Source organism: Crocuta crocuta, unplaced genomic scaffold (assembly GCF_008692635.1).
Source record: "Crocuta crocuta isolate KB4526 unplaced genomic scaffold, BGI_CrCroc_1.0 scaffold211, whole genome shotgun sequence".
NCBI lineage: Eukaryota > Metazoa > Chordata > Mammalia > Carnivora > Hyaenidae > Crocuta > Crocuta crocuta.
Genome location: NW_027527939.1, coordinates 1 through 72,089, shown reverse-complemented (window position 1 = coordinate 72,089; position 72,089 = coordinate 1). Strand labels below are relative to the sequence as shown.

The following is a 72,089-nucleotide window of genomic DNA, read 5'->3' as shown; positions in this document are numbered from 1 at the left end:
ATTCGCTGAAGACACTGTCTTTTTTCCATTGGATAGTCTTTCCTGCTTTGTCAAAGATCAGTTGGCCATACACTTGTGGGTCCATTTCTGGGTTCTCTATTCGGTTCCACTGATCTATGTGTTTTTGTTCCAGTACAATAGTGTCTTGATAACTACAGCTTTGTAATATAGCTTGAAATTTGGAATCATGGTGCCTCCAGTTTTGTTTTTCTTTGTCAAGATTTCTTTGGCTATTCGGGGTCTTTTGCAGTTCCATACAAATTTTAGGGTTATTTGTTCTAATTCTGTGAAAAATGCTGGTGTTAACTTTGATCCCATTTGATCATAGTGAATAATTCTTTTAATGTATTGTTGGATTCAATTTGCTAGTATCTTGTTGAGAATTTTTGCATACATGTTCAACAGGGAGTTTGGGCTGTAACTCTCCTTTTTAGTTGAGTCTTTGGTTTTGGAATCAAGGCAATGCTGGCCTCACAAAACAAGTTTGGGAGTTTTCCCTCCATCTCTATTTTTTGGAACAGCTTTGAGAGAATAGGTATTAACTCTACTTTAAATGTTTGGTAGAATTCCCCTGGGAAGCCATTGGCCTTGGACTCTTGTTTCCTGGAAGATTTTTGATTACTAATTCAATTTCTTTACTGGTTATGGTTCTGTTCAAATTTTCTATTTCTTCCTGTTTTAGTTTTGGTAGTTTATATGTTTCTAGGAATTTATCCACTTCCAGATTGTCCAATATGTTGGCATATAATTGTTCATAATATTCTCCTATTACTGTTTGTATTTTTAGAGTGTTGGTTGTGATCTTTCCTCTTTCATTCATAATTTTATTAAGTTGGATCCTTTCCTTTTTCTTTTTGATAAATCTGGATGGGGGTTATGAATTTTCTTAATTCTTTCAAAGAACCAGCTCCAGTTTCATTGATCTGTTCTACTGGGCTTTTTTTTTTTTTAATCTGACATCATTGATTTCTGCTCTAATCTTTATTATTTTCCTTCTTCCACTGGTTTGGGACTTTATTTGCTATTCTTTTTCCAGTTCCTTAGGTGTAAGGTTAGGCTGTATATTTGAGTCTGTTCATTCTTAGGAAGACCTGGAGTGCTATATACTTCCCTCTTATGACCACCTTTGCTGCATCCCAAAGGTTTTGGACTCTTGTGCTTTCATTTTCATTGGCTTCAATGTACTTTTTTATTTCCTCTTCAAGTTCCTGGTTAACCCATTCATTCTTTAGTATGATGTTCTTTAATCTCCAAGCACTTGTGAAGACAGTAAATCTTAAAGTTTCTCTACATATATTTACACAAAGAATACAAAAACACTAATTCAAAGGGACACATGTACCTCCATGTTTATACAGCATTATTTACAACAGTCAAGATAATGAAGCAGACCAATTATCCATTGATACATGAATTGATAAAGAAGATGTGGTATATATATCATAGGATATATATGGGATACATATATATGTATATTACATATGTGATATATACCCCATGGGATATTACTCAGCAATAAAAAAGGAATGAAATCTTGCCATTTGCAACACATAGATGGAGCTAACAAGTATAATCCTAACCAAAAAGTATAATGCTTTAAGACAGAGAAAGATCTCTATTATTTCACTCTTTTGTGGAATTTAAGAAGCAAAACAAACAAGCAAAGGAAAAAATGAAAGAGAGAGAGTCAAAGCAAGAAACAGACTCTTAACTATAAAGAACAATGTGATGGTTGCCAGAAGGGAGAAGGGGAGGATGGATTAAATAGGTAAAATTAAGGAGTGCACTTGTGATAAGCATGGGGTGATATATGGATCTGCTGAATTTATATTGTATACCTGAAACTAATAAAACACTTTATGGTAACTAATTGGAATTATAAAAACTTTTCAAAAAGTTCTCTCCACAAAAAAGAAAAACTAGTAAATCTGAGGTGATAAATGTGTTAACTGACTTTAGTACGGTAAACATTTTTCAATATATAAATATAAGAAATCATCATACTGTATAACTTAAACGTACACAACGTTATGTGTCAATTATATCTCAACAAAGTTGGGAAAAATATAGCAAAGAAATATTTCCAAGAAAATAAAAATTAAAAAGGTCAAGAGCCATGGAGAATAGAGTTAGAGGCTCTAATATATGTCCAATCACAGTTCCATTCTTAAGAGGCAATCACCAATATTTTCCTGAAATTGATAAAAGATTCCACTTCTCACAGATTCAAAAACCCTAATGTATTACATGTTGACATACTCTCCCAAAATAATATACTCCTAGACAATCACAATAAAACTGCAGAACATGAAGAGGGAAAAATAAATTAAGTACAGACAGAAAGAAAGGAAAAGCACTAACAGAGGAATGATAATTAGAGTCACAAGTGACTTTTCAATAACAATAGTGGGAAAGAGAAAATAATTCCAATGTGCTAAGAGAAAATAGCTGCCAATTTGAAGTCATATAAAATCAGTGAGACTAGCTTTCTAGCACAAAGAATTAATACGTAGAACAAAAACTGTGATTTACCCTCAAAAAATGAAAAAGTTTTTTAAAACTCTAAACTTAACTAGAAGGAAAACAATCCAGTTAAAAAGTCTGAGAAAATATATATGGGTACTACATGGTTACAACCAAACAAATATTTACTATATAAAAACTAATTGAGAATGTATTAAGTGACAAAATATAATCTTAAATTAGTGAGGAGAAATGATGTATTATTCAATAAATGATATTGGGAAAACCGGCCAGACACTAATTAAAAATAAATAGATTNTGCCTGACTTATTTCGCTCAGCATAACACCCTCAAGGTCCATCCATGTTGCTACACATGGCCAGATTTCATTGTTTCTCATTGCCGTGTAGTATTCCATGGTATAGATAAACCACATCTTCTTGATCCATTCATCTAAAACAGCTCAATTTGTTTGTGAGCACAAGACTGGTTAAATAAGATAAAGTTACAGTGGAATATTATACTATCTCTACAAACGTTAGTTTGTAACTTGGCTCTGTACATGGAAGGCCAGGAAAGACCAAGAAAGAGACAGACTACTCCAGATTAGAACAAGGCAGTCTGAAGCAACTTACAAGACTTGTCGTGGTGGCTGCAAGATAAGTAGATCTCCACACCTGTCCACCGGAATCTAAAAAGTTCATACAGAGGCCTTAACTAGCGTCAGTCATGTATTCAGTCCAGATGGTCTCAACAGCACCTCACTCTCTCTTAAAGCAGGCTAAAAATTTGTACGTATAGTGTGACATCAAAATGTTTATTTAAAAGATAAATAAATTTATAATATAAATTAATGTAATCTGAATAACTACTGAATATTTTTGTCAATGCAGCTACACCATTAGAAGATACTCATATGCAAATCTTTAAACCACATTTTTTGACAATATAATTATCCATACTTTTATACATTTTAGAATTCATTACGTTTGATGGCAACTAAGCTGAAAAAGTATGCTAATTCTTCCTTCCTATCACCATCATGTCAAATTACACATATACTTGATGAATGCACATGTTGCTAAATTCTGCATGTAAATGATATTTAAGTTTTGATAGTTTCACTGCTTCTTTAGCCAGTATATCTCCACAAATTATACACTGCATATCCAGAACCTGCAAAATAAAATTCACAATGTCTGGAATCCAATCAAAGATTATCAAATCTACAAAAATTCAAGAACTAGGATCTATAGTTAGGAGGAAAAACCAGAACTGACACATGTTAGCATTAACATGCTATCATTAGTAGACAACTACATGGAAAGAGTTATGACTCTAACCCATAAATTCAGAAAGTTAAGTACAGATACGGAAGCTATTTAAAAGACCCAAACTGAATTTCTAACAAAATTCCATTTTACACACTATTAATGTGTAAAATAAAAATGCACTGATGGGATTAATGGAAGAAGAAGCGAAACTGCAGAATAAAATATCAGAGAACTTGAGGACATAGTAATAGCCAAAAGAAAAACGAAGAGAAAAGAGAACTTTAACAACATAGTATCAGTAAGCTGCGGGACATATTCAAGCGGATTAATACATGTATTCCAGGGGGCCCTAAAAAAGAGGGGGAATAAAAAGAGGACAAAAAATATCTGGAAAAAATGTAGCTGAAAGTTTTCTAAGTTTGATAAAAAGCTACCAACCCACAGATCCAAGACACTCAATGAATTCCAAATAAAAGAAATGTGAAAAAAAACCTGCAACAAGGAACATCATAATCAAATTGGGGGAAAAAGTGATAAAGATAAATTTTAAGAGTAACCAGTAATAAAAGACACAATATATTTTAATGGTTGTTTATTTTTGAGAAACAGAGAGGCAGAGTGTGAATGGAGAGGGCGAGGGAGAAAGGGAGACACACAGAATCCAAAGCAGGCTCCAGGCTCTGAGCTGTCAGCACAGGGCATGACACAGGGCTTGAACTCACTGACCCTAAGATCATGACCTGAGTAGAAGTTGAAAGCTTAACCAAGTGAGCCACCCAGGCACCCCAAGGCACATTATAGTTTTTAAAAAGAGAAAGAGATTACAAAGGTGCACTAGGAAAAGTCTTCAGGGTGATGAATATGTTCATGACCTTGGTTCTAGCTATTGTTTCACATTGTATTTATATACATGTATATCTGGATGTGGAAGTATGTACATTAAAATTTATCAAATTGTACACTTGAAATAGGTGCAGTTTGTTGAATGTCAGTGATGCTCAAATTAACCTTTTTTTACTGTATCAGTATTTTGTTTGCAATTTTGTATCTTTTAATTCCAGTATAGTTAACATAGTTTTATATTAGTCTCAAGTGTACAATATAGTGATTCAACAATTCTATATATTACTCAGTACTCATCATGATAAGTGTACTTTTAATCCCCTTCACCTATTTCACCCATCACCCTTATCCACCTGCCCTCTGGTAACTATCAGTTTGTTCTCTACAGTTAAGAGTCTGTTTCTTGGTTTCTCTCTTTTATTCTTTATTTCTTTTGTTTTTTAAATTCCACATGTAAGTGAAATCATACAGTATTTGCCTTTCTCTGACTTATTTCACTTAGCATTATACTCTCTAGCTCCACCCATATGTTGCAAATGGCAAGATTTCATTCTTTTTTATGGCTCAGTAATATTCCATGGTATATCTAGACTACATCTTTATCCATTCGTCTATCAAAAGACACTTGTACTTATTCCATATCTTGGTTATTGTAAGTAATGCTGCAATAAACATAGGAGTGCATCTTTTTGAATTAGTGTTTTCATATTTTTTGGGCAAATTACCGGATCATATGGTAATAATATTTTTCATTTTTTGAGGAACCTCATATTGTTTTCCACTGTGGCTGCACCAGTTTGCATTCCCACCAAGAGTGCACAAGGATTCCTTTTTCTCCACATCTTTNTCAGATTTGATTTGGGTATTTATTTTATTTTATTTTTTTATAGTTTTTATTTTATTTTTGAGATAGAGACAGAGCATGAGCAGGGGAGGAGCAAAGACAGAGGGAGACACAGAATATGAAACAGACTCCAGGCTCTGAGCTGCCAGCACAGAACCCGAGCGGGGCTCGAACTCACAAACCGCGAGATCATGACCTGAGCTGAAGTCAGATACTTAACTGACTGAGCCACCCAGGAGCCCTGACAGGTATGATTGTGATTTGTATTTCCCTGATGATCAATTAAGCTGTTTATAAAAGGGCAAGTCAAAGACAAGAGCATAGCAATTGATCTCGGTCTCAAATCTCAAGATCTCTTTCCATTTTGTTTTATTTTGCCTTTATTTTATGTACTTCCTAAATAAAATAGTTGTTTCTGTAGCATGGTAAAATGAAAAGAGTACTGGGTTAGAAATGAGAACCAACTTTTTATTTTGGCACTAAATATTGGTATGACCCTGAGCACACTACTCAAATCAGACTCTACTTTTCATCCAAAAAACAAGGAGGTTACACTGGATACTCTCTATTTCTTCAGCATCCATGATTTACTGTCAATCAGATTAGAGGTAACACAGAAAGACTCCTCCCCTCAAAACTTACTCCAGAGCAGCAATAGAACATACATCTGGACATAATTAAATCACTCACATTCAAATGGATACAGAGAAGCAATGAAAGCAGAAAGATTATCTGGCAATCCATAAATTTCCATCTGCTGTATGTTTGAGGGTTCCCAGGAAAGGGAAAATAGTGACCTGGATACTGGATATCAACTCAGGGAAATCACAAAGGAAATAATAACAAAGCAGGAAGCTCTGTCCTGTCATCCCGGCTAAGACACAGACACCTTCCCATAGGACTGGCACACTAAGGCCCATTTTGAATCACAAATGAGGGCTTTGGACCAAAAGGTCTATGAAGGCCCTCCCACTTGCTCCAACATTCTGTGATTTGCATTTTTATTGTAACTTAGGATTAAAATGGAAACAGATGAACGTTTTTCACACCCAGTCCCAGTTTCATGTGAAATGTTTCTGCATAAAATGTTTAATTGCTTTGTAGAAGTCACAAAGATGATTCAATGACTCTTTCCTCTCCAAATGTATATAACTATTAGCTATGCTTGTACAATATAGAAAACATGATGCCTTGGGATAATTTGGAAATGAATGGACAATATTCTCTGAAATAGTTACCACTGATATCTATGTCAGCAGGTGCTTGCTGAATCACGTCCCCTTTTGGCTTTGGCCCTTTAGAATATCTGTATCTTTTTAAAGTGTATTTAAACAAACAAAAAGATGGAGTGATTGTTCTCAAAAAAATGTTTCCACAGTTGGTTATTTACATTTATTGGAGGGTGCAGCCGATACCCCCAAAAGCCATTCCCACCTGCCTGCCTTCATTAAGTTTGAATACATTCCCACTCCTAGCTTTAAGAAGAATAGAATTCTTAAAGCTAGGAGTGGCCACATGACACAATTCTAGCCACTGGGACATGAACAGATTTGTCAGACAGCAGCTTCTGTAAACTTTTACTTATTCTTATTAGGTTTATACATTCCCCATGATTCTTTCTTTCTTTCCTGAACACAGGTGTTATGTCTGGACCTTCAGTGGCTATAGTGCAACCATGAAATTACAAAGCAACATACCAAACAGTAAAGGGAAAAGATAGACAAGGCTTAGGTTGCTAGTAACACAATTGAGTCAAAAAAACAAACACCTCTTTGCTTAAGCATCTGTTTGCCAAGTTGTCCACTAGTTGCAGCAAATATATTCCTTGTTGATGTAACAGGTTTGAGGAAAAGAATTAATTGCCTTTTAGTCTGAGAACATATATATTGCTTGAGAAACACATGAAATTGATTCTTGAGTGTTTCTTAATACTAATAACACCGTCATTACTTAATAGGACTATTACACATAGTCTAGGTTTCCATCAACATTTCAAAGAGGAAATATTAGCATAATATCCTCACCTCTGATAAATAGCATAATAATATATGACTTGTATACATATCATCATCCAGTTTCTACCATGGTCATAGCCTTTTTCCTATTATGAAAAGCCATAGTTATTTCAGCATAAACATGTTATCTGCCTCAAAAGTCACAGTTATTTTATTTATTCATAACTCAACAAAGACCTGCTATGTGTCAGACATTGTCATTTCACATTTTCTCAACTGGTAAGTGAAGTATTTGTCAATCCTTTTCATTCAGTGTACTTCAAACTCTAAGGATCTACATTTTTTACAGCTGGGAGTAATATAGTTATGTTTTGTTATATTATTTTAGCTATACTGAAATCTAGAGCAGGGATTAGCAAACTTGCTCAGTAAAGGGACAGATAGTAAATATTTTAAGCTTTAGGCTTTACAGTAAATATTTAGGCTTTACCATAAGGTCTCTGTTGCAACCACTGGGTTCTGTCATGTAGCACAAAAATAGCCATAGACCTAACGTGAAAATGAATTAATGTAACTGTGTTGCCATATAACTTTATTTACTGACATTGAACATTGCAAGTCATAAGATTTTCAGGTGTCAGGCAATATTACTTTCCAATTTGTTTTCAGCCATATAACAATGTAAAACATTGTTATACAAATATAACATTCTCAGTTATACAATATACATTCTAGTTCTTGGACAATACAGAAACAGGCACCAAGCCATTACTAAATGAAACCTGCTACTTTGCCCTGAATGCTTCAGTCACCTGATTATGCCTTACATAATAAGCAAATGGAAACTTTCAAAACCTCACTAAAGTTTCAGGTGTCGTTTTCTCTAATTAAGTGTTCAACAGACATTCCACTGTGTACTGTTTACAATAAGTGATTCTAGATTTCTTAATTCCTGTGCTCATTTATATGGGAAAAGGCAGCCTTTTTGTGTAACAATAGGCAGCATTACCACAAATGCATTATGATCTGAGATCACGTTTCCACTGACAACTGATAATCCCTATGAGAGCTGCATCCATAGCCCATGGGAGTACCCCATTCGTTTCTGTGCTCGTCCCTGTTATCTTCCTCCAGAGATCACCCCATCGTAGCTGTTCCCTCATGTCACATAAGCACTCTGCAAGGAAGATAAAGGAAAGCATTCTTTGGTTGGCCTGATTTTAACTGTCTACCTTAAGTTTAGCCTGGCCACTAGACTTTAGTCCTCTTTCATACAGAGGTTAATGTATACTATTTAACATAATACTGAAAGTCTTAGCCTCAACAATCAGACAACAAAAAGAAATAAAAGGCATCCAAAGTAGCAAGGAAGAAGTCAAACTTTCACTATTTGCAGATGACATGATACTCTATGTAGAAAACCCAAAAGACTCCACCAAAAAATTGCTAGAATACAGGAATTCATCCAAGTCAAAGATATAAAATTCAATGTGCAGAAATCTGTCACATTACTATGGACCAATAATGAAGCAGCAGAAAAAGAAATCAAGGAATCAATCCCATTTGCAGTTGTACCAAAAACAATAAGATACCCAAGAATAAACCTAACTAAAAGAAGTAAAATATCTGTACTCTAAAAACTATATAACACTTACGAAAAAGACTGAAGACAGCACAAAGAAATGGAAAAGCATTCCATGCTCATGGATTGGAAGAATAAACATTGTTAAAATGTCTATACTACCCAAATCAATCTACACACTCATTGGAATTCTCATCAAAGTAACACCAGCATTTTTCACAGAATTAGAACAAATAACCCTAAAATTTGTATGGAACTGCAAAAGACCCCGAATAGCCAAAGAAATCCTGACAAAGAAAAACAAAACTGAAGGCACCATGATTCCAAATTTCAAGCTATATTACAAAGCTGTAGTTATCAAGACACTATTGTACTGGAACAAAAACACATAGATCAGTGGAACCGAATAGAGAACCCAGAAATGGACCCACAAGTGTATGGCCAACTGATCTTTGACAAAGCAGGAAAGACTATCCAATGGAAAAAAGACAGTGTCTTCAGCGAATGGCGCTGGGAAAACTGGACGATGATATACAGAAGAATGAAACTGGCCCACTTTCTTACACTATACACAAAAACAAATTCAAAATGGATGAAAGACCTAAATATGAGACAGGAAACCATCAAAATGGTTTTAGAGAACACAGGCAGCAACCTCTTTGACCTTGGTCAGAGCAACTTCTACTAGACATGTTCCTGGAGGCAAGAGAAACAAAAACAAAAATGAACTAATGGGACCTCATCAAGATAAAAAATCTTCTGCACGGAGAAGGAAAACAATCAACAAAACTAAAAGGCAACCAACAGAATGGGAGAAGATATTTGCAAATGACACATCTGATAAAGGGTTAGTATCCAAAATCTATAAAGAAGTTATCAAACTCAACATCCAAGAAACAAGCAACCTAGTTAAGAAATGGGCAGAAGACACAGACAGACATTTTTCTAAAGACATCCAGATGGCTAACAGACATGAAAAGGTGCTCAACATTTCTCATCATCAGGAAAATGCAAATCAAAACCATGATGAGATACCACCTCACACCTGTCAGAATGGCTAAACTTCACAAGAAACAACAGGTGTTGGCAAAGATGTGGAGAAAGGGGAACCCTCTCACCCTGTCAGTGGGAATGCAAACTGATGTAACCACTGAAGAACAGACTGGAGGCTCATCAGAAAACTAAAAACAGAACTACCCTATGACCCAGAAATTGTATTATTAGGTATTTACCAAAGGATACAAAAACACTTATTTGAAGGGTATATGCACCTCAGTGTTTATAGCAGCACTATTAACAATAGCCAAATTATGGAGAGAGCCTAAATATCCATCAACTGATAAATGGATAAAGAAAATGTGGTATGTGTATATATATATATGTATGTATATGTGTATACATCTGGTATACACATCTGTATGTATGTATACATATACATACATATATACATATATACACATGTATACATATATACACATGTACCTATATTCCTCTATATATATACATATACACATATATACATACATATATACACATGTATGCACATATATACACATATGTACATATATACATACATCCAATGGACTTCAGCCATCAAAAGAATGAAATCTTGCCATTTGCAATGATGTAGAATGAAGCCAGAATGTGTTATCCAAACAAAATAAGTCAATCAGAGAAAGACAAATACCATATGATTTCACTCATACACGGAATTTAAGAAACAAAACAGATGAACATATGGGAAGAGGAAAAAGAGAGAGAGAGAGAAGCAAACCACAAGAGACTCTTAAAGAGAACAAACTGAGGGTTGACTGATGGAGGAGGGTGGGAAAAGGGCTAGATGGATGATGGGCATTAAGGAGGGCACTTGTGAGGAACACTGGGTGTTAATATGTTAAATGATGAATCACTGAATTCTACTCCTGAAACCGATATTGCACTGTATGTTAACTAAAATTTAAATTAAAAAATTAATGGGACATGAGATTACTAAAAATAGTAATAGCATTAAACAGAAAAAAGATGTTTTATCATTCCTTTATCAATCCCGCAACAAGACAACATTATTTATAGGTTACAAAATGATAGTTTTTCCCATTCTAGGACTAAGAAACATAACTGCCAAGAATGAATTGGCCATTTGTGACAACTGCTGTTTTTGTTAAGATCATCACCTATGCACATTGGGATCAATAAGCCATATGAATCGTCTTTTTATGATTAAATATTTTCTGATTCGTTTTGCTAAACAGAAACAAAAATCAGTAGTACACCATGAAAACCTTAGGCAACTGCAGCCCACAAACCTCTGTCCCATTCATTATCCTGCTTTCTGTAGTCACGGCCCCTTTTCTAGGACTAGAGCTGTTACCCACATTCCCATTACTTTTGGCTATTAAATGAAGGTGATTTTTGAATTCCAGGAAAATAAAAAGACCTCAGGAGGTCTAGCTGGTGTGGATAGTGAATGATTTACTGAGAATCTACTATTAACAAAGCACTATTCTAAGTTCTTCATATATTTAATACATGATCTTGTATTATTCTTTAGATAAGGTGCAATTATCATCACCTTATAGATAAGAAAACTGAGACTTAGGGAGTTTACAAAACTAACTCAAGGGGTACCTGCGCAGCTCAGTCAGTTGAGCACCCAACTCTTGATTTCTACTTGGGTCATGATCCCAAGGTCATGGGATCAAGCCCTATGTCAGGCTCCATGCTGAAGGTGGAGTCTGCTTGGGATCTTCTCTCTCTCTTCCTCTGCCCCTCTCCCCATGTTGCACATGCATACACTCTCTCTAAAATAAAATAAAAAAATAAAATAAAATACTTAAAAAAAAAGAAACTTACTCAAGTTCACACTGCTGGTAAGAGACGGTTCTCCTTCCACTGCACCAACCTGCCTCTTAGATTCTAGTTCTTTATAGGCTCTTCCCCTAGAGTCTGAATTTATCTCCATTTCTCCATGTAGATATGGGAGGATTTCCCAAAAACAGTGATCATTTGGAAGTGGTCACTTTGCACTGATTTTGGATTACACAGAGTTCTACCCACCTTTTCCTCCCAGAATGAACGTGAGAGTATTGTATTTGAGTACAGGTGTTTGCTCCAGACCAGGCCTCTATCATGAGACCACTTCTTCCCAGCCCCTAGCCTGTGCCTGCTGAACATTTTTTTTAATATTTTATTTATTTTTGAGAGAGAGAGAGAGAGAGAGACAGCATGAGCAGGGGAGGGTCAGAGAGAGAGGGAGACACAGAATCTGAAGCAGGCTCCAGGCTCTGGCTAGCTGTCAGCACAGAGCCTGATGCGGGGCTCGAACCCACGAACCATGAGATCAGGACCTGAGCTGAAGTCGGATGCTTAATCGACTGAGCCACCCAGGCACTCCCCTGCTGAACATTTTTATTCCCTCTCTGACAACCCAGTATTTCTGGATACCTAGGATCCCAAAACCATGCCTGAGTTGCATTATTTCATCGTAAATCTTTGAATGCTTAATCCCACCACTGTAAAAGAAGGACACTGTCCCACTGTAAACAACACTTCAATAATAAATTGCATAATGATGAACTTATGCAATTAAGTTTGAATTTTTCTATGAAATGGAACATTCCAATGAAATCATTTTTTTCTAATACTAGTTTTCAAGTGTGAGGTCCTGGAAGGTGTAATGCTATGTGAAAAGAGATATACTGGGATTTTATTGTGTATTTAAATTATTAGACCTAATCCCAACTCCAAAAGGTTGAATTTGTATCTACCACAATTGTAAGAGAGTCTTGTTTTATTTTCATAATGAGGACATATACAGCTGGAACTCAGTCCAGGCTTATGCCAAATGCTGAATAGTTGAAGTTGTCTTTGCTGACTCTTCACTCTCCACCTTTTCTGTGGTACCTCTCCCTAGATACCCGACTATTGTCATGTGTCACCCACACATGCCCATAGAGAGTTCCCTAAACTCTAAACCTTTCCCATTTCCATTTTTGTGCCTATCAAAATTATCTGTCCAGGGTTTTATTTTCTCAGTCATATTCTCTATTTCCAATCCCCCCTCCAAAAAAACCAAATCCACAATATATTCTAATTATAAGTGTGTTAGTATATTTCCCCTCAAAGATAACAAATTATCAGTTTGGTTCCCAAGACTGGAAGCTAGAGGTCCCTGGTCAGAACAAGGTGAGTTAAGGTGAAGAATTTCAGATGACCACAAAAGCACAGAAGGTTGGACAGTTTGGCAGAGAGCCAAAGGACATGGCAGGTACAGATGGCAGCAGTCCAGCATCAGGGATTCAGATGGCAGCTAATTGACAGGAGAAAATAACTAGGCAGGTGGCTAACAGCACAGGTTCAGCTTTCTAAAGTTAGGTCAGGCACAGGGTCAGAAAACCAGTAACATTAAGTCTAAGAAATTAGGAATTCACAGAAACTAATTTTTCCTGAAGATCCTGGATTACTAAACCATTTCCTTCCCCAGCTTTTGACATAGTTTTACTCAGGCTGTAGCAGTTAACTACAGAAGTCTGAGATTGAAAGTGATGTGACAGATTCAGATAAGGAGAAACCAGACAGCATCTGAGGATCTAAGGTTAATAAGACCATTGACCAAGCCACATGAACAAACATTGATTATTCCCCTCCTTCAGGAGAGGACACATTTATAGTGTAAGGAGAACTGCAATGACTGAATCCATTCTAAATGCAATAATTAAGTCCATTCTATAGCAGGGAGGAAAAACTCACAAAGATTAATTCCACCTGAGAGCACATAGTTGCACAGGGAATTGAGAAGGAACAGTCAAGAGAAGTTTCATAAGGGAGATGATATTTGAGTTTGATTGTAGAGCAAAATAGGACATTATCATATAGGATGAAGGACCTTCTAAATAGGGGGTACATCATGAGCAAAGGCAAGCAGGCTTGAAAATACACATTGTACTTGAGGACTTTTGGGCTGTCCAGTGTGTTCAGATTATATGTAAATATAAATGAGTGTATAAATATAAATGTATATAGTTGTCAAACTGTAATCAGATATTGAAGACTTTGACTACAACCCTTAGGGAATGTGACCTTAAAGGAACACAATCAAAGGTTCTAATCAGAGAGGCATCATCAGTTTTATAAAATCAGTGATAAGGATGCAGAGGATGGACTGGAAGGAGAGAACTACAGTACAGATATCAGACCTATCAAAGATCAGTTACAATAATCCACACAGAAAATCATGATGAGCTAAAGCAGGCAGTGGTCACGGGCATAAAGAGGAAAGGTCAGTTTCTGGAGCTTTTGAGGGGAGAAATCAGCACAACCTAATAACCTATTTTACACAGAGGAAAAGAAATAATGAGGTTCCTAACATAGGCAACAGAGGGTGATGAGATGGGGATGCCATTAACGAAGACATAGAAATAAGATAAGATTTGGGGGAATAAGATTATATATTGGATTCAATTTTGAAAAAACAAAAACACCTGAAATATAGGAATGAGCTTGTGCTATAAATTGAGGGTCCAGTATATTAGTAATATTTGGATACTTGGGAATGTACAAAATCACCTTTCCTTTCTAAAAGGAAACCTTGGGGCACCTGGGTGGCTCAGTCAGTTAAGCATCCAACTTCAGCTCAGGTCTTGATCCTGCGGTTCATGAGTTTGAGCCCCACGTCAGGCTCTGTGCAGACAGCCAGCTCAGAGCCTGAAGCCTGTTTCAGATTCTGTGTCTCCCTTTCTCTCTGACCCGCCCCTGCTCAAGCTGTCTGTCTGTCTCTCTCTCTCAGAAATAAATAAAAAAAAAAAAAAAACATTAAAAACTTTTAAAAAATAAAAGGAAACCTGGAGAAGACTAATTTGTCTGCACATGAAAAGATGTGTCATCAACTACAAAAGTAATGGTAGAGATTTTAGCCAAAGGAGTATAATCCAAGGGAGCAAGTCTTTTATTTGAAATAGGTAAGGGAGATGAGGACAGATCAGGCCTAAGGGAGAGGTACTGAAAAGTAGGAAAGTTTTTCTGTACTCAAATACACACTGACAAGCAGCTACTCTCTCTATTTAAGTTTTCTTGGAAGAACAAGAAAGTGATAATGGTCATTCTAGTCTCTCTTGTCCTATAATGCTTTACTCTCAGATGTACTTGCTTAACCTCTGTCTGGTTTACAGAATCCTGGCCTTTTTATGGGCTGATGCTGGCCTGCCAATGTCATAGTTGCCATTTAAAAATGCATATGAGTTCATGAAAACCAAATCTATCATTGATACTATGCAGCAGACGTGGATGACAACTTTCAGGAAACATACTAAACCTGTTGTGGCCAAAATTACTTTATGTAAATTAAGTCTTTATAGTCATCCTTATTTCCTGGTAACAATTTAGATGTAATTTTTCAAGTCATTCAATGACATATAGTAAATGGCTTATTTTATTACTCTGATCAGCCACAAACATCCATGTCAATTATCCTGATTATGGTAATCATTTCACAAAGTACATGTATATCAAATCATCACATTATACACTTTATATTCAATCTTGTCAGTTATACCTCAACAAAGCTGGAAAAGAGAAAAAAACATCCAGTTTATTACATGCTTGGAAACCTCCATATTCTCAACAGTAAAGCTGGGATTACAAATGTACACAACGGAGTTGTTCTGAGAGCCAAATATTTGTGGAAGTGTTTTATCAACTTTCAATTACTTCATAATTGTTAGTTGCTATTAGTAGTATCAGACCCTGGAGTTTAATGTATAGTTAATGACACATAGAAGTAAGCGATAAAGTGATTTTTGCCTCATTTTTACTACAGCTCATAAAAACAGTGAGTGATTAAGACATTAACCCACACACGTGACATTTTAACAGACAAAATTTGTATTCCGATAATCTAGCGGAAAAATAATCATAGAATTGTACACATTCAATCAGCTCCTACATAAACACAAGTAGAAACTCTAGCCCTTTCATTGTGAATGAGGAAATACAGTAAAGAAAGCTGCCAACAAGAATCTACACAGATGTGTTTCATCTAATCAATAACATTGTATGAATGATAAAAGTACTGAACATCAGTGAATCAATTTCATGTTATATTCTTGGAGTGATATTGTATAGGCATGATTTTAGCAGAAAACTTTGTCTCAAAATGCTCAATCAACACTAGATAAAATACATAAAAGCACTGTTGTTCTACTAGGCTTCATAAAGAATCCATTCATCCTAAGGGAATACATTCTGGTTTCCACATCTCTCCACAATATTTTATATCTATGCTCAAGGAAAGCCTGGGGTGAAGAAAAAGATATGACTAAATGATTGAACATTTTAACAGCAAAATCTTTTAACTCATAGTAGAACAATGATGAGATTAGCTGTTTCAGAAGAAAATCAAAACTATGGAAAGTAAAAGAAAATATATAGTCAGGGTAAGCAAAGTAAATATAGGCTCCCACATTTCACAAGAATATACATGTCTCTAAGGGCAAAAAAGATAAGTTGACAGTGAAGTTTATTAACTTTGTATTCTCCCAAGCAATTGAGGACATCAGGAAATACAGTTTTTCTAAAAGAATACTTCTGCTCAAGAAATAAGAATTATCTATAAATGGGGCCTTTGTCTGAAAACACAGAACACAGAGATAAGAATCATTTCTATTCTTGAGGAAAGCTGCAGGTTGATACAGGGGTGATCTATTTGGGAATACAGACCCATTTCTACCACTCACAGTGCTTAATGTCTCCAGCATTTTCCAGCCATTTCCTTCTATGGAGCCCCAGGTACAACAGCATATGCTGCATGGGATGGCCATTAACAAAGAAATGTGGGTTTAAGACAAGAATCAATACCAGCTGTCATCTTATGTGATCACAAGATAATTTTTAAAGCCCAAATAATTTCCTTGATTTGGCGTTATGGCAATTGAGCTCATTTTTCAGTAGCTAAAACTGCATGACTATATACACTTAAACACGTAAAAGGGAAATAGAACACCGTATTTCTCAAGAAAAGCAGGTTTGGCTTGCCTAGACTATAGATCAAATTAAGTGGGGCCCTGAGGCAAATGAGCTCAGATTTAGGACAACAAATTCTGTTGATGGATTTGGCTCCATTAGACTTAGGTTACAAACTACACCAAAATAGTGGGATTTGGTTCCATGTGAGAACAAAATTACGGAGCTTAAAAAAAAAAAAAAAAAAAAAAGGCTCTTTCCCATTACAATCAACCACTAAAGGATCCTGCAAGAGAAATGCACTCAAATGAATTAGTTGTATAACTGTTACTCTTTCATTAAAATGATTTAATAGTTCTACAAATGTCATGGCATTAGCATTTTATGCAAAGCTATAAAACAGTAGCAAGTAAAAAAATCAACTGCCTTTAAAAGTCAGCACTTTTGGACTATGTTTATGAGACTACACGGTCACTTTGTGATATGAAATGGCAGCATTGCTAAGATAAATATTGCTTGTTGGCCAGTTTTATTTTGGGCAGAAGGCCATTAAAGGAAGGAGGCTGCCGAATTCACATTTCATTTGGATGGGCTTCAACAGTTCATGTACATTGGTTTAATTCATCTAAGGAAAAGAGAAGCTTTTTGGAGTGTCTCCTTAAGAGATTATTTAATTACATATTCCTACAATGTTTAAACTACTCCTTTCAGGGCAATCTAAAAACATATTTATAGGTAGGTGATAAATAGACATGTGATGGCAAAACAAATGACTTCCAGAAAGACAAAGGTGCTGACTCTGTTGACAGTCTATCCCTAATCCATTGTATCTCCAAATAATTAGATGTTTTCCATTCTCAACAGAGTATGGTAGATGATGTTCATATTTTTCATTAGCTGTTTCCAAAACTATTCCTTAAACAAAATTTTGATAAGAACTATCAACACATTTAGGCTAGATAGTAGCCCATAAAGTTTAACTTATTAACTGGACATTAGCCAATTGCTAAGGTTTCCTAGTGGTATGGGTGGCTTTCAGATCAAAAATAAAGGTTTGGGAAAAAATATAGGAAGGGAGGGAAGGTGGTAGGGAGAAAGAAAAAGGTAGGTAGGTTTGGGCTGTCATAATTTTGAGCATCAATGGGTAAGATTTAAGTGGTTAGTACACTGTCAATGGTCCTTCAGTAGCTGATGCCACATAAAAGACTGGTTAACAAAAACGAACAGGTAACAAATCTCTTTTCTGTGTTATTGCACTTCTTTGACTAACATGTTCATGACATGCAATGAAAGGAGACAGCATGATGTAGTGGGAGAACATTGAATTTTAGAATATTAAGGTTTGGGTTAAATTCCTTGCTTGATCTTAGGAAATCACATAGCTTGTCTTTAAACTAGGAGCCTGGATTCGATGATATCTAAGATGGTGGACCAAATGGTGTGGGGAAGGAGAGTACCCTATCCACACAATAATGACAGGCCACTGGTGGCTTACCCAACAATTATCAAGAGTAGTCAGAGGGTATAGGTAAACTCCGTGTGGCCCCTTAATATCTACCTAATTGAACTGATATGGAAGTTTGGTCATAATGGAGTGGAAGTGGGCTTTTCAAGCACCTGTATGGTCTCATTTCAATAGTAAGAACATTTCATTTATTATCTTAAACTTCTAAATGTTATGTTATTCTTATCACTTTTAAACTTTTTCCTTAATGGTATTTTTGAGAGACAGAGACACACACACACACAGAGAGAGAGAGAGAGAGAGAGAGAGTGAGAGAGAAAGCAGGCAGGAGCAAGGAAAGGATAGAAAAAGAGGGAGAGAGAGGATCCAAAGTAGGCTCCACACTAACAGCAGAGAGCTCAATGCAGTGCTCAAACTCACAAACTGTGAGATCATGACCCAAGTCAAAGTCAATGCTTAACTGACTGAGTCACCCAGGCATCCCAGTCTTATCATTTTTAAAATTCTAGGGGTGCCTGGGTTAAGCATCCAACTTTGGCTCAGGTCATGATCTCGTGGTTCATGGGTTCAAGCCCCACAATGGGCTCTGTACTGATAGCTCAGAGCCTGGAGCCTACTTTGGATTTGTGTCTCCCTCTCTCTCTACCCTTCCCCGGCTTGTGCTCTCTCTCTCAAAAATAAATAAACATTAAAAAAATTTTAATTCTATATTCTAATTACAATTATTAACTCCCACCAATATCTCTGTTCTTTTATTATTAAATTCTCCTCAAATTTAAAGGTAGGCAACTGAAGTAGGAAATAAGGATACAGTGAGTCAATGTGAGAACCTAGAAAAGTCTTCATGAGACTGGCCCTAACTCTGGGTTCTAATTCTGTAGGACCTTTGATTATTAGTGGATGCTTTTTTTTTTTTTTTAATTTTGAGAGAGAAAGCACATGAGTGGGGGAGAGGGGAAAAGGGAGAGACATGGGGGGGGAGAGAGAGAGGGAGGGAGGGAGAGGGAGAGAGGGAGAGAGAGAGAGAGAGAATGAATCTTAAGCAGGCTCCATTCTCAGCACAGAGCCCAACACAGAGCTCAATCCCACAGCCCTGGGATCATGACCTGAGCTCAAATCAAGAGTTGAACACTCAATCACCTGAGCTACCCAGGTGCCCCTGATTTTTACTAGATGTTTTAATTGAAAGTTCCACCATATTGAATCTTTCCCACTTCTATAATACATTTAATTTTGCTTTCTAAATCAAAAATGCAAGTACTGAGTAAACATGTAGTAAATGTCTAAATGTCTATTGCAGACTTTAGGATTCAGAAGGTGGTAGATAACATAATCCCTGACCTCAAGAAGTTTACAGTCTGTACTGGATTTACCCAAAAAACACAAAAACACTAATTCAAAGGGACACCTGCAACTCTCTGTTTATAGCAGCATTATGTACAATAGCCAAATTATGGTAGCAGCCCAAGTATCCATCGATACATGAATCAATAAGGAAGATGTGGCAGATAGATATAGAGATATAGATAGATACAGATATAGATATACAGATACTTCAGCCACAAAAAAAGAATGAAATCTTGCCATTTGCAACAACCTGGATGGAGCTAGAGAGTATTATGCTAAGTGAAATAAGTCAGAGAAAGATAAATACCACATGATTTCACTCATATATGAAATTTAAGAAGCAAAACTTAAATGATCCAAGGGGAAAAAAAGAGAGATAGAGACATACCAAGAAACAGACTATTAACTACAGAGAACTGATGGCTGCAGAATAGAGGCGGGTGGGGGATGGGTGAAATAGGTGAAGAGGGCTGAGTACACTTATCATGATGAGTACTGAGTAATTTATGGAACTGTCAAATCACCATATTGAGCACCTGAAACAAATATAACACTGTATGTTAACCATACTGAAATTTTAAAAATAAAAAATAAAGTTTACAGTCTAATAAGAGAGATAAATATAAAAGTGAAAAGTCAGCCAATTATGTGCAGTGGTCTTCAAGATACAGTTTGTAAAAATTATTCAGGAACTTTAAGGATGCAGATTTCCAGGCTCCAGACTTAGACCCATGGACTAGACAGTGTTTCTGGGGTGTGTTCAGTAACTGAACTGAGTAACTCCAGTAACTTGAGTGCTGCATTTTTAACAGTGCCCACATAGGTGATTCTAGCTAATCCACAGTCAGGAGACCGCACACTGAAAAACACCAGTGGGTGGGAGCTCAGGCTCCAAAGTCAAATAGTCTGGGTCTTACCAGTTTCCAGCTGTGTGACCTTGATTAAGATAATAAAGTTCTCCAGGTTTTAATGTTCTCATCTATAAAATGAAGATAACAATAGTACCTGTGTATTAGATGGTGGTAACACTGGCACTCAGTAAGCACTTAGTAAAAGTTATTCCTGTTTTTATTATCACTAATATTATTATAACACTAAAAACTGATCAAGTGTTAATTGGCCTGACATTGTTCCCAGAATTCAACAATAAAAAGAGAGTTCTGAATAAGGGTAGGAAACACTTTAAGGAAGAGAAAGTTGAATCAAACCTTATAATAAATAAAACATTTGGATTATCGGAGAAAATAAAAGAAATTCTGGGTTTAAGAAGCATACTCAGCAAATTATCAAGGAAGGTGAGAATGAGCTGTGTGAGAACAGGGAAGGAAAGCAGTCCCTGAAGCAGAGAGTTGAAATGGGGGAAAGTGGGAGGTAAGTAGCCAGAACACTTAAAGCTCAGCAAGCCTCAAGTTTCCCCTTCTTTTTATTTTAGATACCTGTTTTAAGAGCCAGCTACATTAGAGACAGGCCCCCACTTTAAGAAACAGTATATAAAACATCCTTTATAGTAAGTTTTCTTTTTACAAAAATAATCCCTATTTACAAAATAAGCTATCACACAGAACCTTGTAATTCACTGTCTGCATTAAGGTTTAAGACACATTCCAATTCACTAAAAATAACTCAACATTCCAATAAAGGGTTATGAGCTTTTTTTTAAAAGAGGCTATTTTACTCAATTTTGGGAACCTCAGGCTCTAGTACAAGGAGAATAGCTCTAAAACCAAATAGTTGCTCAACTAGACACTTATATTCAAATACTGTTATGATATAAAATGGCATACACATTTTTTAAAAGTTTCTTTCCCTTTGAAAGCTGCCACATCCATTTATTGTCCATATTCCCAGGTGAGGCTACTGCTTTAAAAATGCAACCAGATTCATTGTTTTCATTTATACTGAGTGTCCATAACTATGAAAGGAGCAATAAATTACATTAAATATTGCACATGTCAATAGTCACACAGGATAATTCAATGGAAAATATACTGAACTCTTATTTGGCTTCATAGGAATTTAAGTATCTTCATTAAATTTATAATTTAGTGGATGAAAAGAAAAGCACAGTGCACTGAGGCACTAAAAGCCTGCCCTTATTTCCTCTTTCCTCAGGCTTCTGTATACACGGATCCTTAGAGGTTTATTTGGAGGTGCAACTTGATCCTCCAGGAAATGTCCATCAAACATCTCTAAACCCCCAGAATGCAAGTATCCCCATACTGGTTCCTATTTCCCAAGAACTTCTTTTCTTATTTAGGATATTCCAACTTTTCTGTTTTTATCTTAGGAAAACAATGGAGCATATAGGATAGTTCATTTTTTTTCATTGACTCCTCAAATGATGTTTTGAAACTTATGACTGTAAGGCACTCAAAACATACTGGCCACAAAGGATACAAAAATACTGATTCAAAGTGGCACATGCATCCTGATGTTTATTACAGCATTACCAACAATACCCAAATTATGGAAAGAACCCAAAATGTTCATTAACTGATGAACGAATAAAGAAGATGTGATATTTATATAGGTATGTATACATGTATGTATGAATACACACACACACACACACACACACACACACACACTGGAATATTACTCAGCCATCAAAAAGAACAAAATCTTGCCATTAGCAATGACATGGATGTGTCATGTGCTAGAGTGTATCATGCTAAACAAAATAAGTCAAGGAAAGAAAAAAAATATGATTTCACTCATATGTGGAATTTAGGGACTAAAACAGATAAACCTAGGGGAAAGAAAAAAGAGAGTGAGGCAAACCATGAGAGAGACTCTTAACTACAGCAAATAAACTGAGGGTTGCTGGAGGGGAAATGGGTAGGGGATGGGCTAAGTGGGTGACAGGTATTAAGGACATTTGTTGTAATGAGCACTGGGTGTTATACATAAATGATGAGTCACTAAGTTCTACTCCTGAAACTAATATTATACTATATGCTAAATAACTAAAATTTAAATAAAAACCTGAAACATTAAAAAAAATACAAGCCAGAGGTTCATGAAGGTGTCACACTTCACTTTCATAGATGTTATCCATGTCCTGCAGACAGGGCAACTATGTTTATCATCTATAAAGTACAAACGAAATGTAGATCATGGAACTATATCACTGAGGAATCAGTAACCAAGGCAAGGAGAGATGTCCATGTTGGTTATTAAGATCCCCATTACAGTAGAAAAGACCTGTTTTATAAAAGAACCACAGCAGAAAAATGGGAATTTATCTGAAGTGATACTTTTACATTGCTATGCCCATAATTCCTACAATGAAAATACCCTAATATAATTTGTAATCTTTGATGAACTAGAAAATGTCTTGCTCCCACTACCATTCACTTCCTGTTTTTGTGAACTGGGAATAAAATGACCAACTTAAGCTTCACTTCACTAATTTGATTCTGGTTAATGCCCCAAGGGGAGCTATCAACATGTCTCTTCCAATTGCCTAGGGAACAAGAGAGAAATATTTGGCCTATTAAAAACAATGGACGCATTCACTTCTGTACTGGCCTAATGGAGACCCTGTGCTTCCATTTACAACTGTCAGGTTCATTCAGCTCTTTGATTACCTTCTATCAGTGTATTCACAACCAATTCAAACCAATAGTGGGAGACAATTAAATTCACTGAAAGAGCAGTTTTTATGGTCATACCTGCCTAATGTCACCCAGTGTATTTTCATGCACATGTAATTAATACTGTTCAATGCCAATAACTCAGACTTCCAGCAATATAGAGTATGGCGGTAAGAACTCTGTTACTACACTGGAGTAACCCAGACCTGGGTTTGTGTTCCAGCTGATACACTTAGTACCCATCTGCCTTTTCAAATACTGCGACTCAATACACCTTCAATAGTCATGCTCTCTTATAAAATAAACAGAATGATGAAAGAATAGCAAGAATGATAGGGATTACATTTATTTTGTAGTAATAGTCACTACCACTTGAAGTATTGTCACTGAGAGTCCCTGCTTTTCAATACAGGCAGGGGCAGAATAGCACTTTGAACTAGACATCTGTTCTTCAAAGACTCATTTGAGTCATCTCTCTTATAAAGGATGAGCATGTACCTTTGCTCTAGCAGAAGAACATAACAGAAATATTTGTGCCTACCCAAGTCAGACACCTCATAATACCCACTGGCAACTGGGCTGGTTTCTAGGAGAAAAGGTGAACCAATCTGCAGAAGGGTCTGATACACTCAAACCCTGCTCCCTGATTCAAAGTCAGCAAGATCAATGATGGCAGACCAGGGTGATCCAGAATATGACCCACAGGAAATAAAGGCAAGCCTTCTAGAATAAAATGGTCTATGGAAAGGTTAGCAATATAAGCTCAAAGGTCTGAGATTCAGAAGTCAGGGGGCATGGAAATAACAACGCATACCTAGAAGTCTCTCAGGACCCAAACATCCAAGCACAATGTTGTGTTTAGAGAACATCTGACTATAGACTAAAGAACATCTGAGTATGGATTTATGAACTTAAGTATGATCTTGGAGCCCAACTGTAAGGCACCACCATGGGTGGCACAGGACCCTGGACCACTGTCATATTGCAAAGGGAAACATCAACATTAATGGGACACTAAAGCACCCAGCTGCAACAGCAGCGCCGTGAGTTAATAGAAAGCAATGACCAGGCTTCTCATTTCCTTCTAATTCTGGCATTAAAAGAAGAAATTACCTTAATTTCAATAAAGTAAGCCTCTGGAATTCTTGGATAAACACTGAACATCTTTCTACTAGAATATCTGAGGTCATAAAAGTTAATCTGACAAAATTAAGGTGGTATCACCATATTTGTACTCTAAATGAATAAAGTAAGTTACAATGGTTATACTGCTACAAAGGCAGGATCCACACAGCCCAAGCTGAGAAAGAACCAAGCACTGGCCTGTTGAAGAATCCATGCTGGCAGCAAACATGCATCAATCTCTCAGCAGCACAGAACTGCCACCTTCTAAGCCCATACATTTAGTTTATTATCTCCTTTGTTAGATTTCCAGTTAAGGTGGAAATCTGAGCATATCCCATTCCTGGTGCCAATGTAGATTACTTGAAAAATTTTAAGAGTATGAAAAGTATATGACATCTTCACACAAGAAACACTGATGTATGCAAAGGGAACTAGACGGAAAGACTGACCATTCCCATGACTTCTCTCATGTGTTGGATGAATTTACTCAACAAGTAAGTGGAAGAGAGCTCAACAGAACCCACTGAAAAGGATAAGCAATTGAGGGAGGCAAAAGTGGCCTTGTGGGGTCATCATACATCACATTTAACTCCCATCTGAGCCTTCAGAAAAAGCACGGGTGCTAGAGACGCATCAAGCAAGGACTCTGGGAGGGACTTATTCCTCCCAGCTCCCATCTAGGAGACTGCTATGCTTGCCCTGGTACAGGGGTACTGCCATGTCTAGCTCATTCTGCCACACCTAAAAATATGGAAGCGCCCTTACAGAAGTCTGATTGCCACAACAAACATGGAAATAAATGCTGGTTCTAGCTCCCACTCTTTCCCTACTAGGATGCTAAATCTTTAAACTAATTGGTAGGCTTAAATCTCCAGACAACCTAACATTTTCCTTTTTTCCTTTTTCTTCTTTATTTATGTCTGAAATATTCAAATAAGGATCCCTATTCCCTCCATTAGACCCACCTCAATTCCCAGCAGATGACAGGTATTGACATTCTTCTGTAAGAAAAGCAAACGGGGGGCTGGGGTGGGGTGAGAGTCACCAAATATGTAAAGTTATAAAATAAATCAATTCAAGGAGAAGAAGCCACCTGAGGAATCAGAACAAGTGCACCCCTTTGAAATATATGACTACCAGAAACAGGAGAGAATTGTAGGCATTTCCCAATAAACATTCTCAAAAGATGAGTTGAGAGAAAAGCTCACACATACATGAAAGCACAAGAGACCGTTAAGAAGTCACGGGGTGCCTGGGTGGTTCAGCTGGTTAAGTGTCCAACTTTTGATTTCAGCTCAGGTTATAATCTCACAATCTTGAGATAAAGCCCCAAGTCAGCCTGCTTAAGATTCTCTCTCTTTCTCTCTCTCTTTTTCTCTCTCTCCCTTCCTCCCTCCTTCTGACTCTTCTCTCTAGCGCTCCCATCTGCACGCTCTCTGTCTCAAAAAAAATACTTTTTTTTTAAAAAGTCACAATAGCCTAACACTTGTGGGGATAAGCACTGAGTGTTATGTGGAAACGAATTTGACAATAAACTATTTGTAAAAAAAAAAAAAAAAGTCACAATAGCCTCATGTCAAAAAAAAGAAAACAACACACACTGTAATAAAAACATGTAGTGAAAACAGCACGATGGATATAAGGGTAACTGATTAGATCCTTCTAAAATGGATTACAGGGCACCTGAGTGGCTCAGTCAGTTAAGCGACCAACTCTTGATTTCAGCTCAGGTCGTATCTTGAGGTTCGTGAGCTCGCACCTCACATCAGGCTCTGCACTTGGAGATGCAGAGTCTGCTTGGGATTCTCTCTCTCCCTATCTTGCTGCCCCTCCTCCCCCCTCTCTCTTAAACTTTAAAAAATATAGTGAGGATTATAGAAATAAGATTGTAGAATTCAAAATGTTCTCCCACAAATTCAAGAGAATTTGATTAACAGGCTAACTTAATGAAAGAAAAGATAAGATATATGGAGAGATTAGAATTTTATCTATGTCAGATGTAAAAACAGAGAAGAGAAAGAAGAAATAACTTTTTAAAATTAGAAGCAAATGTCTTAAGATGAAGAATTCATTTTGCAAATCCCAAAGCCTAAAAGAGTACTAGGCAAAATTATTTAGATGTAACCTAGATAAAATTTTGAAGTTCAAGACTAGTGAAAAAATATGCAAGAAAACAATCAAAAATAAAAGTGATGTGTGAAAGAGCAAATATCAGACTGGTCTCAATCTTTATGAACTGAATTTTGAGGGAAAAAAGTATATTACATCTATTCAGGTAGTTATCTTCAAAGGCAAGAAGAAATTTCAGAAATTTAAATATTCTGAAATTAAAACACTCATGTACTCTTCATGAAAAAAACATCTAGAGTATATATATATAACTGAAAATGAAACAAAGCAAAAATTGAAGAAAGGAAAACTTGATATTATAAAAGTAGTTAGTGAAATACAGTCTAGTTAACATATAGACAAAAAAATTAATGTAAATGTCAAATTATCATTAAAAGGCTATATGTTGCCCAATGTAAAAATGATAATTGTTTAATAATATGGATTTAAAAGTTCAATTTACAACAAAGAGCAGCAAGTGAAGAGAGGAAGGAGGAAGTAAAGGCATAGTAAGTTTCCCAAAGACATGGGCTCAGAAGAGCCAATGTTGTTTTTCTCTTTGAACTCCACGTTCAAAGTCATGTCAGTAGCTTGAAATTGGCCTGGGGTGGAGGCATTCACACCACAGAAAATCAGCAGATATTACAAATAAGGTTTTTCTTTTTTTCCTCAGAGAACCACTACTGTCCCATAGGGTATAGTCAAATAGCTAGTCTTTTTTTTTATTTTGTATTTTTATAGTGTGGCAAAACATATATAACATAAAATTCACAATTTTAACCATTTTTAAGCATGTGATTCTGTGGCGTTAAGTACTTTCACAATGCTATACAACCACCACCACACCATTTAAGAAAATCTTATAGCAAAATCTTATAGCAGTCAGGTAGCAAACTTCCTAGTCCAGCCAAAAGGACATGAAGTAGAAGGCAATTTCACCAGGAACTGAAAATCCAGTGTCTAGGAAATCAGATCACAGGATGGACTCAAGGCTGTAGGCAGTGAGCAAACATGGAGCTGCATGGCTTTCCATGACAATGGCCATGGTCAGGAGCCAGGGTGGGAATTTTGCCTCCTTAATGTATCTAGCTGGGGACAGGGGTTATAGAGGAGAAGATGTGGTTTCAAGAGATTCATGCAGACTTTACATTTCAAACGGTCTCCTAACTCAGCCCTTTTATCTTTTGAATCAAACAAACCAGAAAGGTGCAAAAGAGTAGTTTTCAACACAGGCAATATACTGGAATCGCCTAGTCAACTCTTAAATAGCACTGATACCCAGGCCCACCCAGACCAAATGCAACAGAATCTGTGGAAATGTAGCCAGGACTGAGAACCACTAGTGTAAAGCCACAACTTTCAGTAAGGGACTGCACACCTGAACAAGTCTGCATCAGGAATGAAGGGGCTCCCATCTCTGCTGTAAGTTTTCTTGTGAACATCATTCCAGGGAGTCACAGACCAAAGAGGGAATGAACAAGAAATGGAAGGACACACGGTTCATAAAATGAGCATCAAAATGAAAAGGAAAGTAATGGAGGCCCCTCCAGAAGCACCACCTCAGCCAAGATTAAGCCAGTAATTCAAATCTAAAATAGAAAATGGCTAAATCCTCCACTGGTTTCATTTCTTCCACTCAGTTCTTTCTGTTTTTGACTTTGTTTTCTCCCTAGAGGTGATTCCTGTGGATTGTGCCAAATGAGTCTATTCTGATTGATTCACTGCTATTAAGATATTTTCTAAGATTGCCCAGCCTCTGTGGGGTTATTCAGAGAATTCCCAATCCATTCAGAGGTAGCAAACCTATAAAATGCTGGAATACATGATCAGCAGGCTGCTGTAAGATTCCAGTTAATAATACACTGTCTTCCCACAAATTGGCCTCAAGGANTGCCAATGCTGATTAGCCTGGGCAATTTTTTTTCATTTCTCAAAATAAATGTACAACCAGTCCACTTGAAGCATGAAACACAAGAAACCGGTCCTAGTCTGAACTCTGTGCTCTCCTTGAGAAGGTGGAAAAGGAAAAGGAACCAGCAATAATTCTCCTAGAACAGAGAAGCCACTACGGGAAGCTTCGGCCAAACCTGGGCCAGCTGTGTGGCACCATCTACCCTTGAGGTATTACGAAATGAGACACTTGTTATGGGTTGAATTGTGTCTTCCAAAACGATGTTGAAGTCTTGCTTAACCCCTAGTACCTGTAAATGTGATCTTATTTGCAAATAGGGTCTTTGCAGATGATCAAGTTAATGCAAGGTCATTTGGATGGGCCCTAATCCAATATGACTGGTGTCCTTATAAAACAGGGAAATTCCGACGCAGAGACAAACATTTACAGAGGGAGGATGATGTGAAGACACAGGAGAACACCACCAACAAGCTAAGGACCATCTAAGGNTCCGACGCAGAGACAAACATTTACAGAGGGAGGATGATGTGAAGACACAGGGAGAACACCATCAACAAGCTAAGGACCATCTAAGACCACCAAAAGCTAAGAGAGCAAGCACTGAACAGAGACTCTCTCCTAGCTCTCAGAAGGAACCAACTCAGCTGACACCCCGATTTCTGACTTCTGGCCTCCAGAACCAAGAAAACAAATCCCTGGGGTCTAAGCCACCAGGTTTGTTGTACTTTGTTACAGCAGTCCCAGAAAACTAATACAGTCATCAAAATACAGTATTGGTTTAAAACCTGGTGAACCATTCAAAACCAGACCACTAATCCAGAGGACTAGGTAAAAAGAAGCACTGCAAGTATAATGTCAAAGAAGGCAGGCACTCAACAGAAGTAATTAGAGAAAGTTAAAGGCGTAGAGGAAACAGAACCAGGAGCAATCACAACACCAAAGAGGAAATTAGGTTCACTTCATGAACACGGATTTAGCACCAATTACAGGCCAGGCACTGCCCCAGGTGCTGGGGATTCAAGAGCAAATAAGGAGTTAGTTGTTATCTGCTAGACTTCTGTAGAGATGGTGTGCCAAGATAGTAAGCAAAGCACTTTGGGATTCAAGCGATGGGGGAGGCTCACAGAGCAACCTGGGATTTGGGGAAGACTTCCTGGAAAACGATATCTAAGCTCAATCTTGAAGGATAAGAAATTGGCAGGATGGACCAAAAGATGCCTATTTTCATAGGGAATCCAAGGGCTTCTTGATATTGTGCTGAGAGTGTCTTACAGGGTGTGTTTGTTTTTGTTTTTGTTTTTTTTAAGAGGAAAGAGGCACAATCGTCACATACACATCTGAACATAAAACATCACAAGTTTGTCATCTTCCAAGCTGGGAAACACCCTAAGTAATAACCAGCAGAAACAGTCACCACATTACAGAGCAGAAGAAACTGTGACCAGTGGGTGAAACTGACCTCAGCATGTGGGGGCACGAGAGCAGGAAGAATAAAAGTGCATGTGCCATGCTGTATTTGTTCATAATACACATGAGACACCCCACATCACTGCCACCTTTGAGAACTACCAGAAAAAACATAGAGAATTTTGCAGGGGCTCATGACACCAGGTGGCAGCAAGTCAGAGATACTGCAATAAAAATGAAAATAATAAGGACCCCATAGGGTTGTTGTAAGAAATGAAGAAAGAGTAAGTAATATTTCAAAGCAATTGGGATACACCATCCCCACTCCATCTATCAATGTTTGGTCCTATCTGCAACTGTTTATCATCTTATGTTAATTTGTCATCATTATCACTTACCAATATTCATTTTTTAAAAGCAACCTATTTTGGGAATGATGGCTCCGTAACACAAATGAGATTGATTTAATGACTGGTGAGTAGCAATCTAATGGGGATCACGGTGGCTGCAAGCTTGAGCACAGACAGCATGGCATGGACCTCCTTTGTGCTGCAGAGCTCGGCTAATTGGGTCTAATGGAGGAGCTGGAGGTATTCTCCTTATGTTTTCCTAATGATATTAATGTCTTCATGAGGTTAATGAAACCGCTAATATGGGCTGACTGTGAATGGTTTCGTGTATAATACAAAGCCATCTATTCTGAGTCTTATCCAAACAGTAGGAATTACTACTGTTGTGGCTGGTTTTGTGTATAACATCAAGGATGGGACAATTTTTCCTTCTTTTTTCTTCTAAGAGCCAGTATCAAAGACCACCAGGATCTGATCTGATTCAGAGATTCCTAGACTGCTAGGTGTCTGTCTAGATTCCTAGACACCATGGTGGGGAGGTGGGGATTAAAGCTATAGCGCTGGTTTGTTCATATCCTTTATGGTCTCTACTGCCCCCTGCTGGCTAGAAGAGGGAGGAGTGGATCTCCAGCACCCCCACGGGAGATGGAAAGCACCTGAAGACAAGATAAAATATGAACAGCTATTTTTACTATCACTTACTATGTGTTTTCTCATAACATTCCTGTGGGGTAGGTCTTGTTACTGCCATTTTACAGATGAAGAAACCTAGGTTCAAGTAGTAAGCTTGTAAGTGGCAGATCCAGGACAAGGAATAAATCTCTCTGAGTCACAACTGTCCTTACATTCCCACCAAGGCACATAGTACAGTAAAATTACCCATACTTCAAAACCAGATAAATTTGAGTTTTGATTTTAATCCCCCAACTTCAGAGCTGTTGAAGATAAACTTTCAATAAGTTATTAAATCTATTTAAATTTGCTAGGCTTGCTTTCTTCATCTGTAGAATGTAAATCGTACCTATCTTGGAGGACTGTTGGGAGAGTTAATAATATAGTAGGCAAAACATAGGACCTAGAGTGCAGTGACTGCCCAACAGATGGTGGGTCTCCCTGGGGCTAGAGCCAGAAGATGGACAAGCACCAGCCTTCCCGTGGCTCAGTGGTTCCTTCATTCGGGTCCCCAGGAGGTGTGCAACTCAAAGCTCAAAAAATACCAGAATGTTCAGGTAATGATGCCAATACACCTGAATGGCTCCTTAATACTTATAAACTATTTTTGTGTATATTTTATTTGATCTTCATAAATATGTACCTATAGGTGCATAAATATGCCACAATTGAGGAAACTCACAATATGCCCAGCATTACACTAAGCATATAAAATACAATGCTGAATTTCATCTTCATAACAATCCCACAGGTTGGTATTATTTTTCCCATTGTCTAGATGCAGAAACTAAGGATCAGAAAAGTCAAGTAACCACCCAAGAATCACACTATACTAAGTAGCTGAGCTAAGACTTGAACACTGGCTAATCTGACCATAGAGCTCATTTCTCATAACCATCAGGATATATACTGTCTTCTTCTAAAGCAGGCAGGGCAAGCATTACATTTTTACTACACAAATGGAGATATTCTGATTCGCATTAAGGTAAACAACTTGTTTTAGTATTCACAAGTTGTATTTGTGAAAATTAGGCCTGAATGGTGACCAGGGGGGTCCAGGAGTAAGTTCCTTGTCTCTGAAGATCACAGCAAGGTAAGACAGTCATTTTCCAGGTATAATACAGATTAACACTAAGGAATCAAATAAATTCCATGTCTTATTTGGCTGTGAGTTTCCTTTCAAACCTCTAGTCCTATAACCCCATTTCTAACGTAGAGGGACTCAAAGTCTTAAAACTAGAATAATTTTTTATTAAGATACATTTAGAGCAATGTTGGCACAAGAAGGTTCCAGGTGTGTCAGGCTTGCAATTTGACAGCCGGAGAAGAACCTTATGAAACTAGTCATTGTCCAAAAGTATTAACATCCAGATATAAATTCATTATAATGGGAAAAACCAATTATTCATTGAAACTGGAATGAGGAATGAGGTATGAAAAAAATATATTATCTCTTTGCAAATATGGCCCAGTACTTTTACTGTAAATTAAAATCTATGATAAATCACAAATAAATTAAATGGACATCTGCAGCAGAAATTAAACAACCAAAGGAAAACTGCACATTTGGGAAATTTTAAGAACATGGAAACTACCTAAGAGAGATGGCTTTCCTTGCAGATTGTGTAGTGGATTCATTTCCTATTTAAAATCTTTTAGCGGTGCCTGGGTGGCTCAGTTAAGCGTCTGACTTCAGCTCAGGTCATGATCTCGCGGTTTGTGGGTTCGAGCCCTGCGTCGGGCTCTGTGCTGACAGCTCAGAGCCTGGAGCCGGTCTTTGGATTCTGTATCTCCCTCTCTCTCTGACACTACCCTGCTCTCTCTGTCTTTCAAAAATAAATAAAAAACATTTAAAAAAAATAAAGCTTAAAAAAATAAATAAAATCTTTTAAAGAACAAATATGATGCCTCCCACTCACTAGCTCCTTTTGAATATGAAGGATTTTCTAAGAATGAGACTGTGAGGACAGGAACCTCCAGCAGTAAATCCAGAAAACACCATTTTCATAATGTCAGATACATAAGGACACTGCAACTCAGGGACTATCATACAGAACTATAATGTCTACATACAAATTTATCAAGTTATGAATACAAGTCTGAAACTTATAACCATTAACAGAGCAAATGAGAATGTAAAGGCAGGCCTTCAGAAATATCAACTTCCTCATCTTTAAAAATGGCTTAGGTGTCTATATATATATCTCAAGATCAGCTTCGTATTTGAAATGCACAGTGAAAAGAATGCAAATAATATAAAAATATAAATAAACATTTTGTTTCTTAAAAGTTGAATATAAAGGGAAACACTTGTTAAATTACTGGAGATCTTGCTATTTAAAATAAACCTATGGCGTGTCCCTTTTCTTTTATAAAGTGAAAATAATTTAATGTTCTTTCAGTTCCTATTGTTTTATCTTTAATTTCAACTTAACATTTTTGTTTTATTCTAAATATTTCTATTCAACAAAGGCTTTGAAGTGAAATAAAGTGTATTAACTGAGAAAAGTCTGCCTTAAACACAAACCTTCCTGCTTTGCAAGAAGAATCACCCTTTCTTTGACCACAGCATGAATGAAGACACACTTGAACCTTCAGCAACATTGGGCCAGAAAGTTGCCTACATCTTATAAACCACTCTGAGTCACCACAACATAAGAACAAGACAGAGAAATAGCAAGTGTCCACAGCTAAGAAGGAAATCTCCTATCTACGGTGAGAGATGCTTTCATGTAGGGGGCAAGTAGAGTCCTCTTGCCAACCACTGGACATCCCAAATTCCCAGACTCTCCTCTCTAAACCTGTAGCATCTCCTGACCAATGGAGAAGCATGATTTTATCCCATATGCCTCCCTTCACAGGTTATTTTTTCTGCTCTCTTCCATTCCCATTGATGGTATCATGTGTGTAAGACTTTCTCCTATCCCCAATAGTGAGTCTCCTGGCAAAGCTAAGCGCTTTTCTCTGGTTGTCTCTTGAGACGTATAGAATCTGGGAGTTGGGAGAGCTCTGTTTAGAAGAGCCAAACAGGTGCTCTCCATACCTTGGGTTGGACCATGACCCCTGAAGCAGGCAAATGGGCCCAGAGTGTCAAAACAAATGTGTCAGAACAACGCCTTACCTTTCTCCTAGCAAAGGAGCTTTCAGAACCCAGGCAGTATAATAGCTGTCCACCAGACCAAAGGAAATGTCCAGCTTCAACTTTGTATGCATGTAGGAGGGCAATTTTCACATTTTACTGTGTCCTTTCATCTGAGTGAATAAACTCGCTTCTAAAAAAGAAGGCTGGGGGAAATGCTTTTATTTTCAGAAATTCTTAAAGGGTAAAATCCACCCGCACAGTCTAGGGAGGGAAATCAATCAATCAGACACCACAGCTAAGATTTCACTGTACAGCGGGTGTGAGCTGGGAGGGAAGCATGGCAGGGATTCACTGGCCCCCTACGTGGTCTCGCTGGGAGCCGACTGCATTCCACAATAGGATACTCCAGGCAGTCCTGTGATCTGCCTCTGACCCAGGAAGCAAGACACATCATTCTACAGCACCTTCCTGAGCTGTAGTTTATAAAATGAAATTAGTGCTTTTTCTAACTGTATAACGCTGAATAAATGTTCATGAGGATTACTACTATCTGGAATAAATATACTAGAACTTAAAAGGGAAACGTGCCACAGCTGTATGGTGTGCTGTGAAGACTGCCCCTGTATTCAGAAGACCTGGGCTCTCACCCTGCCATACACTACCATGTTCTCAGCGTTCTCTCTGGTTCTCAGATTCCTCATCTATAAAAAGTTGTTTGGCAGCTCTTGGGATGACTGCCCTATTTCTCAAAAAGTTTAATTTAATTATCTTTAAATGGAGCAGATGCTGTCCAGGTGGCCAGAGCCCCATCACTTTTTTTTTTAAATCTAATATCTGACCCTCCTTTACACATTTATGATAACAACCTAGCCCTGAAGAATTTGGGCTAGAAATGCTAAAATCTCAAAGAGTATTTCCCAGTCTTAAAAAAAAATAACAATAAAAACTACAGTGTTTTGACCCAGGCAGCCACAGCTAATATTCCCTTGTCCCTTCCCTATTTGAATATCTCAGCTTGAGCTACATTTTGAAAACAAAGAGATAAAGGCAGTCCAGCAGGAGGAAGTAAAATATTGTAAAGTACGACACTGGGTAGTATCATTCCACATGGTGGAGACGCAAGCAGTCGGCGTGACTATACAGAAGAGTGTAGGAGGAGAAGTAAAAGGAAGAGTAAAATTGAGGTGAGGTGCTTAGCAAGAGGCAAATACTGAAAGGAGTTGTGAGCTAAGCTGAAAACTCTGAGCTCTGTCCCAAAACNAGTTAAACTTTGGGATTTCTATTTTAAGCCTCTCTCCTCTAGAGGCTGCATGGAAGGCAGACAAGTACTTTCCCGACCAGCATAAAGTACTTTCCCCATCAGTAAAATAAGCTGGTGTAGAACAAGGGTTCACACTGATGGCTGCATATTAGAATCACCTGAGAAACTTGAAAAACACTGCTAACCTAGCCTGATGCTAAGAGATTTTTATTTAGTTGAGGGGGTAGAAACAAGTAAGATATTTTTCCTTAAATGTAAAAACCTTAAAGATTCCTTTCACTCTGAAATTTTATCAACTGTGTCAAAGGAGGTTCTTACTATTCAAAGTGAAGCGTGGTAAAAAGCCATTTCCTTTGTATCTTCAGACCCCAAATCTGGAACGATATTTGGAAAGCACCTCTGAACAATTTATATCACTCTTCTTCTTTAAATTGGTTTAATCCTTGAGCATATCAAGCTTCTCTCTGAAAAATCACAGGATTATTTCAGAGAATGATTTCAAACTCCTATTTTAGAATTTCACACTGTTAAATCATTTAGATGTGAAAGAATACCAGCACCTCCCAAATAAATGGAAAACTAAAATGAAATTATAACAAAACCTATTCACAACTCATAAGGGATTGTTTAAAAAAACAGTCAATGAGCATATACATAAAACCTGAGTCTGTACTATTTCCCAAAATGACTTTCTCCAGCATGGTAGGAAAGCAGCTCCCTACTCATTTTCTGCCTCTTTCTTCCCCTAGCTTGAACCTGAAGACATTTGCTTGTTTGCTTGCTTGCCGGTTTTCAAAGCTATTGAGCACTTCCTATGGGCCAGGCATTGTGCCAAGGACTTCACAAATATATATCACCATTTTATTAATGTATAAACTGCAGAGAGGAAAAATAACCCCCTCAAGAACACAGAGCTGGTAAGAAGCAATGCCAGAAATTGAACCCAAGTTCACCCTCCCAAATCCATGTGCTCCACCTCACCCTGTAGGGTACGGCCATTCCTCCCTACTCTTCAATGACATCTTGCCACCTACCCACACCCCCACACCCTCCCTGACCTGCTGAGCAGGATTCCACTTTGAGTGCACTCAAAAAGCATGTGGAGAGGTAAATTAAGAGGAGACACATACAACCCAGATCATCTGGTCCCTGCTCAGGGGGTGATCCCTCAGATTGCTGAAGCAGGATGCCCTCTTCTGTTAAAGATGATGTAGATATGGGTTAAGACCCAAGGGCCAGGAAGATTCAGAGGGCCTCCTTATAATAGACCAAACCTTATAAACAAACAAGTGTACCTCTCACAAAGAAAACACTTCTGCTCCATAGGTCAATCCCTAAAAAAAACCTTCTTTTGCTTCAAAAGAAGCAAAAGACTTCCATCTCAGTTTTTAAAATTTTGTTCAATTCAAGGCACAGAATCATTACAGTGGTCCTGAAATTAGTCTCCACCTCTCCGATATGATGTTGTTTTCCTGTGTTCACGCTGTTCACATTAAATGGAAGCTTTAACCTCTTTGGCTACTGCCCTCTTCTAAGTGTGATTGTGAGAAGGAATGTCTCCTATATTAGGCATTAAAATGATGCTGAACTTGCTGCTAAGAATCCACAGCCTTAGATGCTTTCATTCTTTACTCAGAAATTATAAAACATTTAGGGGTCCCTGGGGCAAGTTAATCACAAAATATTCAGCAACGTCTGTGCCCTATTACTTACTGACAGACTAAACCTAGAAAACACGGCTCCTGTATCGCTGGCTGCCCTGCACCTCGTGGGTGCGCACGTGGTGGCTGGAAGCTCTGTTCTGCAGTCCTTTGCCTCTTTCCGGCTCAGCCCTTCTCCCCAGCACCTCAGTCATGGGCTACCAGTACAAGCGGAAGATGAGAGTCTCCCCAAGCAAAGCCATTTCTAACAAATGGTCCCCAGTCCTGCGGGGATAGGAATGTGTGCCTCGCTTCAGGAACTTACCCAGGTGAGTGGCGGGAAGATTCGGTCACAGCCTGTGGAGGGAACTGCAGACCACGGTGAGAGTCCCCCCTCCCTCCCTGGAGTCTGTGCACACGCATGCGCACGCTCAAGCTTCAGGCTGCTCTGCCTCAGGAACAATCAACACCTTCTCTGTGCTGGGTGCAGTGTTAGGTAGGCTCTGGCTTCTGGTCCTCACTGTGTTGCCTTGTGACCCTAACACCTTCGTGATCTTCAGTGTAGGTTTCAGGATGGGGGCGGAGGGAACAAGATAGTCACTTTGAGCCAATGTTGTAAACTACATGCCTTCTAATCACCTAATTCTGATAAACAGCTGCCCTCTCTACCGTGCTCTCCTCCTGTTCCCAACTGCATGTTTATCTTGGAAAAAGTTCCTCACAGTATACAGCCGGTCCCTTCAAGAACTATGAATTAAATCCATTGTAAATATGGGGCGCCTAGGTGGCTCAGTCGGTTAAGCGTCCGACTTCGGCTCAGGTCATGATCTCATGGTTCATGGGTTTGAGCCCCACATCGGACTCTGTGCTAACAGCCAGCTCAGAGACTGGAGCCTGTTTCAGATTCTGTATCTCCCTCTCTCTCTGACCTTTCCCTGCTCATGCTGTCTCTCTCTCTCAGAAATAAAACATTAAAAAAATAAAAAATAAATCCGTTGTAAGTAATCATACATCCAATTTGTCCAGGACAGTCCCAATTTACACCTGTTCTCCTGGCTACTTTATTAATAACATCCTTTTTCACTCTCAAAGGTGTCCCAGTTTAGGAATGTACACTATATGGCCACCCTTTATAAGGGTCTTTCCAGGTTTAATGTGAGTTTAACACACCCACACCAAAGATTTCAGGGCTTCTAGAAACTTCCCCACAAAAATCTCCCCAACTATTATTCTGAGAGTCCCAACTGAGATGTTTCATCACACTGTGTTTCTATTAGACAGCATTGTTATGGACCCTTGCTGCTCAAAGTGTCTTTCACAGACCAACAACTTAAATATCACCTGGAAGCTATTAGAAAGCAGACTCTCAGGCCCCATCACAGGTCCACTGAGTTAGATTCTGCAGTTAAACTATATCCCCAAGTGATTCATCTCTACACTGAAGTTTGAAAAGTACAGAGGACTGGAATAGACATTTTCCCAAAGAAGACATACAGATGGTCAATAGACACTTGAGCATCTCAACATCACTCATCATCGGAGAAATTCAAGTCAAAACCACAATGAGATATCACCTTACACCTGTCAAAATGAATAGAATCAAAAAGAAATAACATGTGTTGGTGAGAACGGAGAAAAAAGGAGAAAATGGGAGAAAAAGGAACACTCATGCATTGCCGGTGGGAATGTAAATTGGTGCAGCTACTGTGAAAAACAATATGGAGGTTCCTAAAAACTTAAACATAGGAATACCATATGATCCAGAAGTACCATATAATACCAATTCTACTATTTACCCAAAGAAAACAAAAACACTTAATTCCAAAAAAAATATGCAACCCTACCCATATTTATTGTAGCAGTATTTACAATAGCCAAGACATGGAAGCAACTCAAGTGTCCACTGAGAGATGAATGGATACACACACACACCTATTACTCAGCCATTAAAAAGAAATAGATCTTGCCATTTGCAACAACATGGATTGACCTAGAGAGTATTATGCTAAGTGAAATAAGTCTGACAAATACCATTTCACTTATATATGGAATCTAAAAAACATGCACAAACAAAGCAGAAACAAACGCATAAATACAGAGAACTGAGACTGCCAGAGGAGAGTGAGATGGGAAAAATGGATGAAGGTGAGTGGAAGATACAGGCTTCCAGCTACGGAATGAGAAAGTCATGAGGATGAAGAGTACAGCATAGAGAATATAGCTAGTGGTACTATAATAGCTTTAAATGGTGACAGAAGGTAGCTACATTTATGGTAAGCAAAGCATAATGTTTAGAACTGTCAAAACACTGTGCTGTTTTGACACCTGAAACTAACAAAACATCGTGTGTCAACTATACTTAAATAAAAAAATTCTCAGTAAAAAAATTTTTGAAAAGCACCATTCAGGAATCAAATTTTTTATTTAAAAGGCTGAATTGTGTGGCTTGGGTGGCTCAGTCGGTTAAGTAGCGGACTCTGGATTTCCCCTCAGGTCTGATCTCATGATTCCTTAGTTTGAAGCCCCATGTTGGGCTCTGTGCTCAAAGCCTGCTTCAAATCCTCTGTCTCCCTCTTCTGGAACTCCCCAACCTGCACTGGCGCTCACTCTCTCTCTCTTTCTCTCTCTCTCTCTTAAAAATAAATAAACGTTAAAAGAAATTTTAAAAATAAATAAAAGGCCAGATCGTAAATGATTCAGGCTTTATGGGTAGTAGAGTCTATCACAAATACTAAACTCTGTCATTTTACTATATATAAATGAATGAGTGTGGCTGGGTTCCCTTGAAACTATTTACAAAAACAGGCCATATAGCTTACCATGGGCTAGACCAGTGTTTTCTCAAATGTTAGCATTCATTAGCATCACTCAGGGAATCTGTTAAGACTTGCTTACTGGCCCTGCCCTCAGAGTTTCCGATCAGTAGGTTTAAGAAAGGGTCTGGGAATTTGCATTTCAAGCAAGTTTCCAGGTAATGCCAAAGCTGCTGGACCAGAAACCACAACTTGAGAATCTCAACTCTAGAGTTGTGGTTTTCAACTAGCTGTACAATAGAGTTATTTAGGAGTCTTTTTAAAAATACCCAAGCCTGGGTCTCACTCCAGACCAATCAAATCACAGTCTCTAAGGGTGGGCCCTGGAAGCACCGGTAACGTGTTAAAAGCTCCCTAGGTAATTCAAATGTGCGTCCCAGTACCTCACATTACAAAATTACCTTCTAGCCCCTAAATGACAATGGCAAAGCATTAGGAAGACCCAATGTTAATGAACCAATTTACAATTATCTGTGAAAAACCTACTCCACCTTAACACACAAAAGACAAGAATTTTACAAAGGGATTTCTTAAGACTCTCAAATTGGTAAAACCTATAATGTGACTAAGCACAATTTAAAACTTTGGGCAGTTTTTTTTTTTAAATGTTTATTTATTTTGAGGGGGTAGATCATGTGTGATCATGATCATGTGAGATCATGACCTGAGCCGAAATCAAGAGCTGGAGACTCAATGGGCTGAGCCACCCAGCCGCCCCTGGGGAGGAGGTATTTTTAAGTGAACCGAAAAAAACACAGGTTATCAGGATTTGCTTCCCCATGCTGTTTTGGTATTCCATTTCACAAATAAACAACTCAACAGCAAGTACCAACAAGACTGGACTCCTAGTTCAAGGAGTGTATTGTGTGACCTCACCAGCTGTGTGACCTTGGATAAGTCTCTTGAGCTTATGGTTTCTTGACTATAAAATGAAAGGGTTTGGCTTGTGTCCTCTCTAGCTCTCCATGTCTTTGCTTTATGATTTGTATTTTATGAATCATGACTTTCTATAAACATTTCAAGATTTTTCTCTCTGGCGGCTGCAGCAGGTATTGTGTCAATAGGATCAGGCCAAGAATGAAAGCAACTGCCTATACAGAGATGCCCTGTGTGTGATTTTTGTTTATGGGGCAACAGATCCTGAGCACCATGGAATTTGCCATCTTTGTAGACCACTCTTAGAAATCAGAATCATGACCAGGGTCAGTATCAGGTGGAGATTTCGGCTACTGTACCATGTTCTCAGCTTCTTTTGAAGAGCCTAAATAACGCCATTTTAAAATTAAGACCCCCATTAAAAGCAACCTCGGGCTGCACATAGCAGCAGTCTCAGAAAAAAAAATGCAGATTGTTGAAGGCCGAAACCCCTCCCCAATTAGCCAATGAGAGGAGGTTAAAAACATTCCTGCGGGCTGAGACAGGGGCTGCTCCCCCGTGCCTAACTCACCTCATAATTGGTCATTTTCAAAGGAGTCTCAAAAGGCTGTAATTGGGCTCCGCCAAAAGTAACGGACACCTCACAGGTACTGAATGGTCAAAACTGTTGCCAGGGATGCTATACAAATGTGATTGGAGTACTACCTGTGTACTGTAACACCCCCATCCCTTACCCCTTAAAAACCCTGCTCACTATTGTTCGGGGCTACCCCCTGCTGTTGCTGCTGTGTCGGTAGGTGAGACCCTGCTCGAGCTTGTAATAAAGACCCTTTTGTTCTTGCATTGGTATTGGCTTCTGAGGTCACTGGAGACTCGTGATTCAGGCACAACACTTTGAGATGTTGTTTTAAATTTTTTTAACATTTATTTATTTTTGAGAGACAGAGTGCAAGCAGAGGAGGGGCAGGGAGAGAGGGAGAGACACAGAATCTGAAGCAGGCTCCAGGCTCTGAGCTGTCAGCACAGAGCCTGAACCCACGAACGGCAAGACCATGACCTGATCCAAAGTCAGCCACTTTGATGAGCCTGAGCCACCCAGGCACCCCTCAGCTACTCTGAATAGTGATATTAGGGTATGGGAAAAGAGGAGAATAAATACTCTTAACCATGGACAAAGAGAATAAAAACAAAGTTTTAGGATATAGGAGGCTTTATCCTCGGACTGAGGAAAGAACAGATGCAAGAGAAGTCAACAGAGATATCTCAGCAACGGTATGAGAATAGAGGTCCCATGGGAAATGACAATTGCTACATTCAGTGGGAGAGGGAATAAGGACGCTCATGTGAACCAGAAGAAAATAGAAGGAAAAGCAGTAGACCTATATATGACTTCCTGCATCTATGTTTCAGGCCTAACTCTCTTGAAAATAGTCCAAATGCCCTTAGAGAGACCTATAAATGTACAGTAATAAGATCAATCCAAATTCCAACCAGCAATGTACAACTACCCATTTTGTATTTTCACCAACACTTAGTGTTTCCAAAGTTTCCCATTTTTACCACACTAATTGTTTCTTATTTCCCTGAGTACTGGTGAAATAAGCATCTTTTCATGTTTTTACTAGCTGTCTGCATTCTTTTTGTGAATTGTCTGTGCACAGGCTTTGCCCATTTTTTAATTAGGTCATTTGCCTTATTCCTATCCATTTATAGGAGAAGCATGTTTATCAAGCTTCTTAAATTCTTAAATTCTTAAGAAGTCTGTTACAGATGTTGAAATATTTTTTCCTGTTTGCCTTCTATCTTTTGCTTAAATTTATGTTATGTTTAAACATACAAATGTTGATGTTTTTTGAAATTTATATTAGTTTCTCATTGTAACTGGGTTTCCTGTTCAGGAAGTTCTCTCTACCCAAGGTTATGAAAATATGCTCCTAAATTTCATTATTCTATATTTCTACCCTGAAATCTTTATATATGTAAATGTAATTCATAAATTGATAGTACCTGCCTTCAGAGCAATTTGGCAAAGTATCAAATTCTCTTAAAAATACATAAACTTTGGGGTGCCTGGGGCTCAGTCTACTAAGCAACATGGCTCAGGTCATGATCTCACCAATCATGAGTTCAAGTCCCATGTCGGGCTCTGTGCTGACAGTTAGCTCAGAGCCTGGAGCCTGCTTGGGATTGTATATCTCCCTCTCTCTCTCCCCCGCCAGTGCTCACACTCTATATGTGTGTGTGTCTCTCTCAAAAATAAACATTAAAAAATATATATATACATACATACATAAACCTTAAACTACCAATTTGATTTTTAAGAATTTGTGCTAAGGAAATAACTCATGTGCCCAAATATGTCCTTACAACAATAGTCAGAGGAAAGAAGTAATCTTAAAATGTCCAAAATCAGGAGATAGGTAAAATAAATTGTTCCATTTATAAAAGATTTTATAATGGAATTTTATACATATATCAAAATTTGGTTCATAAATGTATTACAACTCCATTGCTATATATTTGTAATTTATAGTAATATATATATTAAGTGAAAATAAGTATAAAATATCAAATATCATTTGACTATATTTTTGCACAAAGATAAAGTAAAAGATCAGAGGGATATAAACCAAAATGTTCTACTCTTAAAAGAGTGGTTTGCTCCTTGTCCACATTCATTATTTAATCCTCTGCAAAATTTGGGGTTGAGATTATAGGTCATATTATTTTTCTTGTCTCTGCTTCCTTTTTTCTCTACAATTAGTATACGTTTCTTTTGTACTTAAAAAAAAAGAATACAAAAATTTCAAAAGTAACAAGAGTGAGCCTCCAAACCCAGTTCCTGTTTTGGTCATATGTTTCTCCTCAATCAGCTTCAAAATAGTTGTATTTCAGTCGATTGCTACTTCTCTTTTCCCTAGTGCAGATATCATGTGGACACATGGCAGATTTATAATTACTCACCCTCTGCTCAACACGTCTATTATTTTCATCATGACTCTAGTAGGTGTGTGTCATGTGGACAACCACAGAAAAACAATGAAGCAGCTCATCAACACTGCTGCAGTCAAACAGGACATAAAAGGCTAAGTTGAGAAGCATCATTTGTAGCCAGTATATCCAGAATTTGAGCTTTCATGTAGAAAGAAAAATTAGGAGAAAATTGGAATTGCATTTACTGTCCATGTGTCAGAACAAACAAAGAGGACCCATCTGCTCACCTACTCCCTCCCACCGCAATACAATTTGTGCTATCATTTTATACATTTGCTTTGCTTATGCAGAAAATAAAAGGGACATGCTGTTTCTTGTTTCTATGTCAGTAATGTAATTTCAGCCCTATCAACTGTCCCTATTTGACCAGTGCCTAAACCATGAGGATTCTCTTAAACCTTGAGGTAAAAGCACAATCACTAGGATCCATTGCCCTTTCCTGAAGTCAATTATTCTACTGGGAAAGAGTAGTTTGCTCCTAGATCCCATTCACTCTTTAGTCCTCCAAAGTATCACAGCATGTTGGAACTCAAAAGGTCTTTGATAATAATAGCTATCACTTAGAGTGCTCACTACATATTCAGTATTCTGAGAGCCGTGCATAAAAATGAACACACTTAACCCTAAACACTCTCAAGCAGGTTCTATCTTCATTACAAAGATCAGAGAGCTGTGGCAGAGAGAGGATAGGTTAAATTGCCTGTATCACACAAAAAAATATTCTAGGATTGGAACACATGTTGCCTGGCACCAAAAACCCCTTGACTCCCATGCTCTGCCTCCCCATCATCATCTGTACATCAGGTCCTCTTAGAGACAACCAAGTACCATTCTCACTGTGGAAAAATTAGAAAGCATGGATTACAAAAGCAATACATCATTCATGTATCTGTCTTTTCTTTTTATTTATGGTGTTTCTGACATGAGGGAACAATTTACTCTTTATGTACCATATCTTTCCATTTTAAATTTTCTGCCTGTCGTGGCATACTTAGATTTTATGCCTGTACATGATACATGGATATAGGTACAGTCATCTATATGTACTTCAGTTCTTCTACATTTATTTATTTTATATCCTATATATTTCAGTCCTTTTGAAAAATTTGTATCTCTAATTCAAGTGGAATTTATTTTGATGTAGTATGAGGTAACATTTCCAAAACTGTTCAGTGAACATCTAGCCTGATTTATGACTGACTCAATCTTTTCATGCTGATTTTAAATGTAACCTTTATCAGATGAATCTATTTCAGGACTCTTCCTTTATTCCATCACTATGTCTCTCATTAGGACTATTTTTGTCCATTATCTAAATTTTAATACATTTTAATATTTTATTGGGGAACACCCATCTAAATTATCATTCCTTTATAAAATTTTCCTCAATATTTGGAAAATAATTGCCATCACTTAATATAACTTCTCATTCAAGAGGTCTGTGCATGTTTTCAAGCCTCACTTTCACGACCTTCAGAAAGAGCTTATTTAAAGGAATAGTTTTAGGGGAGCCTGGGGGACTCAGTCAGTTGAGTGTCTGACTCATAATTTCAGTTCTGGTCATGATCTCAAGGTTTGTGGGATTGAGCCCCATGTCTGGCTCTATGCTGACAGCATGGAGCCTGCTTAAGATTCTCTCTCTCTCTTTCTGCCCCTCCCCTGCTTTCACACACACTCTCTCTCTTAAATAAATAAATAAACAATAAATAAAGGACATAGTTATATAGTGTTTTACGGATTATTAGAGTAAACCATTCTTACTATGTTAAAAATCATATACCATATTGAATAAAAGTGGTGGAAGTGGGCAACCTTGTCTCACACCTGACCATAGGGGGGAAACTCTTAGTTTTTCACCATTGAGTATGATGTTGGCAGTGGATTTATCATATAAGGCCTTTATTATGTTGAGATATGTTCCCGCTGGGCCTACTTTCCAGAGGCTTTTTATCATCAATGGATGTTGTACTTTGTCAAATGCTTTTTTGCATCTATTGAAATGATCATATGGTTTTTATCCTTTCTCATATTGATATGACACACCATATTATTTTGCAAATATATTTTAAATGTTTATTTATTTATTTTCAGAAAGAGAGAAAGTGCAACCAGGGAAGGGACAGAGAGAGAGGTAGAGAGAGAATCCCAAGCAAGCCCCACAACTCTCAGTGAAGACTCTGATGTGAGGCTCTATCTCATGAACCATGAGATCATGACCTGAGCAGAAATCAAGAGTCAGACACTCAACCAACTGAGCCACCCAGTTGCCCTAGATTGTTTTCCAAATATTAAACCACCTTTGTATCCTGGGAATAACTCCCATTTCATTGTGATATATGATTTTCTTTAATATATTATTACATGTCTATTCTCACTGCTATTTAACCTAGAACTGAAAGTGCTAGCCACAGCACTGGAATATTATTCAGCCATCAAAAAAGAATGAAATCTTGCCATTTGCAATAACATGGATAGATCTAGAGAGCATAAGGCTGAGCCAAACAAGTCAGTCAGAGAAAGACAAATATGCAATTTAAGACACAAAATCAAACAAATGAAAAGAGAGAGAGAGAGAGGAGACAAACCAAGAAACAGACTAGTAACTATAGAGAATAAACTAATGGTTACCAGAGGGGAATTAGGTCAGGGGATGGAGGAATTAGGGGATGGAAACTAAAGAATACACTTCTCATGATGAAAAAAAAATTTTTTAATCATAAACTGTAAGCAGCACATAGAAGAGAGATAGCCACCCTGGTCTCCCTATGCAGAGATAACCACTGCTTTCATTTTGACAGACAGTCTTCCATTTCTCTTTTCTATGCATATAAACATACTGAAATTACATATTTTATATAGTATGAAATTTATTTTCATTTAATAATACATTATGAGTTTATTTTTAAAAACTGCATTTATCTACGTCCAACTTCTAAACAATTAAGTCCTGGTTCCACTGCCCAGTGTTGTCTAAGGCACACATTCTATAATAGTAATAATATAATGACTACATTCTATTCCATTGCATGGATATTCTATACTTTGTTTAACCAATTCCCTATATTGGAGAGTGAGATGACTACCCATTTTTATTACCAAATGTAATTTTGTAATATATACCCTTTATATGCATCTTAGCAAAGGTCTCCAATTCAAAGCAAAACTTTGAATGAATTTGTTAAATGTGGAATTAATGAGTATATATATAGTATAGTGTATATATACTGTTCAGACTCTTTGTGGATATTGCAGGACAATCCTGTAACAGCTGATTCCAAGCTCTACTCCCATGTAAATATTGAGAGTTCCTGTCTCTTTGCAGTCACATCACTAGGCATTAACAGAAGGTATTAAGACTCTTAAATTTTTGCCAATCCAATGGGGAAAATCAAGATTTCACCATTGCTTCAGTCATTTCTTCTTTTTTTTTTTAATATTTTATTTATTTTTGAGAGAGATATAGAGACAGCATGAGCAGGGGAGGATCAGAGAGAGGGAGGCACAGAATCTGAAGCAGGCTCCAGGCTCTGAGCTAGCTGTCAGCACAGAGCCCAACGCAGGGCTCAAACCCACGAACCGTGAGATCATGACCTGAGCCTAAGTCGGTCACTCAACCGACTGAGCCACCCAGGCGCCCCTGCTTTAGTCATTTCTATCCAGCACATAAAATGCCATGACAGTTAAGGCTTTATTCTAGAAATACTCTTTACAAATAAAATTAACCTTTTTCATCAAATATTTAAATTATCTGATAATATCACAAAGTGTTTTTTATTTTTACTCACAAAGTATTTTTGCCCATCTTTCTTCTTTTAACTTTAATAAGTCAATTTTTAATTGGGTATGTCTGTTGTAGACAGACACAAATAATTAGATTATATTTTTACATGCAATCTGATAGTCTTGGTCTTTAAATTTAAAAAAAAATAATGTTTATTTTATTTTTGAGGGAGACAGAACATGAACAGAGGAAGGGAAAAGAAAGAGGGAGACACAGAATCAGAAGCAGGCTCCAGGCTCCGAACTGTCAGCACAGACCCCAACGCAGGGCTTGAACCCATGAACCACTGGATCATGACCTGAACTGAAGTGGGACGCTTAACCAACTGAGCCACCCAGGTGTCCCAAGAATCCTATTCTTTTAATAAGGAGATTTTACTCATTTTTATTTACTATTATAACTGGCATGTGGCTTTTACTTTATATTCACTGGTATCTTGGAAGCACTGATCTACTTATAGTTCCATTAAGTTACGCTTTTTTTTTTTAATGTTTTTTATTTATTTCTGAGAGACAGAGACAGCGTGAGCAGGGGAGGGTCAGAGAGAGAGGGAGACACAGAATCTGAAGCAGGCTCCAGGCTCTGAGCTAGCTGTCAGCACAGAGTCCAACACGGGGCTCGAACACACAAGCTGTGTGTGAGATCATGACGTGAGCCGAAGTCAGATGCCCAACCGACTGAGCCACCGCCCCATGTTACATTTACTTTTCAAAAATATTTTAAATTGACATTTCTCTAGCTATAAACATTAAAATGAAAAACTATATTTAGAGTCCACCATAACTAAATTAAAAATTTTAGCATAATTTTAATACTACTACTTTTCTAATAATCTAACTTTCCATTCTTTGTATTTTCCATGTTATTATTTTTACCTTAATTTTGGTTTGACGAAAACTACTTTGATATTTGCATTCAGTTTTATAATCTGATTTGCTGTGTTTAATATGTTACAGTGCTCACTACCAGACTTTGCATACTCCCACAGACATGGGACAGGCATGTTAATCATACAAAGCTGGGTTTGATAAAACTTGCTCAGCAGAACAGAGTATCACCTAAAAGAGGTCTCAGCAGGGTCTCTAAAGGAAAGAGGAGCTTAGGGAGGAAAGTTTCAAGGTTTTGGAAGCTGGTGTTAGTCACAGTTTCAAGTGGAAGTAAGTATGATGCAGGCAGGAATTGGTCAGGATTTATAACTGAGTAAGTTGCTGGAATAATCAGTGGTCTTATTTTTGGAATACAAGTCTATGTGTAGTTACTGTGAAGACAGTTTGTCTGTGGTCTTATCAGTTTAGCTGTGGGTCTGAATGAACTGGTGTTAAAACACTTTGGGCTCAGTCTTGCGCTTGGTGGTTTTATACAGTCAGTTTTGCCAGCCAATTATGTTTTCTGTTTCATTTATCACTGCAAATCACAATTTTTACTTCATCTATTTGCTATTTAGAAAATGCCCTCAAATATTATTTTAAAAGTAAAACATTCTCTGAGTTCATGAATACCTGAGTTTTGTTCTCTTTTGGTTTTTTCTTGGAAGATTGCTTATTTGGGTATAAATTTCTTGGTCACAACCTCTTTCCCACAGAATTCTATAAATGTTATTCCACTGTCTTCTGACATTTAATGATATAGAAAAAGAAACTCTGATGCCAGGGATTTTTCTTTTTTTTTCCTTGAATACTTGAGAATTTATTTCCTTTCATTCAGAAACTTTGTTGTATATATTTACGTATGGATTTCTTTTTCGATCTTGTCTGGAGCAGTGGAGCCCTATTTTGTCCACAGACAAAGACATCTTTTCGAATGGGAACATTTTTATCAATTATAACTCTGATAATTGTTTTTGTTCTGTGTATTTATTTTCCCCTTCGGGAATACCTGTAGTTCCTAGGTTTGCTCATCAATCTCTGTTTTCTACATCTTTCCATTCTACTGTTTCTTTCATCCATTCCTTTTTTTCTCTATATTCTGAATATAGAGAAAATGTTCCCAGGTTTGTCTTCTCATAACCATTTTAGTTATGCTAATTCAGTAGTGCTAATTCTGCTCTCACTCTCCTAGGCAGTAAGGCCCACTAGTTAAGAGCATGCTCTCTGCATCCCTGGATTAGAAATATGGGTTTTTCTAGTAACCAATTCTGTGACTTGAGTTGCATTTCTAATTCTCTCCATACTTTGGTTTTTTCATCTGTAAAATAAAGATAATAATAGGTACTATATCAGAGTTAAGTACAATGAGTTAATACATTTAAAGCAAAGCTGACACTTAAAAATGATTTATTATTATCAATTCTGCTATTGCATTTTTTTACAATTATATCTTAATCAGATCTATTTACCTCTTCATTTTGTCCTCCTATCCTTTCATATCAATCTGTTCTCTATAATTTCTTCTCTCTTTTTTTTTGGTTCACAAATCTTATAAATTCTACAAAAGATATAAAATAAATACCTGGAATCTTCTTGTGAATCCCACCATATTTCACTTTCATGGATGTGCTCTTCTGAGTCTTCATCATATTTATTCTCCTCTGTTTTATAATCTTTTTCCAAATGTCCTATGTTGAATTTTGGGATTTTACCCTTAGGCACAGTGAGATTTTTTTATGGTGTTTACTCTTTATTTAAGGCTGTTCCACTTTGGGCAAATACCAGGGCTGATTGGATCCTCTGGGCTTTTGCTTTAAAGGGAAATGGAAGAGGAAGAATATGAAGGGTACAATTAAGGGAATGTGACGCTTCTGATAAGTCTGTCTCTTCATTACATGTTTTGTTAGAGGTTCCATAAATACATTTTCTATCATGTGTTCTCAAGGACTTTTAACATGGTAACTATCTGGGCGAATTACCATCCTATTTAAATTAAGCATCCTTAAAGAGATCAATCCACTGTCTCCAAGCTAAATTGCATGTAACAATTATTGCCTGAGAGATTTCATGAGAGCTCCCAGGTTTGTCAGTGCTTTGTAATAATGATCTCATCCCAGGACTCAGCATCCAATTTGTATCACATAGCCTGCTGGCTGAAGTTTGAGTTAAAAGAACAAAGATGACATCCAAGGTTGTGTTTGAACTGTCACTGTGAATATCTCTGTTCTACAACGCCATTTGTATTTAAGACTTTGGATCCTTATATAAAACAGTTTTTTAGAAAAACATTGTTTCTTCTTGGACTTCTATATCAATGCCTCTCTCCAACAGTAATTTTGTGTGTGTGAGAGAGAGGAATATAATGAAATAGCCTTTATATTTCATTAAGTCTTTTCAATACAATGATCTCTTTCATGTTATTGGAGGCCTGCCTCTGAAATGAAGGTGTCATCAGACATGATCAAACATTATTCTTATATTTATCCACAATAATCTTTCAGTTAGCAGGTGTTTCCAATATTACTGATTTTTAAAAGTCATTGGAGGGACAATATGGCAAGATCTGCTGTTCAACTAGGAAAGATACAATCCTAGAAAGATAAATTTCCCATGTACTTTTCCATCCAAACCAACCTCTTTAATTTCCCAGGGGCATGTTCACCCTACTGGAATCTTAATGCACGGAGGTTAAAGAACATCCTAGTAAAGAATGAATGGGTCAGCGAAGCAATTAAAGAAGAAATTTTAAAATATATGGAAACAAATGAAAATGAAAACATGACAGCCCAAACCCTTCAGGATGCAGCAAAGGCAGTCCTAAGAGGAAAATACATTGCAATTCAGGTCTATCTCAAGAAACAAGAAAAATCCCAAATACAAAATCTAACAGCACACCTAAAGAAACTAGAAAGAACCCCCAAAGCCAACAGAAGAAGAGAAATAATAAATATTAGAGCAGAAATAAACAGTATAGAAGCTAAAAATAAAACCCACAGGAGAACAGATTAATGAATCTCAGAAGTGGTTTTTTTTTTTTTTAATGTTTTTTATTTATTTCTAGGAGAGAGAGAGACAGCGTGAGCAGGGGAGGGTCAGAGAGAGAGGGAGCCACAGACTCTGAAACAGGCTCCAGGCTCTGAGCTGGCAGTCAGCACAGAGCCCGACGCGGGGCTCGAACCCACGAACCGCGAGATCATGACCTAAGCGAAAGTCGGACGCTTAACCGACTAAGCCACCCAGGCGCCCCTCAGAAGTGGTTTTTTGAAAAAATAAACAAAATTGATAAATCCCAAGCCAGAATTCACAAAAAGAAAAGAGAGAGGACCCAAATAGATAAAATCATGAATGAAAGAGGAGAAATCACAACCAACACCACATAAATACAAACAATTATCAGAGAATACAATAAAAATTATATGCCAACAAACTGGACAACCTGGAAGAAACTGACAAATTCCTAAACACCCACACACTACCAAAACTCAANGAGCTGTCAGCACAGAGCCCGACGCGGGGCTCGAAACCATGAACTGTGAGATCATGACCTGAGCCGAAGTCAAACGCTTAACCGACTGAGCCACCTAGGCGGCCCAAGGATGCAAAACTTCTTAACAAGATACTTCAACAGTACCTCAAAAGAACTATTCACTACAATCAAGTGGGATTTATTTCTGGGCTGCAGAGCTGGTTCGATATTTGCAAATCAATCAATGTGATACGTCACATTAATAGAAGAGAGGATAAGAACCATATGATCCTGTCAATAGATGCAGAAAAAACATGACAAAATACATCATCGTTTCTTAATAAAAACCCTCAAGAAAGTCAGGAGAGAAGGAACACACCTACATCATAAAAGCCATGTATGAAAAGCCCACAGCTAATATCATCCTCAATGGGGAAAAACTGAGAGCTTTCCTCCTGAGATCAGGAACACGACAGGGATGTCCACTCTCACCACTGTTGTTTAACATAGTGTTGGAAGTCCTACCCTCAGGAATCAGACAATAAGATGAAATAAAAGGCATCCAAATAGCAAAGAAGAAGTCAAATTTTCACTTTTTGCAGATGACATGATACTCTACATGGAAAACCTGAAAGAATTCACCAAAAGCTGCTAGAATTAATACATGTATTCAGCAAAGTCACAGGATACAAAATCAATGTACAGAAATCAGTTGCATTTCTATACACCAAAAATGAAGTAACAGAAAGAGAAATCAAGAAATTGATCCCATTTACAATTACACCAAGAACCATAAAATACCTAGAAATAAGCCTAACCGAAGATGTAAAAGATCTATATGCTGAAAACTATAGAAAAATTATGACAAATCAAAGACACAAAGAAATAGAAAAACATTCCATGCTCATGGATTGGAAGAATAAATACTGTTAAAATGTCAATACTACCCAAAGTAATCTACACATTCTATGCAGTGAGATTTTTTTAAATGACGTATTTGCCAAAAATCAGGTAAATCAATTCTCTTGCCCACTTTTTACTTGCTGGAAGGTAGATTATAGGTTAGCAGTGGGTTATACTGTCTCCATCCTGGCTTCTAACAGACAGCTCCACTATTCTGAGATGAGGGGTTCTTCTTGCCTGGATCTCTGACATACTAAACAAATCCAATGAATAAAACCCACTTCCCCCAGCATGAACTACAATAAGCATCTGTCTTCAAGTCTCCTCCTTTAACCATAATGCTTTACCTATTGGAATCTATACCTCCTCCTCATCATCATCATCACCATCATCATCATCAACTACTACTACCATGTCTTGAATGCTTACCATGTGCCAACACTGTATAAGACACTTTTTATATCAAGTCTATAAGATAAACATTATTGTCTCCATATTACAGATGTGGAAACAAGCTCCAGAAGAGTAAGTCACATCGCCAAAGCCTCTAGGCTATCAAGTGGAAGAGGTAAGATTCTAACCCTGCTCCCTCTGTTCATTCATTCCTCTATACCAAGCCATGTCCCTGCCAGCACCTACCCCATTCTTCACATTCTGGTGTTTTATACTAACACTTTGTGCTAGTGAATATACAAGGATAGAGAGGTGTAATTTTGTCCTTTTGTCATCTTAAAAATCATTGATTCTGGGGGCGCCTGAGTGGCTTAGTCAGTTAAGCATCTGACTTCGGCTCAAGTTATGGTCTCATGGTTCGTGAGTTTGAGCTCCATGTTGGGCTCTATGCTGACAGTTTGGAGCCTCTTTCAGATTTTGTGTCTCCCTCTCTCTCTTTGCCCCCCCCCCATGCTGTCTCTCTCTCAAAAATAAATAAAAACATTTAAAAATTTTTTAAATCATTGATTCTGAAGAAAAGAAGATCAGACACTAGATCCTGAAGACAGGACAGACAGTTAATAGGAAACAATCAGTATTTCTCTATCCTTTTTTTTTTTCAAATGGGTCTGTTCCATAAGGTAAAGTATGGGTGTGCCAGAAAGGGAAGATGAGGAGGTGTTTCTTAATCTACCCTCTGCCAATAAACTTTCTTTCTTAAATCTTCTTAGGTGGTATAATATAGTTTTAGGATTTTCTTTGCACCTCATAGACATTTCCATGCAAAGATAGGAAATGCTATGTCTGGGGCGCCTGGGTGGCTCAGTCAGTTAAGTGTCAGACTTCGGCTCAGGTCATGATCTTGCAGTTCGTGGGTTTGAGCCCCGCATCGGATTCTGTGCTGGGAGCTCAGAGCCAGGAGCCTGTTTCAGGTTCTGTGTCTCCCTCTCTCTCTCTTCCCCTCCCCCGCTCATCTTCTCTGTCTCAAAAATAAATAACTATAAAAAAATTTTTTTAAAAAAGGAAATGCTATGTCAGAGACAGCTAACCTCATACTATTTTAAACACTGCAATTTTCTACCATTAGGCCCAATCAGAGAGTCTGTGAGAGCCAGTGAAATACATGGTGCACACTGACCTTCCCACTCGTCTCCTACACGAGCCCACTCCAGCGTGATAGAAACACGAACCTGGGAACTCACACAGGTTAAATGCAGAAAATTGGCTACCGGCACTTAGCCACAATTTTTAAAATACCCCATGCATTAGTTTGAGGTTAATTAGGAATATGAGTTTTGTCATAAGGCCAAATACCTCCCCTAACCAGAAGGAATGATTATTCAAAGCATGTCATTCAAGGTGACAGAGAAGACCTAATATCACTCAGTTCTTTTCTGGGTGCTGATTGTAATTATCTTTATACGAGCTTTTTATAATTTTCTACTTGAATCAAGAGAATTTGAAGAAAAACAGAATAACTAGTATTCATGCTCAGCATTCCTTTTCATGTGTATGTTCCCTAATATTTTTCCTAGAGAAAATATGAATTAAATAAAAAAGAATGCTGGAAGAGCAGAATATGATCTGGGTTATAAATTAACAACTTATACTATTAAATGATGAGGATCATTTATTAATGAACTAAATGCAACGGACAAAAAAATGCATTTTACTTCTTCCAGGTCATTTGGTGAAATATTAGAGCTTAATTAAGTGTAGCCTGAGAAAGACCATTCTCCAAAAAATTTTTGACTTGATTGTTCAATAACTGAAGGACACTATTTCATTTTCAGTCATCATAAATCTGTCCTTTATGCTCTTGCTATTAACAATTTTGTACTTGTAACTACAAGTTACTAAAAATATTAAAGGAATTAGCACAGGGTAACAACATGCACTGAAAGCTGAAATCCTATGCCCAGAAACTGCTGTTGATTTTGAAACCACCCATCACGGCTGAGTCAGTTGTTCATGTGTATCTCTGCTGGGGCGCAATGATCATTTTGTGCCAAATTTGGCAGGTGTTGTCCTCATATTCCAAAATAGGGAGAGCAGCTCTCTAAAAATATTTTTCTTCCTTTTTCACACAGGCACTGTATTATTCTGGTAATGAACGTGTTACTATCAACAATTGGATATGTATGTATTCATTTATCTTTTGTACCACTCCTTGTTCCAAAAAAAGATTTGTGTTTATGTTATATTTTAGGATGGAGCATCTAACCTGATGCCTGGAACACAGTACCCAACAGATGCTGAAGGAATGAATGTTCTAGCAAAGCAACTCAAAATCTCTTTCCCAGGAATTATATTACAAAATATTCAGAGCCCAAAGCAATTGGCTTGTTTGTTTTTAACTACCATATATTTCTTGTAAATTTCTATTTGTTTCCATAATGCTCATCTTTATCTAGATATTTGACAGTCATTTATCAAAGTACAGCTTTCTTTGGCAACAGAGCCCCTCGGCTTCTGTCCTTCCAACCTTTGTTCTGTATTTCCCTAGGATCCTTCTCACTCTCTTTGTTCAAGACATTATCTCCTCCTCAGATGACCTTATTACTCACAATAATCTGAATCATTTATGTCCCAACTCAAAATTTGCCTCTTATAAGAATCTCTCCCCAGGACCCCCCCTCCCCACTGATCCTCACCCCTCAGCACACACACACTAGGTCTGTGCTAGGTGTCCTGGTATCTCCAGTCTCCCCTTTAGTGGTTCTCAAGCTACTCATAGTGAACATATATTTTATCTCTCCTCAATGACGAATGTCTTCAGGAAAGCACCTGTTCGACCTTTTGAGTATCCTTCCTTCCACTGGCCCACTGTTGATTTCCCTACGTCACATCGTGTCATAGACAGTAAGAATTCAATCAGTGATTCACTGTTCAAAGATCACACTTCACAATGTATCAGCTTAAGCTCAGACCAGTTTTGTTCTTAGTAGTTCTTTGGCCAATCCATACGGTCCTTGGATTCTCAGCCTTCGCATCTGGCACTTCATAAATGCACATTGTACTAAGTCACAGGCTATACTCTGGTGATATATTCTAAGTGTGGGTATTCTATAAGGCCATCCTAACAGGACCTCACAACTAATTTTATGTCAAAGAAATCTGTATGGGTATTTCCTTCTATGTCAAGCACTTCCTCCTGATTGTCCAGTGTGACAATAAACCCTTTGAGAGAAAAGGTGTCACTCCATAAAACCATCTCTACTCTGGGAGAAAAATAAATCTTTGTATTTTGTTGTACAGGGTAGAAAATCCACCACTGTCCTCCTCCAAGTTCAAATGATCATGCCATAAGAACTCAGTAAGAGCTCTGTAAGTCAGAGAAGAGTGTTCAGATTTTCTTCTAGTGCATGGTAAGCCACTAGAACGCTTTAATCAGGGTGTGGCTTTCCGAAAGGTCACTAAGGCTGCAGGATGGAGAACAGCTTGTAGGGAAAAGGAGGATTACAAAAGGAAGCCCTAGAATTGTCCCTGTGAGGATGGCTTGGACCATGTCGGTGTTTCCTAAGAGCGTATTGAAAACTGACTGTAAATATATATAAAATGAAGGTGGATAATTACAAATAGGAAATCAAATATATCATTTACAATACCGCCTTGGTAAAAAAACAATAGAGTTGAGTCAACAAGCACAGAAAGCTGGGGCATTCCTTGATTGCTTGTGAGTGAGAAAGCAGAGGGGTGTGCATACAACTCTAAAAGAGCAGATAAGATCACCTATCTGTGCCCCTGATGTTTGTCATATGTCACTGCCTTGCATAGGATTCAGGAAAGTCCTCCGTGTACTGGGAAAAGTTGTTGAGAAGTGCTCCTGGCTGCATGCCAATATTTCTCCCAGAGCTATATGAGCTGAGAAGGCTAATTAGAATCTACATAAGATATTTTCATCTCAAGCACCTGCTTACCGTCCACCCTGAAACCAGAGGCGCTGAGCACGTACAAGGACAAGTTCGTGTGTGGCCAAGAACCTAACTTGTCTAAGATTTAACCCAATATATGTGGGAAAACTATTTTTACAAAGATGATGGGGATGCAAAATAATATTTACTAATCCCCTCTGTGCCAGGCTCTGGTAGCTATTATATATTTTATATTCATTGTCTCATTTATATTTCTTCCATCAAGCCAGCAGCATAGTTATGACCATCTCCAATTTATACAAAAGTAGACTGAAACCCAGAAAAGGCAAGGACATACAGCCACCCAGAAAAGGCAAGGACATACAGCCAATGAGCATAAGGGCTTGGATTTGTTTTCAAAGCTCATATTTTAAGGAAGCCAAGTATATAAGATAGCTTTGGTTTCTCTAAAAGAACAAAGACAAGTTGCTTTTTAAAGTAAACAATTGTGCCTTAAAATAAAATAGCTTTATTTTTGGTTTTGTAAAAGAAATACATCTTCAATGTAAAAGATTTAAATAACATAGAAATGTTTGCTCCTACTTCGTGGCAAGAACTTGAGTTCAGGTGGAATTCCCAAAGCTTCGGACTCACTGGAGGTCTGGCTACACTGCTGTGTCCTCTGTGCCCTCTAGCAGGAACTCCCATCCACTCTCCACATTCCCTTCCCTCTCCAGTCAATTTATAAGCATCCTAAAATTCTTAGGCCAAATTTCCTTCAAGGCCTTCCCTGCATCCTTCACTTTATCCCCATGTCCCCCTAACCTTCCCCTAATCAGACAGAATCACTCCCGCCTCTGTCCCCTTCACTATGCCTCTGAAAACACTCCTCCTATAGTTTGCTGATTTTGTAGCTCTCCTCCCCTGAACTTGGGGCTCCAAGAGGGTAGGGGAAAATCATATTCATCTTCGTGCCAAGAGCAGAAGTGCCATGGCACAACTGCAGCGTAATCTGGCAGCGGGGAAAAATACATTATCTCCATTGTTCCAGGGAGAAAGAACGCAATGCGGCAGTTAGGAGCAAGAACTCTGAAACCATACTGCCTGGGTTCAAAATCTGGCTCTGTGCTTGCTAGTTATAATTTTGTACAAGTCAGTTAACCTGTCCCTGCTTTGGTTTTCTCACCTGTAGAATGGGAATTATAATAGTACCCACCTCACAGCGAGATCACAAGGATTAAGTGAAGCAGTATTTGTAAAGAACTTAGAAGAGGACCTGGAACTAAATACACGTTTTAAATATTTGTTTCAAAAATAAATATGATTCATGCCCTACACCTGTGCCACATCGTTCAAAAGAGAATATACAGCTCAAATTCAGACTCTCGAGCCTTTTTTTCCCTTCAGTTGTTTTCACCAAGTCTTTGTACAGTCAGTGCATAGGGACTGGTTAATATTGTTCCGTATGTTAAAAATAGGGATTTGGTACCTGGAATTGATTTTAGAGATGACTGAGCTTCAGCTTCTCATTTTATGGGTGAGGAAACCAAGGTGAAGTGGCTCTCCGAGGGCACAAGGCTCATCATAACGGTGCTTCATTTGCCAGCCCAGTGCTCTTTCCATGCATTCTCAGATAATACCAGAAAGCTTGCGCATTGTTAAAATTATTTGGGAAAACAAAATGTCAGCAAAACTTGCATGAGCACAGGGCCCTTGCTGATTAAGCCGCTGTTCTTATTCCAAATAGAGCTCATTGTCTTCTGACCAAAGTTGGATTCTACTCCTTCCAGAGAACTACTGGGCCCTTCTTCTTGGACAAAATTACCATAAATTTGAGAAAACGCCCCTAATTGCTTACTGAGTGGCAGAAAGAATTACAGAATGTCAAATTGCCTTGGTGTCATCTGGGGAGAATTTTCTCAATTTTATGCTTCTAGTGGCAGAGTACAGATGACTGTTACTATTACAACAAATGTGAGCATATCAGGGAATAGAATGCAAAATGTGCTTCCTTTTTTTTTTGGTGTTCCAATGACATTTCTCACTCGTAGGTGGATGCTTCAGGCTACACCTCCACCCTCTAAAGATCAAATCCACTCTCTTCTACCCTCATGGGTACTTCAGGAGGATATTTTGAGATGCGGTGAAATGGCAGAGTCAAGGATAGGAACCGCTCAGTGGGTTCACATTCAAACCCTCATACATGCTGTCTAGCCCGAAAGACACAAACAAAATCGAAACCAGCATGGCCTCTCTTCAGAGACGATTCCTGCTCCTTTACCTTCTTCCCTTTGACAAACATGAGGTGCTGCTGGGAAAGTGCCATTTTCATAAATGTTTCATTCCCCCTCCCCCAGGCACAGCATTGCTGGAGCATGAATTATGACCAGTCTGGCCGGCAAGCATCTTTCCACGAGCACATCTTTTCTCATTTGCCGTCACGGTTGTGCCTCCAATGGAGCTGCCGGGGTGAAAAGAGCTTGGTGTTGGAAAACACTGGCGGCTTCTGCGTCTGCTGACCAATCCCTTGCCTGAGTTTACCAGGCAGTTAATTTATGTTCTTTTCTCAAAGACAAGCTGCACGGGGGTTTTCTCTCCTTCCTGCTTTGTTGCAAACACAGGGAAATCCTGCTGCTGCTGACTTAACTCACTTAGGATTCCCCTACCGAACACTATTTCCGTTGTGCTGTATTTGAACAATAAATTATTGTCCATCCTTTTTTAAAATGGTGAACAACTTCCATGCTTGCTGAGTGATAATATTCATAATTGTTGCCAACCAGGAGAATCTGTTTGTGGGTGTTTCCTACTGCCGCTGTAATCACAGCACTGCAGGGGACAAGCAAGGAGGAAAGAATATGATGTAGCCCCAAACACACACCCTCTGACAGTCTCATTCATCTCGCCGTGAATTCCTCTCCCTTACACATGCCTGCTTGGTACCATAAAACCATCCATGGAAGCCACTTAATTTACCGAAAGGCCCTCATAAAATACTTCCATAATACTCAGAAAAGTAGAAGTCACTGAAGTGGAAAAATGGAGTCATCTTTATTATTTTTTTTTAATGTTTTATTTATTTCTAGGAGAGAGAGAGACAGTGTGAGTAGGGGAGGGTCAGAGAGAGAGGGAGTCACAGACTGAAACAGGCTCCAGGCTCTGAGCTGGCAGTCAGCACAGAGCCCGACGCAGGGCTCGAACCCACGAACCGCGAGATCATGACCTAAGCGAAAGTCGGACGCTTAACCGACTAAGCCACCCAGGCGCCCCAAAATGGAGTCATCTTTAAAAGGAAGCCCTTAATGTGAGGTACAGCAAAATGCATTTACCCTAAGACTACTGCACTTTTTTTAAATTTTTGTATATTTTATTTATTTCTGAGAGAGAGAGAGAGAGAGAGAAAGAGAGACAGAGACAGAGTGTGAGCGAGCAAGGGAGGGTCAGAGAGAGGGAGACAGAATCTGAAGCAGCTCCAGGCTCTGAGCTGGCTGTCAGCACAGAGCCCGATGCGGGGCTCGAACCCACGAACTGTGAGATCATGACCTGAGCTGAAGTCAGATACTCAACCAACTGAGCCACCCAGGCGCCCCAAGACTACTGCACTTTTAAAGATTGTTTCTCTTTGATTCTCCAGCTCATTGATGGCCCCTCTGCCCACCCAGTTACCCAGTTCAAAACCTTTCTCTTCCTTACTTCCCTCTGCTCATCACCAACACAGTCAAGTTCTATGTCTTAAATAGTTCTTAAAGTATCTTTGCATCCCTAACCTCACGATCACAGCTTTGATTCAAATCACCATTGTTTCCCTGCAACAGGTGTTCTCGTGGTTCTCAGTATGAGGCTCCCATACCAGTAACATCAGCATCACCCGAAAACTCAGAAATGCAGATTCTCGGGCCCCACCCCAGACTCACTATATCAGACACTCTGGAGTAGGCTCCTAGGAGTCTTGTGTTTTAATAAATGCTCTGGCAGGTTCTGATGCCTACTCATTTGAGGACTACCACTTCTTCCCTATTAATGACCTTCCTAAATGCAAATGATGTCAATTCCCCTGCTTAAAACTTGTCAGTGGTTCCCTCTGCCCTCTAGATGAAATTCTAACTTCCTAGAGTAAACATGCAAGGCCCTCTCTTACCAATAAGTTTCCTCCTTTTCTGCTGATACCCCTCCCCAAGCACCCTATGGTCTAGGTATATCCGAGAGCCACCCTGAATGTGTCTGTCCAAGGGCAGGCTGCCACCCTGGCTGGGGAAGATATGAAGAGATCAGAGAAGGTTTCACAGAGGCAGACTTCCTCATCTGGGTCTTAAAAGAAAGGAGATGAAACCCATTCCAAGTAGGGTCATGGTCTGATAGAGGTCATTGAGACATTACTGTACACTTAGGCCTATCTATTGCTGTAGGACCCAGGAACTTCTGGGTTCTAGAATTGGAGATGTTTTTACAGGGGCAGAACCTCATGTTAACAGATATTGCACTTTGTAAAATGGGAGGCCTGGCACCAATGGCTCTATTCAGGCTGTGGCTTTCATCCACAACTGGTAGCAATCCCCATGTGACAGTAATAAAGCAAAAATACAATATATTTTAGAAGACCTCTTGGGTGACTAGGAACCACCACAAGGTGTGGTTATTTTTCTGGAGATTTATTAAGGAGCAATCAAGGCCGAAAGAAAGGGCATAAAGCACTGTTAATAGCTTGTCAACATGAGATAGGACTGGTTGTGAGACCTTGAGTAATGAATAAACTTTCTGTGTCTCAGTTTTCTCATTTTTAAAATGGATATAGTAAGGGTACCTACCTTACAGAATAGGAACTGAGATTTTTAATGTAGAATCCTTAGCATAGTTTGGCATACAGTAAGCACTAAAAAATGTAATCATTATTATTATCAATATTGCAATTCTTGATATTTTATGAGCTTGTCAATGCCACATAGTCTATATCTACAGAAGAAGCATATACATGGGAACAAGACATGTTCCAGAAATTCTGAGAGCATAATAAGATTCAAACTGCTTATATCAATTAAGTCTTTCACTTGTCTCACTCCAATTCATTCTAGAGAGTAGGTCCTCTGGAGGACCACCTCACCAGTGAAGTTAGTTACTCAAGTTCCAAATAATGTGTTCCAAGAATTTGAGATGATCATGGGTCAAGCTTCCCTAAACTTTATACTACTTCCCAAGAATCCCAGCTGTTGAGATGGAGACAGAGGTGAGAATATTATCTGATGAGATCTAACTCACAAAATGAAACTCATGCAGGGCACCTACATGGCTCAGGTCATGATCTCATGGTTTATGAGTTCAAGTCTCACATCGGGTGAGCTTGTGACCCACTTCAGGTGAGCACAAGCCCCTCTCAACACAAGCCCCACTTTGGATGAGACTGCTTCTCTCTCTCTCTCCCTCTCTCTGCCCCTCATGAGATTGTCTCTTTCTCTCCCTGCCTCTCACTCTCACTCATGTGCTGTCTCTCTCTCTCAAACAAAAATAATAATAATAACAATGAAACTTACGCAAAAAGTTATCTGAATAGCTTAGTTTCCTTTTGACCAGGGACAGTATTACTCAACAGTTTTTGATGATGACTCCCATACTTGGTGGATGAGTTGTCACTAGGTGACAAAACCAGAAGTGCTTCAATAAGAAAGGTACTGTTCTCACTTCAAATGCTTGGCACGAGTGCCTTGTTTGAAAAGGTATTTATGATATAATCAAAATCAAAGAACATCACCCCATGTTGTTCTAACAAAGTATCTTAGGAACAGATCCTAGAAGCAATTATTTACAGTGAGGATTCTAAGTTTCTCCCAGGCTTCCCAAGTTTACTCCATTCATTTTAGAATGTGAGTTTCAAATATTGGACTCTATGATTTTGTGATTGAGAGACCTGGATAATGAAAACTGAACTGAAGCCACTAATTCCAATAGATGGGACTATCAACAAGAGAACTCATGACTATATTTAGTCAGAGTTATAAGAGCAATAATGAAAGTAATGACCTAGAAGCAATTTTGTCCCCATCATTTTAGTAACTGCTTAGGGGTCTTTGCATGATTAGCATATGTTTATTATGAGATTCCATCTAGCCCTAATTGGTTCAAATAATACATTTTGCTTCTCAGTAGGATTTGGAGCACCATAAACAAAGTTACTGAGTTATAGGCCCAAGGGGTCTGGCTTTAAATGAAGGGGTTGCTAACATGCTCATGCACCTTCCCAATGTCCATGGTAACAACTAACGTTCATGGAATACCAAATCTGTTTTCAAGACCATATTGGATACTTCCATGGATCCTCTCTTTTAACCTTTACAGAAAACCTACATGGAGTCTACTGTTAATATTAATACTTTATAAATGAAGTAAGTAATGTGTAGAGAGTTTTAACTTGCCCAAGCTATAACAGCTGGTCAGTGTGGAGTAGCAACCATCAAACTAGGCACTCTAACCGATGGAGCCCATGCTTTGAATCCCAGGACTCTACTGCTGCCATACTGAAAGCCTGGGTTTCAGAGCCAGTTCCTGAGATATTACAGTTCTTCTAACCAATCACCTTTTTCTCCTTTCTTTGGTTGCTAAGAAAGTCAGGACCAATTTTCAGTACTTCCTGGGGAAAGGCCACTTAGCACAGTGTTGAATGGCTCAGCTTTGATCAGTCAGATACAAGTGCATATCTCAGTTCCTCCCCTTAACTGCCATGTGGACATGGGCCAGTGATTTCACTTCCTGGAACCCTATTTCCTCATTCAGAAAACTACAACATAATACCTGCTGAGGGTTATCATGAGGATCAAATCTGGTAAATTAACACACATCATCTTGTCAGTAGACTAGTGGTGATGTGTTTGATGCAAAGAGATCAGTGAGGATAAACACTGTTTCAAAAACCATTTGTCTAGTGTTGTGTGCTTATGCACACCCTACTGAGTCACCATGTAAAATGTGTTTGATCTTGCGAGTTGGAGCCACAGTTTGAAGGCCACTGCTCTAACACTCCTCCCTCCCAATGTTTCCTCTGAGATATCTGGGGTTCCTTTACACCCTTTTTCCTCTTGCAATGAGAAGTAGAATCCCCTTTTCTTTGGGATTGACACTTCCTTGCAAAGACATTAGGAATATACTCAACACAAAAAAACAAACTGTTCTTACGAGTCCTTTCTGATTTGGGAAAAAGAAACCAAGAACATTTCCCCTTCTAAGGAAAGCAGCAGATATTTAGTCTGATTCTCAAATGCTGCTCCAAAGGCATCTCTGGACACAGAAGCCCAACACAGTCCTCTGACCAAGTAGTTTATTAACAACTCTAAGTATCTAAAAAATTTCCCAAGTGTGTCTGATGATTGGGATTAATCCTATTTCTTTCTGGGCTTCCTATTTTTATCTCATTCTCTCAACCCCTTTTTGTTTATTCCTTTCCTTCCTCAAATCCTTCTATTCTACCTTCTAGCCAAATAGCCTATTGGAATGCAAAATGATAATTTATTATTCTTTATTAAGTATGTTTAACCACAATTACACAAAACCAACAGCTTTTAGTTGATTTGAATCAGTATTACTCTTTAGTAACTGTATGGTCATCGAAACTGGAGTTTTGGTAAAAATCGTCTCCACTTGAAATCTGTCATCAACTCATCATCAGGGGCATTAAGCTTGCATTGAATTTTCCAAGTTCAAGCAGATCCTCTACAAGTGACTTATGGGGCTGCCCTTTGATGTGTTAATCATGCAGGCTGATAGAATAGTCATATATTCAGAATGCATCCTCATGGAAGCAAACAACCCTATTAACAACCTGAAACACTGACAGTCATTCTGAGCCAGTAGTACAAAAAACAAGATGAATGGTACAGTACATGAGGCCAAGCAGAGGCCCTTCCAATACTGGATGGAAAAGACACCTGATTTAACATGAATTCAAGAGATTACTGTCATCCTGTGGTACGCAGCTAATTTTCTTAACATCAGACTTGTTTCAGTCATGTTAGCTGGGTTTTTTACTTTTACCATAATAATTATTATTGACAGATTCATTTGGGGTAAGAAAGGGTCTTTCAGAAAAGCATGAAGGGTTTCAGTAGAGCCCAGGAGCAGATGTGCATTATAAAGCAATATGAGGCATAATGAGAAAAGCATTCGTCCCTATCCTATTAATTGTTGGCACTACCTGATAATCAAGAATTACTGACCCCTCCCACCCTCCAGCTAGCAGATATTTGTGTATTGTAATGCACCATGGCCCAAACACAAGCTCAATTCTATGTAATGCTGAAAAACAGCACGTCATAACATTAATCTGAACCCTACCTATTCCCTCTGCATTGCTTATAACACAACTTGTGAATAATACATAAATCCCTTCCAATAGGTGAATGACTGAGTAAATGATACAATGCAACTGATGAACTACTGCGTAAAAATGTTAATTGTCAATTATGAAGATGATTTTAAAATATGGAAAATGCTTTAGACTTGAGATTTAATGATAAAAGCAAAATGCAAAACTGTGAGAATACTAAGCTTACAGATACATAATAATGCAGTTAGATGAGACGAAAAAGCAAGCTGTAATATTGATAGAGAGGGTGATAAGCAATTTCTTTTTTCTTTTGAAAATACACTTTAATGTTCCTATGATTTTCTAAATATAAAATCTATTTTATTTTATTTTATTTTTAAAGAATTTCTTTTTAAGCAATTTGAACACCCAGTGTGGGACTCAAACTCACAACCCTGAGATCAAAAGTTGCATGCTTTACCAACTGAGTCAGCCAGGCACCCCTAATAATAAAAGCTATTTTTAAATCAAAGCCCAACTCTTAGAAAAAAATTAGTTACCCTTACCATGCATCCNTCAAAAATAGTGTTGGAATCTGCCAAGGAATCAGCTCACATTATTCAATGTCAGACACATTTACACTCATATGTATTAGTAATTCCTTTGGTTGACTTTTCCTTGCCGTTGTCATGGCAACCATTTCCACTGCCATTAGTACCTCTAGGGCCCTGCCTCGTTCACATATTTTTAGGCCATTTCTCTTGTAACAAAGCAATTAGTACTTGTGGCATATCTGTATCGAACCCCTGGTGACCTGTTCTGTCTCTTGGAACTGCTGAGCATTTGGTTTCCTTCCTTTCTGCTTCTGTAGGTGCTTCTGTTTCTCTTTGTGGTGTTTCCTCCTTTCACTAACTCTTATAAGCAAACCTATTGACTACTTCTAATTCTATCCTATTTGGATTATTTAAAGTTTCTTCTTTTCACATGTCCTCCACGTTTCCCAATCCATTGACATTCGTTCCATCACCAGCAAAATAGCACATTTTCATTCATGATCACGTTGGACCACCGTCATAGAAGAGAATCAAAATGCCGTGGCAATCACTGAGACTCTAGAGTGATTCTCGATGGAAGATCACATGTCGGAGTAGTTGGGACTGCACACCTCCAGTCACAAGGCATTCACAAAAGCACAAGGTATCACCTTGCATTTTCTGACAGCTGGAATGAGTCATCTCATAGTCTTCTCTAATGAAGATGAAAGATATTGGCTACTTTTTTCATGCCAAATTAATCTTTTCAGAGTAATGACCAATGTGGTGAGGTTGCCATAAGATGAACTGATTCTTATACTGCTGTATAGAAAATAAATGTGGGCACTGTTTGTTAAGCAATAACTACTGTCAAATGCCTCATCAATGTTTATTTCCTTTGGCTCTGTAATTCTTACAGAAATCTCTTCTAAGAAAATTATCTAAAATGTGGGGGGAAATAGGCATTTGTTTACTAAAATTGTTTACAATAGCAAAAACACTGGGATCCATCTAAATGTTTAACAGAGGAAAAAATATGGCATATGCACAAGGTAAAATATTTACAGGTGATGCATCTATAATGGCATGGCAAGTGCATGTCATGTGATCATTTAAATCGTTAATGTGAATAATCAGGATGTGAATATACAATTATAACTTTGTAAAAAGAATAAATTTAACCACAAACCCCATAAGAACAGGAACCATGTCTATCTTATTTATCTTGTATCTATATTATCTACCATAATATCTGTAAATATTTGTTGTATAAGCGAGCGAATGGATAGACAGATGAATACATGTGCCAAAAGAATATGGAGGACAATATACCAGATTTCTAAGAATGACTGTCTTTGAGAGATCATTTTTTGTGCTTTCTAAGTTGTTCCTTATTTAACTGTGTTTTCCATCTTATTAACTTTTAAAGACTTTCTAGAGGAGTTGAATTATCTTCTCCGTTTTATGCCTTGCATACAGAGACAATACAGAACAAATCTATACCCTTTCTACGTAGAACTCTCCAAATAGTGGGAGTCAGTTCCATCAATTTCAAACAAATTCTGTATGACATGAATTCCCAACCTCATGTAGGGCTTTATTTACTTCATTCTATAAGATAAAATGGTTTTAAAGTAGGTAGAAAAGCTATGTAAACTCTAGAACTCTGTACACATATGAGAATTCCGTACACTAAAATACCTTTACTATTTTATAAATTATCTTCCTAATGCATAGGTCAGATCAGTTCCATCATTATAAATCATCTTACCTAATGAATAAAATTCAACCCCTTAGTCTGACATGCAAGGCCTTCCAAAATCTGGTTCTAATACATATCTCCTAGTTTATGTTCCATCTCAATATTACCCAAACTCTGTGCACTAGCCTTGCCAGATTATTTGCTATTTATTGTGTATGCAATACAATGTCTTACCTTGCTACCAGTGCTGACACTGTGCCCTTAGCTTGAAATGCTCTTTTTTTCACTTTCCTCTTGACTTCTTCAACACCAACTCACATACCACCTTTTCTGGCCATGAAAATAGGATCAGTGATGAGAGTCTATAGAATGCTTACGTTAAAGCCTTTTTACATTTTCAAATACTCAAGGGTTTGGTTTCTGTTATCAAATCAATCAGAAATCAAAGTATCTAATATTCATTGGCATTCTAGTTAGGGTCTACTATGAGCAAATCTCATTAATGAGAATAGCCAGTTTATCTGGCAAAGTTACACTCGACTTCATCCTGACAGGAAAGTGAGAGTGTGTATGTATGTTACATGGGGGTTTAGACTCAAGATGAATGTAACCAGCTTTCTACAGCATGTGTGTGTGTGTGTTGGGGGTGAAGAAGAGTAGCACATACTGACTAGACAGAATTTCTGGGATTGTGGAACCCTTTAATAACATCTGAAGAGTTACAAAATTTAAGCCTGGATCACTGGTGGTGAGGGAAGGAGAGAACAGCAATTTTCCAGCCTGGTGGATAGGCCAAAGATAGCATGTAAAAGGAGGAAAAAAAAAAAAAAAGAAAACAACTTTAAAGGACATTTGCTTCCACCTTTTAAGGCATACTTGAGAAATTCAACAAAAGATGACATTTAAAAATGTTTCTCTTTTATAATGGTTGCCCAAACTAGCCTTCACTCTGCCAATGAGAGCAAATAAGAGATAAAACCACCAACCCAAAAAAACACCAGCTGTCAGAAGAGACTGGCACTGGCAACTTTGCTTAATTCAGGCACAGAAATGCCTTCACTGAAGTGCCGTTCTGTCTTCTCTCACTCCTTCTGTGGGGGACACTTCAACACAGCCAACCATTTTCTCTCACCTTGCAGTCATCTGTCTGTAGTCTTTTAAAATATTTATTACATTTCTAGTTTTCATAAGTGTTCAAATTTCCTTCCTCATCAATAAAAACCATATATAACACACCCTTCAATCTGTATGAAAACTCATTCAACCAGCTCTTTCCCAATAAAAATTGAGTGCACTTTTCCTCACTTTGTATTTCACTAATTCCCTCAATAAGTTCTAACAGAATTACACCTATATTTCATCTCCCAATGCCTTTTTCCCATTAATTTATTGGAGGATTGCTAGTTTAAACTATTTCAAGGGCCCAGATAATTGATTGATGCTGACTGGTATTACTCCATCTCTCCAGAAGATTGAACAAAAAGAAAGAGAATTAAATCACATCTGAGAGGAAATTCTGAGACAGAAGGAAAAAGCTTCTTAAGTGTATAAATCAAGTGCTACAAGAGTTTCTATGAAGGCTATAGAACACCAATCATCAAAATTCTTTTTAAAAAGAGTTAAGTCTATTTCTAAAGCCCAACCTTCTTGGAAGAAGTGATCTTGAATAAAGACTTCTTGATGCCTTATCCATCATAAAAATTCTATGATAAACAAATACTGTATTACAGCAGCAGACAATATTAACTGCCTGCCTAATATCCATTCTTCCCTCTTCCTGACCAACAGACTCCTCTTATGCTTCTAGAGATGGCCATGTAACCTGGCTAACGAAATGTATGCTGAAGTGATTGGGAAAGAGCTTCTGAGGAAGCTTTACAAAAAGGAACCAGACTCAGCAGTCATTCTCCTTTTACCCTTTGTCCTTTGCTCTGTACCCTTTCCCATTCTTCTGACCCTAGAGATGTAGCCACCATCTTGGAAACGTGATAAAGGAAGTCAGTCACTAAACACAGCAGAGGAGGAAGACATAGGTTACCTTACACTAGTACCCCAGCCAAGGATAGCTTCTTCTAGACTTACTGTTACAGGACAAAAGTTAAAGCCCTTCTTTGGTTAAACCACTGTAACAGGGTTTCCTATTATCTACAGCCAAACCCAAAGCTAACTGATAGAATTATATTCCCTCTTTTTTAATGCTTATTCGTTTTTGAGAGAGACAGAGCAGGAATGGGGGAGAGCAGAGAGAAAGGGAGACACAGAATCTGAAGCAGGCTCAGATTCTGTGCTGACAGCTCACAGCCTAATGCAGGGCTCGAACTCATGAACAACGAAATCATGACCTGAGCTGAAGTCCAACACTTAACCAACAGAACCACCCAGGTGCCCCAATATTCCCTTTCTTAAAACTGCATACCCTGGGCTTCTTACACACTACATTTTCCTGGTTTTCCTCTTCTCTCACTCTCCCTTCCTCCCTTTCCTCCTTTGCTGGGTCTTCTCTTTTCAGCCCCCTCAGACCACTCCAGGGATCAGTTTGGGCTCTTTGGTAGGCAAAATAATGGTCTCCAAAGTTGCTCGCATCCTAATCCTCAGATTATGTGAATATTCTACCTTACATAGCAAAAGCGACTTTGCAGGTATAATTAAGGATCTTGGTTCCTGGATCCCAGATTATCCTGGATTATCCAGGTGGGCCCAATGAAATCACAAGGATCTTTATAACAGAAAGAGGGTGGCAGGAAAGTCAGAGTCAGAAAAAGTTATGGTGATGGAAACAGGGACTGGGTGATACACTATAAACACTGAAGAAGGGGCCACAAACCAATAAATGCAGGTAACCTCCAGAAAGCAGAAAAGGTGAAAAGACAGATTCTGCCCTAGAGTCTCCAAAGAGAACTCAGCTCTGTCAACACCTTGATTTCAGCCCAGTAAGGCCCATTTTGGACATCTGACCTCTAGAAGTATAAAATAATAAACTTGTGGGGCGCACATGAGTGGCTCAGGTCAACTCTTGATTTCAGCTCAGGTCATGGTCTCACAGTTGTGAGATCAAGCCCTGTGTCAGGATCTGCACTGGGTATGTAGCCTGCTTGAGACTCCCTCTACCCTTCCCCAACATGCACACATGTACTCTCTTTCAAAAAAAAGAAAAAAATATTTAAAAAAAATTTTTAAATATAATAATAAATTTGTGTTGTTGTTTTAAGCCACTGCTTTTGCAGTAATTTGTTAGAGCCTCAACTGGGCACTAATACAGATCCCATTCCTTTCTCTATTGATATGTTCTTCCTAAGAGACCTCAAGGCATCCTGTGGCTTTAAAAAACATCTATATCCCACAATTTCCAAATCTTTCTCAGCAAATCTCACCTCACCCCAGGATTCCAGACTTTATATACTCAAATTAATACTTGTGGGGAACAAAAACAAATAGTAGTCCTTAACAAATGCAGACTTACCTAAGCCTATTTTTGTCTGAATGTGTTACTTTTTGAATTAGTCTTTCTGTGCTCCCCACATGTGATGATGAGGCAGCATCTGACAATAGTGAAGATACAGTGACAGAGTAGGCCACCATCTACTTCATTCATTCATCCCTTCATCCACATATGGTTGCTGACTCAACTTAGAATATGCCAGTGCGATGACAGTCCCAAAAGTGGAAGGCATGTTCTTTCTTGTGCATCTAATAGATATATCAAACTCCACACAGATATTTCAGAACACACCTCTTCCCACAACACCCCCCATCCCTATCAAAACATACTTTGCTCCTTTCCCAAACCCTCATCTTGGTAAAATGCACCATCATTCACCCAGTTGCTCATGCCAAAAACCTAAGAGCTTACCTTGCACCTATTCTTCCTTCACTCCACACATTCAGCCTATAAGCAAATCCTGTCAACTCTACCTTCAAAACACACGCAAATGCATTGACATCTCTCTGCCCCTCTCTTTTGTTTCCCTTGCAATCCAAGCCACTGCCCTCCTTCATGTGGAATACTGCAACCACCTCCAACAATCTAGTCCCCACACAGCAGCCAGAAGTACATTTTTAAATGTAAATTGGACCACATCACTCCCCTGTTTAAAACCCATCAATGACACCTTGTTGCTCTTAGAATAAAAGTCAACCTGGCTTTCAAAGACTTTCTGCTCCCTAACTCTTGACTTTGTCCCATACCTGGCCTCAACAAGTAAAAGAAGATAGTAGCATCACTGTATCCTCAGATGTTGCCCCATCACACATAAGCAGCATATACAAGGTACAAACTAAATTAACTAGTAGCAAATTCAGACAAAAACAGACTTAGTTAAGCCCACATTCTGTAAGGGGGCTGCTTATATGACTAGTGTTCACCTTGATCAGTCCAATAATCAGGCGGGGTCCACCTGAACTAGCTTCAATGTAGAATAGCACCCTAAGGATTCTCTGCTTTAAAACACTATGAAGAGGGGCTCCTGGGTGGCCTAGTCAGTTGGTCCACTGACTTTGGCTCAGGGCATGATCTCACAGTTCATGACTCCAAGCCCCACGTTAGGCTCTATGCTGACAGCTCAGAACCTGGAGCTTGCTTCAGGTTCTGTGTTTCCCTCTCTCTACCTCTCTCCTGCTCACACTTTCTCTCTCTCTCTCTCAAAAGTAAATAAACATTAAAAATATTTTTTTAAAAAAACTCTATGAAGAATATAAATGG

General features: G+C 38.2%; 1 long non-coding RNA gene across 2 annotated transcripts; it reads right to left on the bottom strand.

Moving 5' to 3' along the window:
• Positions 1–35,571: 35,571 nt before the first annotated feature.
• On the bottom strand, positions 35,572–67,699 carry LOC144221745 (uncharacterized). 2 transcript variants are annotated; one of them, XR_013332168.1, is made up of 3 exons: positions 67,625–67,699; positions 49,796–50,024; positions 35,572–35,707 (listed from the first exon to the last, which is right to left on the bottom strand). It is a non-coding gene; the product is annotated as an uncharacterized LOC144221745 (long non-coding RNA). The 2 variants fall into 2 exon arrangements; XR_013332167.1 differs by lacking the exon at positions 35,572–35,707 and adding an exon at positions 49,460–49,531.
• Positions 67,700–72,089: the final 4,390 nt, after the last annotated feature.